The following is a 60948-nucleotide window of genomic DNA, read 5'->3' on the forward strand; positions in this document are numbered from 1 at the left end:
CATTAGTTTTTGTCCCCTGTTGGGGACTACGGTAATTTAATCTGCCTTTGTGCTCTTTTATGCCAATGTCCGGTTACATGGATTTGGAGCTGCATTATTATATTCTTAGTCAAATGAATATCAGATGCAAAACCATCTTTCTTCATAATGCTTATGTAGCACTCTCTTTCCTCTGTTGTTGATGTGATTATACAGATAAATAATTCCGCTGGAACCGTGCTGTATAAAGTCTTTGTAATGACAGGTACAAGGAAATTCCTTTGCCCAGATTTACTTCCACATGCTGCTATGCAACTGGGAGCCATAAATCTGGCTTCATCTGCAGCCAATAGCCACATTCCAAAATCATGTTGTGAATGTGTATGTGTCAGGCTGTGATAGATGAACACACGCACAATGGTTACAATCAGCCATCACCAGCAATTTTCTTTCTTTCTTTCTTTCCCAAATTTTCCCAGTACTTCATATGTAAGTTTAATATCCAAAGGCACCTTCTCCAGACTATAACTCAGACCATCATGTGATGCTTCCTTAAAAACAGTTTCAGAGTTCCTAGTCCTTAATATGAACACCATGAGCACACGATACACTCATCGATTACAAACGCATTTGGCAGATTCAAATTTGTTGCAAAGGCTGTCTCCCCTCACTTTATGCCAGATCGTGTATTGTGTCCATGCTAGGCCAGCTTTACAACAGGTCAGATATCATCTGTTTTCTCACTTCCAGTAGTGTGAGTCAACATCAGTATCAACTTAGCATGCTGGCTAGAATACCAGGAGTTTAACTGGGTATTCATCTGTGCTGTACATCAAATCTATATATTGGGTCCTACAAAAGGACACAGACTTCGTCTTAATGGTCGTGGAACCCCTGCCTGCAGAGCAGATTAAGTCTGTTTGTGTAGCATCCAGATATGCTGCAAGCTGTAACATCATTCTTTCATTTTTCCTATTATGTTATGATCAACTGCTATTATTTGAGATTATTTCAGCTCAATTCATGATGCACACACAGAAAAATGTTCCTCACCATCATTCTGAGAGTAAGCTATCTAGCTTAAATGAAACATGATCGTTTCTGCTTCAAGCAAATGAGAAGAGAATTTCTATTTTGCACATCACCGAGTTCTACATTTTGGCATTGTTTATTTTACTGAGCCTACATTACAGAATTAAAATATTAATATATTGGCATTATTTAGATGGTACCTTGAGTATGTCTCCCGTTTATATGAATTTCCCAGGAGGGAGATGTTTCAAAGACCCAATCAGAGAGCAGAAATAACTTTATCTTTTGAAACCATGAAACATCCTCTCCCTTATTCCCAATTACAGATTTCAGTGCTGCATCCCTCAGAAATCACCAACAATGTGCTCAGCATGTCAGTCGTCCCACATCCTCTGTTCAGCACCTCTGGCCGTATCTCTCAGCTCCATTTCTAGTTTCCCGATTCAGCACTCCCACCTTTCCCTGTTTCTGGGCTGTTTTTCCATCACCTTCCCAACGCTCTGGGGTAAAGGAGAGAGAGTGCTTGGGCATTAGGGTGCAGACTTGTTCAGGCGGGTTTGGTAGGAAACGCTCTGCTGGGAGAGCCCCAAAGGTGATTAATAGAGAACTCCAAAAGTAGTTTACATTTCCCAGAATATGTGGAACTGTTATGCTGTCTCAGTGAGCAGCATCCACTGGTTTCCAGCAGTGCTCCAGTGTGTGCGTACGCTCTGGCCACAGAGAGAGAATCACTCGAGAAGTCTCTGAGACAATCTAGATGGAGGGAAACAAGTGTGTTGATGGGAAGTAATGGTTTTACGGTGCCCCACATCTCAGCTGGGGACTGGAAAATCTTGGGTCTACTTTCCCCCTCCTCCAGCCTTCTGAGTTTTCGTGAGCCTTGCTATGAGAGCAGGGGAGGAGTGTCTGACCCCGGTGTTTGTACATGCCCATGGCAATTGACCAAACTTGACTAAAAACATGAAGGGTTTTGTTGGGAAGTGTCATTTTCAGATGTGCTTCTCTCCTATCCTGACTCTTTGGACAGAGATATGTTTTAATAACCCCCCCACCTCCATGCTGATTCCGACCATGAGCTCCTTAAAGCAGCCCTGAGCCAAAGGAGGGCATATTTTCCAGTGACAGGTTGAAAGAGTTACAGCCCCTTAAATCAAATTAGTAGACAGCATCTGAGTGGGAGCCTCTGCGAGATGAATGAGCTGGCAGTTTTTAAAGAGTAACAACGAGGTAATAAACAAGATTAACACAAAACTAATGGAGGAATGGAGATAAATACAGGGAATGTCCATGTAATGTCAGAGGGGGTTGCATGCCAGACTTCTGGCAACGTGCTTGAGACGGGAGTAGGTAACTCGTACCTACTAAATCACAGCCATAAATCCTATGCTGTGTTAACAGAACATGAATGATCTGCTCTGAAATGAATGGGAAAAAGAAAGAGAATTCACTGTTCATGATAAAAAGAGCTGCTATCCTAAGCTGCTCCTTTCTGCTCAAGCCAGGTTTGGAAAGGCAGTTCAGCTGCCCGATGATGCAGGTAGGTGTGCACGTGGCATTCAGCCCCCCAGCTTCAGACAGATGCCCCCTGAGGAAGTCTGTGCTCAGGGAGCCACAAAAATGGCTCCCACAGCTGTTGTTTTGACAAAAAGAGGAAATGTATAGTGGCAAGTTGATTCCAAATTACATACCAAGACCAAAAGGAGGTGAAAATGGCCCATTCCTTCCCTTCCAGTCCGAGCAGTTCCCTTTCAAAAGGTAAGACAGCCTATGCCAACCCATGAACCCGCATCATGGGTTTACAAAGAGATTTCAGGGTGTCAGATCTCCAGGCATGGTCTGAAGTCTTAGTCATTTCTGGTTAAACATTAATTAAACAAAGGCATTTATTAGGTAATAGGTGGGCTTCTTACTAACAGAAGTACAAAAGCGTCTCCAAAGGAACAGATGATTTTGTGGCTACAGCACAAGACTGACCCTTTGCAGCTCTGATGCAGGACTTCCCTGTTAGCGTAAGCAGGTCTTGTGAAGTTCCTTGTCCTTCAAACTCATTTGGACAAAATCTGGGCAAGGTAAGGGATAATATCTTTTATTATGTGACCAGATACACTTGGAAAAAGAAGCCAAGCTTTTGAACTGACAGACTTCATCAGATCCCAGCTCTGCCCACCTCAGAGGTTCCAGTTGTATCACTGGGTCTGGAGAGGTTTACCTTCTCTCTACAAACCTTCAGCCTTCTGTCCTCAGACCATCAAAGTCTAACAAGAGGATTATTTGCCTCCTTCTCTGGAGCTATTGAGTGTGACTGTGCAAACACATGGTTACAGTCGAGCACTTGTCAAGTACGTTTTTATTAGCATCCACACCTGGAGAACAATGAAAGAGGAGACATTAACGGGGGCTCAAAAGGCTGTGAAGTGGAGAAAAGCCTGTAGCACAGTGTTCTGAGCTCTGCCTGAGACCTGGAGAGCTACCAGAGCTCATGCCACCAGCACAAACGCGGTAATTAGCGACGCGAGAGCAGAGGCGGATGCAGAGCTGTTTACAAAGGAGCCATCCTAGCAAAAGGGCTTGCAAAAGTCTCGTTGCGAGGCAGAGTTTGTCATTTGCAGCTGGGCTCACGTTTTAGGCATGTAAGCTCATACTTGGATTGAAATCCTTTGGTGGTGTTTGGTGCCCTTACAACCATTTGAGCAAATAATGGAAACTATTACATTTCTGAGTTTGTCTGCCACTGCTCAGAAACAGCTTGTATGGTACAGAGTTGCCTTTCATTTTTAAGTGCTGCACGGTTTCAACTTGCAAGAACATTTGATAAACTGTAGCTAAACTATAAGGAAAGAAATACTTTCTTTTAAATCCATAGTTGTTTTTTGAACTTGTGAGCAACCAGTTAAGCTAGATGGATTTAGAAAGGCCCTACAGTGTTTTTTCTGTTGAAATACCAAATGATAAACACCATTTTTCTTGTGTCCCTGCAGAAACAAGACAGCCCAGGGTAACATAAAATTTTCTCCTACTTCCTTCCAACAATGGCACATTTCTTCTTTTAGAGGCTGATTAATATTTATTACTATAGTAAATGGCAGCTTAAATATATGCTAGCAGTTCTGCAGTATATCATTAATTTAAGCAAACAGGACACCTACTATCAAACTACAATGGGTCCTTCTACAATAAATAATGGCAGTGATATGGCACCCTTTTAAAAGGAATTACTGAAGCATCGTGATACCGATTTAAATGGCAACACGTTACCATGCAGAAGCAGATCATTCCAACCGGTAGATACGATTACACGGGCAATCAATAAGTGAGGCGCCTTAGGTTATGCACTGCGAGTGGCAACAAAAAAATAAGAAAGTGGGAAAACAGTCACAACCTGAACATGAAAATTAGTGTTCTCCTCCTATTGGATACTAAGAGAAGTCCTTCATCCTTTGTCCATCCTCAGGGTGCAGGGATGCATTCGGCGAGGCTGGCGGGCATTACTGCATGTTTTGTAAAAGGCTACTCTTAAATTCTTCCGAAAGAGGGTTTGAAGTTGCAGCTGGGAGACAGACTTTTGGGGCTGTTTTTCAGTTAAGAAGATATTTTGCAGGGGAGGAATCTTTGTTTTCAAGTATTTTTCTTTTTGAGATTCCTGAGCTGCTTTCAGATGTGCCTTTTGGAAAGTTAAAAGGGGACTCTTAGTGTCAAAATGAAAAACTATTTAATCCATAAAACTACATACCAGACTCCAAAGAGTAGCATCAGATAAGGTTAGTTCTACTTTGTTAATGGTTCTATTTTTTAACTACAATGATCTGCAAAATTACTTTTGTTAGTTTTGTATTCCTGCACTGCTAAGATTTCTCACTCTGACAGTAAAGGTTTAAATGCCGTAACACTTCAGTCTTCAAATAAAGGCAGCTCAAACCGCCTGATACAGACACATACAGAGAGGGTGACACAAATACTTGGTGCAGGACCAAAACAGAAGGCCACTGCTTTATTTACATGTACTTACGATGCACAATAAGGAACCAGGGTTGCTGGATCAGTAGGTCTCCACCATTTGCAAGCTAAAAGACCTACAGCTCTGAACCAAACCGCTCCTGCTCTGGGACGGCTTCGCCGTGGCTCAGGCACCACAACGGGCTCCCACGGCCATGATCGCTAACGGCTGGTCTTTGCCTGCCCTGCCGCCCTCCTCATCCCCACCGCCTCTCCAACCGCATGACTGGCCAGCGCCCTCCGGATCCGTCTGCTGACCTTTTACAGCCACGTACGTCAGCTAAGCACAGCCCTTCACCCCGGGACATCCTTTCCGGGACAGTTCTTAGTTTCTCTGTGCACACCCACAGCTTTCTCAAGAGCTTTTGCCTCATCCGGATTGAACGTCCTCCCTTCCCAGATTTGTCTTCCTACCAGGTGGGATAAAGCCGCTCCTTCCTTGGCAGCGTGGCCAGCTGGGCAAGGGATGCTAACCGGGCGACGGAGATGTGACGTGGCAGCCCCGTGACACCCTCCGCTCTCAGCACTGGGCGAAGCTAATGCCGACCACGGAGCTTTGCCCATCGCGGCACCGGTCCCTCGGGAGCCCGGCGGCGGGTCCTGCAGCCCCTGGGCAGCAGCGAGCATCAGCCTGCTGCGAGCCCCGGCTCCGGCCGGACCCCCGGGCAGCGCAGGGCCAGCCAGACCCCGCCACACCAGCACGGTGCGGTGCCGGCGGCTGCTTTGGCTCGGCACAGAAGTTGGTTGTGCCGGGCAGGCGATTCCCGACGGGTCCGTCTGCACTGGAATAACTTCCTCTGAGCAGCATGGCCAAGGCAAAAGTAAAAAAAAGTCCTTGATTCACAACAAAAGGGCAAAAAGGATGATTCATGTTCTTCATAAACGCTATATGTCATTTCTTACTTTATAGATAGGCTTACAGAATTCGGAGACTCAGACTGATACATGATTTTAAGAGCTTTACTCACTACAAATAATCTTTTGATGATGAAACTAACTGCGTAAAGCTTTGGAAGAAAGACCTTGCATGAATATAGCCAAATTAGGAAACCCATATCATAACAGCTGTGTTCATAACCACATGTATTGCTGTTTTATTTTGTAATCTACATTACTGGATCTATTTTTGACTACAAACTAGATGACTCATTTGATCACGACCAATGAAAAAAACATAGTATGTTGCCACAAAATATTTCTTAGAGTTGATGCAGTATTTTTTTTTTCTTTCCACTGCAATATATCTCTTTACAACCAACCATGGGCAAAATCAGCACATACAGGAATTTGGCTTGTTTTATTCAATAATCAATAGAAAAGGAGCTGACTGGATTTAGTTGTCATTTGTCTGCCTTTTTGATTAGTTTCTTCCACTTATTCTTCTGTCTTTTTCCTTTGGTTGTGTTGCTTTGACTGAGATGAAAATTTCTTCAAAAATATTTCAACCAAATCTGTAGTTTCACTACTACATTCACGGAAGAGAGGCAAAAACTTAACCAAAAGCAGCTGCGGAGCCGTATTTTCTACTTCATTTATCCCTTTATGTTTGTACAAAAGAGAAAAATTGAAAATTAGCCAAGAATGTAATACCACAAATTCTCTCACTAGAAAACACAGCATAGTTTGCAGTAATCCCTTTAACCATAGCATTAGCTTCTTGATCTGCAGCGCACAAACTCTGCTGTCAAAGAGACGAAAGACTTCACCAGCTCACGCAGACCCCCGGTCGCTGAGGCTGCGGTGGTCCACACCAGCACATGGGGGTGTGCCGTCTGTGACTTCAACTAGTTCGTGGCATCATAAATGTTTATAGTTGTTGGCCATTTCTGTTGTCTCTGGGCCAAATTTTCACTTGCCGCAGTCAACAAGCAAGTCAAGCAGCTCTTTTAAATTAACGGTATCAGCGTGGATCTACCCTGAGGGGCAGAGCAGCACCGACTGCTCTGCGAGGCTCACGTTAGCTCTGTCAGCCCAGCGGCATCAGCCTTCTGGTTAACAGCAAAATTCATTTTCAGCTCCAAGGTTTCATTCCCCTTTCTGCAGCGATGCTTTTTATTTCTTCACAACAAAGCAGGTCAGCATCAATTCCAGGCAGAAACTTGGCCCTTTCCTCCATCTGAGATTCCTGAAGAAATCAAGAAATTCTTAAGAAAACCTTCCTGCTCTCCCAGCGCTGCCTCCCTCCTGCAGCAGGGCTTCAGCCTTGCTAGTCCGCTCCCTACACGCCTGGTCTCTCAAACCCCCCACTCCACAGACTGACCCCGATTCCCCACCCGGGCAGCTTCACGCCGACCTCGCTCCGTGTCACCTCGCCACCTCCCTGGGGACTTGTCCCCTTCCCCTGAGAAGCCCGAGCAGGGAGAGGGGCTGGGATCAGAGCAGGGCACCGGCACCCATCCCCGCACACGCGCCAGGGCTGTGCAAGTGAAGCTGCGGCTCAGGGACCGGTCTCCCTTCAGTCCTTACGGCCGATGTATATCGTGTGTCCGTAAAGCTCCGTGTAAGCGCGGACAGCATCCGCGGCAGGACCCGCCAGCCTGCTGGTGTCCAGGCAGGGCTCCCGCTCCCCACGGGCAAGACCTCCAGCGGATGCACGGGCAGGAGCACGTGCGTTTGTGCCCGCCGCGATGGCAACCCAGATCCGAGGTCTGGCACGAAGGACGGCACTGACCACGTCGTAACCCACCTCCCCCCAGGGACGGATCCTGCCAAGGTCCGTGCCGTGTATCCCTGGGCACGCGGCGGGGAGTGCGTGCCACAGCCGGGGGTGACACGTGGGTGGTGGCGAAGGAGGGGACAGGGAAGCTCCAGCCCAGCGAGCTGATCTGGTAAATCACTGGCCGGCTGCAACGACCCCGGGAGTTTGTCTTAATTTAGACGGCGCCTGTCCGCACCTCAGCACCTGATGGGCTCCTCTCCTGTTTCATCCTCTTCTTCCCACTTTTTTGGGGGTCTCTGCTGCACGAGGATGAAGCCTTTGAGGTGGGCTTGCCAGCTCCAGACGCAGCCCTGACGCACACACTAGAGAGCCGGGCTCGGCGAGCTGCTCCCTCTCTGCCAAGGGGAGCGTCTGGTGAGAGGGTGCGGGGTTCGGGAAGGGGCAGGGAGGATGTGGCCTTCATTCTCCAGATTCAAAAGTCAGAAGGGCTGAAAAGCAGCTTGCTCCATTCTTCAAAGCCACGGCTGAAACAATACGAGAGGCAGGAATATAAATGAGGCATAAAGCTGCAAACTCAACTGCGTTAGACCTTGCAAAATCCATCTTAGCAAGTACAGATTGTGACCTGAGAAATGGGTATTGCTTAAGACGCTTTAAATCACAGAGAATGATGCACTAGGAGAGACAGCCCTCCACAGATGACCTAATATGTCTTTTCCTCCCCTGTCCTCAGTGACTCCAATAAACTCCCGACCTTGCAGACCAATCAAGAGGAACTCAGAGGAGACGGGAAGTCTGGCTTCACCTTCAGCATCTTGTCAGAAGAAGCAAGCAGCTCTGCTTGGTTCAGAAACAATTACTAATGCCAACCTCTTACTGCCATTATATCAGCTAGCAACTATTTTTTTGCTCGTGGCACAGGCTTCTGCCTTCAGAGATCAGCTGACTGCCAAGCGCACTTCAGGAAGCTAGAGTCTGGTGACACCTCTGCGGGGATAGTTTTGTCCTGATAAAAGCTGCCAGTGAATCAACAGGAAGCTGAAATCTCTGCTTCTCATAATTGAGCATCTTTCCCCTTTGTCCATTTGTCGGCAATTTATGGGGAATGACTACTGCAGAGACTTAACTGTGTTTAGTCATAGGATGATTTTGTCTCTTCCTAGCAAAGAGCTAAGTATAGCGCAGACTCATTATTCAGAGGCCGTCAGTGATAACTGGCGTTGGCATCCTTCCCGAGGCACAGTTTGAGCAGCCGGGTCCTCCTCGGAGCCGACTTTAACTTGCCTTTGCCTCTCCCTGACTGCACTTTGCCCTGCTTCGCAACCTGCCATGACACTGGGGCAGATCTCATCCTCAAAGACAACATTTATGGCTGTTATTCTTGATGACAGGCTGAATTGTTCAGAAACCTAGGAACTAAAACAGTCACCGTCCAGCTTGGCTGAGTTTCCTGTCTCTGAGCGCATCCACTGTCAGGTGCTTCTCAAGGGGTTTCTGAACATCAGAAATAATCTGCCCTCGATAGGGCTTCTCGCTCTGGCTATGCTTAGCTATCGCTTGCCATGCTTTATTTGTGTATCATTAATTACAACAATTCCATATGTATTTTACTGTGAATATAAGCATCCAGGATGTTTTTAAATCTTATTCTAATCTTGGTTTTATTATCTTCCAATATTAAGAAATCATAGAGCCTCATTACACACTGTGTCAAGCATTGTTTCCATGCTGATGAAAAGCCTTCGCTAGATGGGGAGGAGAGCCTGGTCATTGCCCTGGCACCCAGAGCCTGCTGGTGCACAGCTCTACAGCTGCTACTTAGAACTAAAACCAAGAAACAAAAAAACCCCAAACCCAGCACTTTTCCATGTAACGTCTCTCCGCAACACGGATTTGCCACCCACAAACAGATGCCTTTCTTTCCGTGCTTGTCTGAAGCGCGTCTCTCGGCTCCGGGCAGGCGCGGGAGCGGTGGGGGGACCTGCCGCAGCTGTCCCTGGGGCTGGGTGGCAGCTCCCTGTTGGGTGCTGGCCCTTCCCGCCGTGCCTCGTGGCTCCCAGAAATCCCTTTGTAAGTTCTTTCCTATTTCCCAGGTTGCCACATGCATGCGTGCATTGGGAAAGTGAGGTAATGTCACCCCATTGCCATTTCAAATGTTTTCTGGGGCTGCCAAGCCCTTCATGGCACGGGTTTGAAAAACAATATCCCTGTGCTGTTCCCTCTCCTCGCTCCCAAAATGCCCCTGGAAGGTCAGGTTCAAACGCCCTCCCCAGAGGGACTTTCTCTCTCTAGAATTTCTCTTCTGCCTTTGCTTTTTAACCCAGTATTTTTTGTGGATGTTTAAACACCTCTTCTAAAAAAATGCAGACATTCGCTCTGTGTGTCAGGGCACAGTCCCACTCCCTGGGGGGGGGGGTCACCAGCCCCTGATGGCTTTGGCCTGTTCACTGTATCAGGCCAGTATTACCTACGCGGCTCCATTCTGATTATTTCTCTTGAACAGAATTAATCCCTTCTCCCTGGGCTGGATCCTGGGAGGCATCGACCGCTCAGTCCTGCGCCGGAGAGGGAGAGCACCCAGCATTGCACAGGGCTGCAGAGGAGAGCTCAGTGTTCACCAGCTGTAGAATAATGTCATCACTGTCCCTGGGTGATTTTGAGGCACGATTGGAGAATTCAGCAACCCCTGAGGCACCATGCAGATTTACCCCTCTCTGCACAGACCCAGGCAATACATCCCGTAGCTGGAAGCAGCAGAAAGTCCTTATCTTCTTCTGCAGGCTGAGGAACCATGTAGGCAGCAAAGAAGAGCGTGGCTGGAGCACGAGACAGGAAATACAGGCGCCTGTGTTGCATTCCCAGTCTCCTCCCAGTGAGGTACCAGTCTCTGCCGCCATTCACTCGTTTTCCTTTCCACACGGCCGCTGTACATTGTATTATATTTCGGAAAAGCATATCCAGGTGCTGGGGACAAAATGCCCTGTGAGCTCTAATAAATCCTGCCAGGGTCACATGCGGCAGCAGATGAGCAAAAGGGACATAATTAATCGTGAAGCGCTCTCAGAAACTGAATACAGGTCAAAATAAGCCCGGGGTATCTGTTTTCCTTCTCTGCAGGAAAGTATGTAAGAAATCTCAGAAAAATGTACCAACATGTGAGCTATTAAATCAGCATAAGAGTTTAGGATTTTTTTTTCAAATTACAGTTGCAAAGAGATGGTTCAGTCCTGAGCTGTGGTTGCATTCCCAGCTCCTGGTAGCTCTGCTTTGATCACAGAACGTAAGGAGGCAGTCAGATCCTGGTTTCTGTTATTTCAGCATGGGTTTTTCCTGGACTCAGGCACAACGAGGAAGGGAGAATGGCAGGGAACAGCGAAAGGGGGAGAGAGCTGGGAGGGGGAGCACGTGGAGCCCTCTTACCCTCACCTGCACAAAGGGGCTCTGTGCCAGGCCTCCTGGCCAAAGCAGGAGCAGGCAGGAATGTTTGTTGAAAGCTGTAAAGACCTTGCCATTTCATGTAAAAAATAACCCAAAAGGCAATAGATTGTCATTCAACGCTTAACATACGTTGAAATAACAGGAGAAACATGGCTTTGGACAGTTTCTTCTGCTAAAAATGTTCCCTGTCTGTCGTCCGTGATAAACTGCCCCAGCACATTCCTGTCTGATTCGGGAAATCCGTTTCCCTGAGCTTGGTGTCAGAGCCTAGGATGGTGGGAGAGCAGGACAGTGGGAGAGCGGCGACAGCAGAATGGTGGGACAGCAGGACGGTGGGGACAGCAGGACGGTGGGGACAGCAGGACGGTGGGGACAGCAGGACAGCCCAGCCTAGAAAGGCGACTTGCCTTGAGAGCTGCCAGCTCCCTCCACCCCGCCCGGGCACCCCCAGGCCCCGGGCCCCATCCCCTCCCCTCCGTGACACCGCCGCTTTGGGGCGGGAGCTCTTAAACCCACGATTTTTGGTTTTTTTCTTTGCCCGCTCTCTTTTTTTTAAGCCGCGGGGTCTGCGGCGGGACCCGCGCTGCGCTGCGCGGGGAGGCGCGCCCACGCACACGTGCGCGCGTTAGCCAGCCCGCCCCGCCCCGCCGCACGCCATTGGACAGAAAAGTTTGCCGGCGGCGGCGGATTGGCTGAAGGCGGATCGGGGCTGCCGCGCTCGCCAATGAAAGGCGCCGGTGCGGGCGGCGCGCCCCGGGCGAGCGGCGGACGCGGCGCGGGATGGAGCTGAGCCCCGGCGTGCAGAAGGTGGGTCGGGGCGGGGGGGGACACACGGACGGACCGAATGACCGGCCGGCCTGGGCCCCCCGTGGGTCCTGTTTGCCTTTCCCTCCGCGCTGGGTGTCCCGTGCCCGGTCAGGGCTCTGCCGGGGCTGCGCGGTGCCCGGAGCGGCGGTGCGCGGGGGCCGGGAGAGACGCGCACCTGGGACCCCCCCTCAGCGGCGGGGCCGCCCGGCTTCACTTCGTTCGGGAGGGGTTTCCCATCTCCCCTCGCCGCCTCTCTCCCCTGCCCCGGGCCGCCGGCTGTGCTTGCTCAAAGGCTTCCCTAAGGCGGGGGGTGCTGAGCCCCCTCGGGTGTGAGTGGGATCCCCCCCCCCCCCCCAAGCACCCCGCGTTACCGGGGCAGTTTGCCCCCCTTATTTCTTTCCTTCTGACTACGTGGCCCGGTTCAAAAGTGTCTGGAGTCCTCTGGAGCAAAACTCCCCCAGCAACTGGTGTGATACTGGTTTTGAGTAAGGAGCCGAAGCAGCAGATGCACAGAGAAGGAATGGCACAGAGCGTGAATATTGTGCGAGTTATTAAATACTCGGGGTTAAGAGTGGACAAAAGTAATCTCTGAAGTACTTCAATTTTTCCTACATCTCAATAGGGCAGCTCTAGCTGTGTGCTGTGGCCACACAGGCATGCGCTGGGTCTGCCCAGCCAGAGCGCCTGGCTGTGCATCTGGGTTTGTTCTTATTTCTGTACAAGAAATCTACTTCAAGAAAACTTTTGCTGGAAAAGCAACTGTTTGTTGTCTAAATTAACTTGCATAAGACTCTGACCACTGCTGCTCTCAGCTTCTGTCCTTGCAGTATGTTGCTTGTCTCCTTTTAGACCCTTTGGAAAGTGTTTGCTCCTTGTGCTCAGGCTGTCAAAGCCTTGCTTTCCCCAGGAAACCAGGGGTCTCCGCCACAGTGTCCTTTGAGAAAAAGAACCGGAATAACTGAAACACCCTCTTGGCATGGTGTTAAGCTGAATGGAAGGGATTTTAATTGCTAAATAAAAAACATGTGGAATGGGTTGCCAGGGTGCAGCTGCTCTTACGACCTTACTTGCTGTACCTTTGTCACTGTATAATTAGGAGATGAGTTAAACACTTAATGTCAGCGCTTCTCAGTTTCCACATTGTTGTAATCCCATCTCTTGATGCCAGATGGCCCTGGCCAGGCAGTGCCGAGTGCTGTGCCCGGGGATGGACCTCCGTGGGTTGGCCAGGGCACAGGGACACCTCCAGCCCTTTGCCATGAACTTCTGTGAGAAGTTTCTTGCCAATGGTGTCCTTGGAGATCCCGCCCTGACTGTCAGGACGGGAAGGGTCAGCCCGTCTCTGTCTTGGAGGTGTAGCTCCCTCTATCCCACTAGGTTTGAACTGTGCCACTGCTGAATCCCAAGGAAAGCTATCTGTTGGATTTCATGGAAAACTGGATGCTCCTTGTAGATGACCCTGGGCAAATGTTGGTGTTTGGCAGCGGGGGTCACAGTCTGCATTGCGGTCTGGGTGGATGGGGCTGTGCCCTGCACCCTCTGCAGCGTGGTGCTCCTGCTCTCCGTGTGTCCTGCCTGAAATAACTGATTTTTGGGTGGGAGTGAGGAGTTCCTCCTTCCCTCCCTCCCTTCCTCCTTCCAGCTCTGCTGACCCCCTTGGCTGCCTGCCACAGGGACCCTGTTAGTGCTTGCTGGCGAGGGCAGGCTCCCCCGGTGCGGCACTGTGGGGTGACCCTGTCCCCGCAGGTGTGCGGGGGGTGGCCAGGGCTTGGCGAGGACCCGCCGGGAAGGTCTCCTCTGGTGCGTCATCCCCGGGGACTCGGAGCAACGTGTCCTCTGCCGGCGGGTCCCTGTTGCTGATAACCCTCGGGCACGTCCATAGGGTCCTGGCTGCCGCAGCTTCTGTGGGGAGGGCACCTCTGGATGCCAGCTGGAGACCCTCGGGAAGCTCGTACCAGGCACCGAGTGGAGATCGATCCCACGGGAGTGAAAACTGACCCTTTTTCATGGGCAGCGGCAGTTGTGGGTTGTGTGCTGGGCTGTGGTCAGTCTGGTTTTGTCAGACAGCAGCTCCGTTCCTGCCTTGCCCAGAGCACTGCTCGGGGGGCTGAGCGGGGCCAAGCCCCTGCCAGCAGCCCCAGGCTGGGGGTCCCTTGTGGGAGGGAGCGGAGAAACAGGGCTAGACGTGGGCAGCAAGGAGGGCTGAGCAGTCGGTGCTGTGGAGCAGGAACGTGCCCTGGCAAAGCTGTCTCTGCACTAGACCTGTCTCCCCGGAGCTTCTCGAGCATCATCCACAGGGGATGGAGCAGTGAGGCTGCACAGCGGTACGTCAGGGGGCTTACTACGCACCCTGAAAGGCTTGTGAACGCCGAAACCGTCAGAACCTTTCCAGCACATGTGGCTGGATACTTAGCTCCCCTTAGTGGAAGGGCAAAGGACAAGATGTCATCTTTAATTTCACTTAAACGTGTGAAGGGAATAGCACAAACTGCCTGCAGTGGAAGGGCATAGTTCTGCTGTGAGATCTTCTCGTGGCTGCTCGTGGGCAGGCAGTGCGGAGCGTAACACCCCTGCGTGGGGCGAGGGAGGTGTGATGATGCCCTGGGTCTGCCTAATTCTTCTGACAAGCTGCCTGTCACCTGAGCTGGAACTGGGCACGGTAGTATCAAAAAGGAAAAGTCCCAGCCAGTTTGCACTTCAAAAGGGATACGAAATGACGCACTAAAAACAAGAGGGGGAAAAAAAAAAATACAGGCCCTGGATCACTGTCTGAATAATATATGTCCAAAGACAAATGGGCGTCTTTGCAGTAGACGGCTGTTTAATTTCCTGAATCATGAGAAGGGCACTTTTCCTGGGCATGGGGTGGAATACTGTCAAATTTTAATTTGGCTTGGCAGTGTCGCGCAACCAGTTTGAGCAAGTCGGGGAAGGCAAGTCTGGAACTCATTAGGGCTTGTTGCAAGGCCCTGAAAATTTGATTTTCAATCACTGTTGGGTTTAATTATTGTTGATGTCTTGCCTAGCGTATTATGGGATTCTTTCTGAGGAAATTAAAACAGCATGAGTGGGACGGCATTCTGTTTGGCAAATGGGTTGTTTAGATTAAATTCTAAATGGAGAGTTAAAACGCAAAACAAAGATAAAGCGTGATGGCTGGCATTTTGTGTGTTACTGGAGCTGGTTCAGCTGGACTGTGCAGGCAGCAGGATTTGTGTACTGTCCTCACTAAATTCAGTCCATTTTTGTCAGGAGAAGAAAATAACCCGCTAGGCTAAAAGCCCTGTTCAAAGCCAAGGTAAAGCTTACTCAGTTAATACAAATTTTAATTCTCTAACTTTTTCTTTCTTCAGTTCTTTAGCATGGGTTTTTGCAAACACCCAAAGCAGACTGTAGGACAGGGAAAAAGCATTGCTGCTGCTGTGATAAATCAGCCCCAGTGTATGCGGGGGCCTGGGTGACTCGGGGTCTCGGGGAGAGGCAGAAGCCTCCCTTCTCCATCAGTAAAGTATCCGGATGCTTGAAGACTCCTCTGTGTATATCTGCAGACGTGGATGGGAACACTCTTAAGGGTTGGGAACGTGCCCTTTGTAAAGTCCAAAAATTTAGAGCTTTTTAAAAAACTTGAGGAATACATTGGAGACTCAGCTTTTTCAGTTATTTTTTCATAAACTGTATGCCTTTCATAAACTGTATGATCAAGGTGTACAGGATACTTGGGCTGAGCCCCAGCTGTGTTTTGCCCTCAGCACGGGGAGCGCTCGGCGATCCTCCGCAGCGCTCGGGCAGATGGCTGGCTTTGCAGGGAAAGACGCTCAGCTCCCAAATAACAGGGGTTATGCCCAGAAGTATTCTTCTGCAGGATACATCTGCAAAATCTCTATTCTGTCCAAAACCACTTCTAAGCAATTTGGGCACGCAGAGATAAAGATGGCAAGCGCTCTAACTGCAGTGAGTGTGCCTGCAAAGCCATGGCCTTAGTCATTTAAACATGCTAGCGCTCATTTGTGTAAATGCTGTCAGGAGCTGTACAAGTGATTTCACCTCTGCTGTTGAAAGTTGGACCTCGTAATTTTTAACAATTAGACCACCAAGAGTTTATTCCTCGGACACTTCTTTCATGGTCACGATTGCTGGTCATAGTCTCCGTTGTCATAATCAAACTCTGAACTTCTGCTAAGTTGGTACCTTCTCTGTAAAGCCTCCTCTGGATGGTCAAGGGGTTTGGTCCCTGTGTCGGTGACAGGGTACACATGGCTGATGGCCTGGGGAGATGGCTGTAGCACGCCTGTGCCCCCCTGTGAAAGCTGGTTTGTACTTGCGGGACTGAAAGCCCCGCTCCGAGCTCGGCGTCGCTGCTGGAGCGCAAGGGAGGAAGCGCTGCTGCAGCTGTCATGGGGAAACAGATGTTGATCTTAATGCAGAAACCTGCTTAGCTCTGAACGAGTATTTATAGCTATGAAATCATAAAGCAGCACATGGGTTAAAGAGCTTATTTTGGGACTTGGACTCGGAGCTAAATTCAGTCCCATAAAATAAATTTACAAGTTACAAAATCCCTCTTGTCCTGCAGGGAGGCAGTGTCTGGAGTATTTGTTTAGGCTGAGGGTTTTTTTCCCTTTTAAAAAGGAAATATTGTGTTTCAGCCATTCAGGAAAAGAGGTATTCAGATGTCCTAGCTCAAAGCTATTGCTCCTTTTAAAGATGGGGCTCAGAGAAAGGGAAAGATTTCAAGGCAGCTATTTGCAGGTTTTGGAAGAGCAAGAGTTTCCTAATGCTGGTTACCAGCCTGATTCCTCATGCTTTTACCATCTCACCTACTCCGAACCCCTTGACTTCAGTACTTCAGTTACTGAAAGTAACTGCTCTGAAAGTACTGAAAGTACTGCTCTGAACTGCTCCAGAGCAGTTATTTCCCTCTGCAATGGGGGGCTCTTTCCTCTTGCTGGGTGTGCTGGTTTTGCCCTCCCCTGCAGGTCACCGTGCTTTCATGAGTCAAACGCAAAGTGCATTAAAAGCAGTTGATAAAACTGAAATGAATAGCAGCTTTGACTTAATTGCTGGTAGATAAGGTATCTTAAATTGTTAATGTTTAGCTCACTAGGTGCAATTTCTCAAACCTGGTCAGGAATGGCTATTCTGAATCGATCAGAGAGGCAAGGGAAAGGAAAGCCTGTTCTTCCTTGTCCCGGGGGGGTGGGTGATCCCAGTGAATTAAAATAGGCACTGGTGAGCAGGAGAGCGTGCTGGCTGGCTCACTTGAAAGTCAAACAGTGCAAATAAAAATACTGGGGAAAGGGAGGGGGATGGCTGAGTAGTAGGAAATAAGGAAAATGGAAAGGTTTTTTTCTGCTAGTACTTAACTGTGGATGCTGTTAGCTGTACCTTTCAGACATGCAAAAATACACACTTCTAGGAAAGTAACTTTTGCTTGTGCCTGCAATGTTAAAGCCTTGGTTAAGAGAAGCACTAAAGCAGCTGGGTGGCTGTTCTATACAAACTGCTGTGCAAATATCATTATTTTCTAGTGCAGTTGTTTGTCTGTTGGAAGCTTTAAATGCTGGGGGTTTATTGCCTTACTAAATGGGCTAAATTCTGTCAGGATTAGCTTTTACATAGTCTTTATGTATTCCAGATAGTGTTTCATTGGGAAGAAACCTGTCATAGGATGAAAAATCTACTGTAATCTTATCAGAGGAACATAGGAAAGCAAATTTACCCAAAAGCATTGTGGCTGGTTGCCCGTGCCCTACCAGTATTTGAGGTGGCACAGCCCTTCAGCTTCTGCATTAGGGTTCAGGGCATCACCAGCCACAAGATTAACTTGGACTTGTTCATTTTCTCTTTCTGAACACCTAGAAATGTGTCACTCAAACACCTCACTTTATTTTCCTTCTATATAAGAGTGTAACTTGTGTCAAGATTATGAAGTTCCAGGCAAAAAAAAAAAAAAAAAAAATCCCCTCTGTTCATATCACATGTGCTGCCAAGTCTGCTTGGACTACCAAAGAGCATCCACAAGTGCCAGCTACAACAGGGAGCCTGCAGGAGGACAGCCAGCCAGCTCCTGTCAGCCATGTGTCTTGATCCAGAGCATCAGGATACAGTAACTGAGCAGTATTTCTCCTAGTTTAAAGCACCTGTCCTGGATCTGGACATTTAGGATGTGAACACAGACCAGACCTACAGCCCCAGAGGCTGGTGTGACAACTTTGCAGTCGCTGTCAGAGGGCTGCTAATTTACTATACCTTTCCTCTTATACATTGCATGCCCAAGCCATTTTTTTTTTTTCATTCTTGCACAGCTGGATGGGCCTTTTGAGATTTTGGAGGGGGTTGTGATAGTGGCCAGATCCTATGGAAACCTTGGGGTTGATACAGTGAAGCTGCAGTGAAATGCCTTTGTGCCCTTGGGCACATCTTCAGCCTTCTTGTGTCTTGATCTCCTCCATTGTAAAATGTGAACAGTAGAGCTGAGAAGATATTTAGGAGGATGAAATCAGTCGTGTTGTACAGAAATTTGATGGAAGCAGCTCCTGAAGCACAACATGTCAGTGTATGGAGGGACCCCCATTCCTGATGGTATTTCAGCACCTTCTCATGCTGGAGGTGGGAAGGACAAAGCTGGCTCAGTGAAGGTAGTTGGTGATTAGTGAGACACTTACCTGAGCACTCTGGAACTTGGCACAGCTGCTGTTTAATTAAATTTAGGTGGGTTCTTCCCATTCCACACACCTACGCACAACTTGGATTGGTTTTATAATTAAGACCAAGTGTCTGAAGCACTGTCTTGCTTGTGGAAAAATCTATTCATCTTATTTTTCAAAGTTTGCCCTTCTCTTATCATTAATTCACACATTGTTAGTGGAGAAAGGAATGCTGCCAACTATGTGCTCTTGGAAGAGTGAGATATTTGCAGAGGCTCTGGTTCTGTTGTATCTCTGTCATCCTGTAGGTTGAGATCTGGCAGCTCCATTGAAATAGTTTTCTCAGATATCGGTGCCTTTTCCTGGTCTTTATGTTGCTAAAATAAAAGGCAACAAACTTTTTACTCTGCAAAGTTTAATATCAATAAGTGCTTCCAGTATTCCAGGTGATACAAACTCATTCACTGGTGACTTAAATAAATCCTATAGAGAGAGTATGAGATGAAAGACAGTCTTTAAGTGACTTTTTTTTTTTTTCTGTGAGTGTGGTAAATTGGATAACTGTGCTTGCTCAGAATCTGGCAGGGAAACAAATTGCTTTCAGGTCATGATTACAATAGATGTTTTCTGTCTGTGAAAATGAGAAGAAAATAAATCAAAACAATCCTTCACTGTTCCCAGTCAAAATTATAGTAGCAAGTGTGTGTATTGACTAATGCACTTCTAAGAGTAGTTGTTTGCCCTTGTGCAAATGTATTCCACTTGCAGACACTGTCAGGAAGCCCCTTGTAAAATCCAGAAAAGTTTGTCCAGCAGAGCCCTGAGTTTCCCACTTGAGGGAAGCCCTCCTGCCTGGCCTTTGGCTGGTCCAAGGCATGTTTGGGACAGTTTCTTCTGTGCCAGTACTAGGAATTGACTCCCAAGCACACCTGAAACTGGACCTCACCAGACATCAGGTGTAGTCAAGGAGGATGTTTGTTGGTTGTCAGCAGGAGGGGAAAAAATTAGTGTGATATGCAATATGTGAAACTGTTGGACGAGGTCAGTGTGCTTCAGGAGTGGCAGGTCTGCTGCTGTGGCTCTTCTGCTCTGGTGTATCAGTGTCCTTAGTGCTGACGCTGACAAAGTGGAAGGAAAACTCCACATCCCCAGGAGCACCCCTAGAGCTAACATTTTTCATACTTCAGTTGGGCTGAATGCTGTAGCTTTGCATGCAAACTCCCTGGCCGTGTATGTCTGGGGTGAGGGACGCTTGCATGGGCTGGGTGCGGAGCAGAGCTGACCTCCATCAGACTGATGGCATCAGACCTTGCCTCTGCTTGATAAGCAGAAGCAGCAAACATCTTCCCTAGTGAATGGCAGTGCGGTGAAACCAGACGGGGCTCCTGCATGTGAGATCTGTAGAGTATCTCTTCCAGAAGAGAGGATGAACCAAAACAAACCCAGGCTGAACTCCCTGTCCTCCACCCGGGGCATGGGGATTTCATCCCACCCAGGGATTGTGTGTTGGGTTCCTTCAGTATCTCGCTTACTCGTTGCCTTAATGTGCATTTAAGGTGAGTTCAGTGGGGTGGCATCGCTGGCGGTTGTGCCCTCCCAGGCAGAAGCCTGGGGCAGCGTTGGCTCCGACGTTGGTACCCGCAGCGAGCTGAGGTCGAGTCGTCGGCTTCTCCAGCCTCTGCCAGCTCTCGGTGTCAGATCAGCGGCTGCTCCTCTTGCGTTGGAGCAACACTCGCCCCAGGCTGTGCTCAGCACTGGATCCTGAGGAACAACTCCACAAAAGAGCTTTTTGGATCCTTGCGGCTCTCCAGTGATGTCCTTTGGGGGCAATACTTCCCCAAAAGTTTAAGAAGCAGGTTTAATGAGAAGCAGGTGATCCCCTTCCTCAAGGAATTTCAGAGGTTTTCCAGGATGGGAAAGCTCTCTAGGAGAATGCCGAGTGAGACAGATTGCCCATCCAAACCATGAATTAAGGTGCGTGAGGCCCAGCTCTTGAAAGGAGGTTTCTGCCAATGAATCCAGGAGAGGCTTCATTGGGATTCTTCGACATGGTAAAAGGACCTTAAGTCAGTATTTTAGGATTCAGAGTAATTACTTGTTTAAATAGCTAAACAAAGCTGTGGGTTTTTTTCAGATACAGCCTTTACTACTGGGACATTGAGGCCAAGTTTTCAGTGCCTTTTGTGTTCATCTGGAATTCTGGGCCTTTATTTAAGTTACACTGAAAATGAGATTTGTTTTTTGACGTGTACTTCAATCGTGCCTTGTGAAAGTGGAGCTGTAGGGGATAGCTCAGCCTTCAGCATTGCTGTGCTGATATGCAGGTAGTGATACATTGATACCCTCAGGAGTGTTAATGATAACTGCCCTTGCACTTAAATGTATATACAAAAGCTAGCCAAATGATTAAAAATCAAAGGGCCTCATTTAACCAAACACCTGTGAGTTCAGATTTGTTGGACTGATGAGACCCTTTTGCCAGTGTAGGAACCACTGAAAGGGAAAATGATCTTGGTAATGTGACCAGGGAACTGAGAAACTTATTTCTTCTAGTGCATCTGCTTTTCAGCTTGAATTAGGAAATTAAAACAGGAGTGAGACTATTTGACATGGGTTTCTTGTTAGTTCAGAGTAAATATTAACCTGGGCACTACCTTTACTCTATATAGCTATTTGAAACTTTGATACCTTATTTAAGACTCCCAATAGCGTACAGAACAGCATGGGCTCAGAACTAGGGTAGTTCTAGTTACCAGAAGATTTGGGGGAGCAGCAGAGGGTCTGTCCATTGCTAGCACAACAGTGTCCTGCCTCGCCTTAAATTTAGGGCAATCTCATAACGTGCATGCCCCAGGCTTGGTCTTGGTGATGGCTCTGTCCCTGCTGCTGATGCCAGGATTTGCAGAGGTGACTGAGCCAAGTGCTTGACCTCGCTGCCCAAGTGAAGTGCTCCGAAGGAAGCTTTGGACACAGCCAGGGCAGTTCCCCCGTTCAGCCCAGGGTCTCCGTGGGGCTGGGGGGCTGCTTGGGACAACCAGCCCCAGGTCACCTGGCAGCAGGTGGGTTTGCCAGCTCGCTCTGCCAGGGAGGCTCGTGCCACCGAGTCCTTGGGCATCCCAGAGAAGCTTTTTCTGGCCAGTAGCTGATGCTACATGCTGCTGTTACTTCATGAGGACAGAGTTCAGAAGTCCCTAGCTTTGGTCAGACAGGCTGCTAGGTAGCTCGCCCTTCCTGAAGGAGAGACAATTGCATGTATGCTGAGAAGGGACAGTTGGGTGCAACATGTGGTTGTGTATAATAAGACAATTATAGCAAATCTGCCCTGCTGGACCCACAATAGGAAGGGAAATGCAGCCAAAGAGGCTTTTTGTGTGTACAGAGTCTGGCTTTATTCCTGCTTTTAACTAAAACACAGCCCCTTGGATGTGTTAATATTTTGCTGTTGGGCTTGGCTGATTTTTTTTCTCCTGCAGCCTGTGTAAATACTGTTTAGCTTTAACCGATGGTGGTGTACTTTTCCAGAGCTTGCAGCCTTCCCCTTGCTGTGATACAGATACCTCTTCTGTTAGATGTAAACACTTACACCCTCCAGTTATTGGAAATCCTTAAGGAAGTTTCAGTTAGCTCCCTATTATTATGCAAGTTTAGCTCTGTTATAGTCAACTAATGATGACAAATTAATTGCTATCCATCCACATCCCTGAACTCCTCAACAATTGTGCCAAGCAAACTGGTCCCACACATGTGGATATTGTATGACTTTTCCCTTTTTTCTTTGTTCAAGGGACTTTCTCAAAGTTAGAGTTGTTAATCTCCAAAATTCATTGCAGCTGGAGGAACCCCACCCAAAGTGTTCATGTGGTCCCTTAGCTTCACTTAAGCTCTCTTCTGCCCTAGCTATGATTTATTGGGGTAGGATATCAAATGCCGAGACTGCGTGAGGGTCTTCCAGAGGCTGCACAGAAGGGTTTGTATTGAACTTGCCATGGGCACTGGGGAGCGGTCTGACCGTGAGGAGAGGTGAAATGAGGACCTCGGCTCTGAAGCGCTGTTGTGAACTTGCAGTAACTTTTTGGAAACCAGCTTTTCCTCTCTCCTCCCTAAAAAGGAGGAGAAAACATACTTGAGGTAGTTATGTGTCTCCATCGCCGTTTTTAGTCTCCAAATAAGGTGTTGTGCAATAAGTGCTCTCAGGACCGAGACACCTCTGCAGAAGCAGGAGGGCCCCGCTTGGCCAGTCCCTTCTGGAGCTGCGGCTGTGCCAGCCGGTCCCAAAAGCCCTTTTGGAGGCTGGAGAGCAGCGGGTGACTTGTGCGGCAGTGCCGGCGAGGATTAACGCTCTCATGGGGTTACCCTTCAGCCTGTTCGTGGATCTGCTGTGATGGTACTTGTGCTCTCCGCCGGCATCGAGCACAGCAAGTTGGAGCGAGCAGAGTCCTGCCTCATGTCCCATCACTGGGTGTGAAACTAACTCCTGCAGGAGGGTGTTTGTTCTTGGAAGTTTTGTGAGTCTTCAACAGTATCTGATTAATAACCACATTGGCCAAACTTGCGAAAATTCTGGACCTTATTTCAGGCCTGAGTTCCTCTGAGGATGCGACTCCAGACTAATCTGCCAGCTGGGCTCATGACCCTACAGGCCCACTTGCCCTCAGCAGCGGTGTGGTGGCCGGTGCTGCTGCTGACCAAAGGGATGTCCTCTCCTGGCTGAAGCTGCCCAGCATTTGCTTGTGGTACGTGGTGTATGTACTGCTAATGGTGAAACCGTACTGCTAGGACATACCTTGGCTTTTCAAGGTGTTTGTTTCCCATCAGCAGGACTACTACAGACTCTTTTTGTGATTAGACCAAGGTCCCTGTAGATACGCAGGAGAAAAGAGAACTAAAGGTCTTCCAAGGGAATACGGGCTAAGCATCCCTGATCAGATAAGGATCTCCTTGCTTCAGTCATCGTCCTTTTGTTACAGTGACTGACTTAGCAGCTAGAGCTGGCTCCACTTTCCTTTTTCCACCTTGTTTGTCACTTAAAGTCCTTGGTCTGTGCTGTGGTCTCATGACATGTAGCATGCTTCTGCTGAGGTCAAAACTAATTTATCAAGTCTGGCTTGATGCTGTGCCTTGTGCATAGCTGAAGAAAGATGGTATAAGGAGCAGTCTAATAACAAAAGAAAAGGAAAAAAACTAAGCATCACCAAAAAGCAAGTGCCAGATTTGTGACTGCGTTTCCCTTATGCAGTGTCAGTAGCAAATTTTCCAGCAAAGGTGGGTGCCTCTGGCTGGGGGGACCAGGCTGCAGGCAGTGAAACAGCCCAAGGCACATGCTCGGCTGCATTAGGTATTGGTCTGCTGTTATTATGCTCAGTTTCCCTCATGTATCAAACTCATTGAAGTCCTTAAAGGAAAGCAGAATATTGCTATGGGTTCTCGTGGCACTTGGTGGGTTAATCTGTGTTACAGATGTTCAGTGGGACTTCTCAGTTCTGCGATGACCTGAGATAAACCAACCTCTCCGCAAAAGCAGCTATTAGCAGAGGATGTTAGGATGTTAGCTTTTCCTAACTGGCCTTTTGTAAGCTCTGTGAAAATTTTGTATTGCATTTAATTTCTTCTACTCACTACTCCATAAAACAGTTGGGTCTCATGGAATGAGCATCCCAGGAGCAATGTGCTGCAGCCACCCCATACTTCTGTGGCTATACAAAGCAGAGATATTAAATGCACCCAAAACATCCCAAGGCACTTTTTTCCTTACTGTACAGTACATCAGCCTGCTCATCACTGTCTGCAGGAGGATCTCAGCAGCCATCCCATTACTGACGCTTTTGGCATTGAGCTGTTTATCACTACAGATTTAGACTGGGTGTGTGGAGAGCACAAAGCCATGACAGCTAATGGGGCTCTGTGTCCGTATATATCCAGTTGTACCTAAGAGGAAAGTACTTGGGTAAATGCAACTCTAAGAAGGGAGGAGACATTTCTGAGGGCCTGTGCTTATGATAGCTGGTGTGTCTGTTGAGCACTGGCAGGTCTGAGTTCAGCCCATTTGTGGTCTAGAAGTTTGGCCTGTCTGCCTGTAGCATTAGCCTGGGCATGGCATGGTCGTTCCTAGAGGAGCCTTCACTGGAAAACACTTAAGTAAGTTTAGTCTGAAGTCTCCTCTTTGTGGATGTACTAAATCTCTGGCACTGAACTGGTGGCGAGGAGAGTGGAAAGAAGCTTCCACTTCTTGGAAGGATTTTCAAGTCACGTGGATGTGAAAACAGCGTTATCTCCATGTGTCCCCTCGCACCAAACTTCAAGTGTCAAACTAGCTTCAGTAGACCCTTTGCCAAAGGGTCATGGGCCAAGATGTGCTGGGCTGGTCAGAGGGTGATGATACACAGGAAAAAAAACCTTCTGGAGTCTCAGCTGAGCTGCAAATGGAGCAGGCTGGTAGAGCTGGACTCTGACCTGCTCATAACTGCTAACCAGGGATCTGTCTTGCCAGACCTGCCTTGGAAGCTCAGTGCTCCTTTCCAAAGGAGTCCTCAAACTCTAAACCAAGATGGAGCCATATTTGGGTTTCTTCCTTGTCATTATAGGCGCTCTATTTTCCAACCACTGAGTGAACTTACCGATGTCTAGGATGGCCCTGCCTTTGGCCAGTAAAATAGTGAACCATGGTATTACTGGCGTATTCCTGAGATTGTTCAGAAATGTTTTTGTGGGTAGAATGGCCTCAATTTCCTATCATTTCACTACCTAAGAATTTCCTCTGCACTGACTTGCTTTTCTCTCTTTTAATAGCAAGAATGCTATAAGACAAAAAAGCCAAAACAGAAATCCTAAAATGCATTGTATATCTAGTCATGGTGAGCAGAATTTGCTTTTCTTCCAAGCAGTTTGTTGACACAGGCTTTTTTTGAAAAGCATTACAAATGTCTTCAAACTCTTTATCTTAAACTTCAGTATCTCCTTGTTTAACACTGCTGTTCCCGAATGGGCTTGGGCATAGGTGGAGTCTAAGACGGGAGCATTTGTTTTGCATTATCTTACTGGTTTTGGGGTTTTTTTTGCAGTGTCTTATGTGTCTCTTTTTTTAAAGAAATCTCCTTTTATGCATATTTGAGGAGCCGGAGCGGAGCTGCAAGGAGAAGCTCCATATCTGGGCAGGAAGTCCTGCTGACCAGGCAGCCCACAAAGCAGGCAGCGGCGCCTGTTATGTTTGGCCCCTGCACAGGGATGGAAATGAGAGTGGCTCAAACCTCCCTCCACTTCTGAGGGAGCAAGGAATAACGCTGTCCTCCAAACAGAGACGTGGCTGCGCTTCCAGTCGTCGCGAGGAGATGCTGCCCGGAGGGGTCCGAGCTCGCAGGGGAAGGCGATGGATAACTGCCCCGTCCCCACGCGGAGGGGGCTCGGGTCCGTTTGCTCCTGCTGCCCTGGCGAGGTCTGCCTGTGCCACTGGGATGTCCCGAGACTTCACGGGGCCACCTGGGCTGCCCTGCGGGCAGTGGTGGGATGAGCCGCCATCCCACCTTCCCCTCCTGCTGCAGACCTACACCTCCGAGGGCAGGTAAACCTGAGCCGTCTCAGGAGCCGCGTGTTGCCTTGAAGAGCCTCTCAATTTTTGCATCGTTTCCCCCATATGTTTTCCTGTAGCTTCAGACTCTCGGCTATCTTGCACGGTGAGGAGCGGCGAGTTGTGCCACTGACACCTGCAGACAAGAGTTTCCAGGGAGATCTGGTGTTCCTGGTTGCAAAGGCACGTGCAAAGTGCACAAATGGGAGGGCTGGTGACTAGGTCTTCTGCGCATGCCTGAAGCCGTATGTGGCCAAAGGTCGGGGCTAGGACTTGTTTAGTTTTGTCTTAAGGAAATGGATGATCGGCTTCTGTACACCCCAAAGGCAAGGATCGCCTGTTGATGCCAACAGTTTGTTCTTCAAGTGAAACAATAATGGCAATTTAAGATGAGATCTGAGACTTTGCTGTGTTAAATGTGATCCATTTTACTGTATTTGTTTGGACTGAGTAAATGTGTCGCTGCAGTGAGACAACAGTGGAAGTTCAAAAGCAGTTCCTGGGGTGCTGGCAGAGGTGCCGTGCCGACCCGGCGGGTGGACGGGTGCAGCCTGCCTCGCTTCAGCTGGTCCGGTAAGCCTTACAGGGACTGTCAGAAGCAGTTGTCAGACTTGTCCATCCATCCGTGAGCTGGCTGTGCGGTCCATGGTGTGGGGTACCACCCGTTTGATCCCAGCTCTGCCAGCTGGGAGGCTTCAGGATGCTCACCCTGCCCTTGGCAATGGACAGTCATGCCCAAGCCATCGCGTGGCAGCATTTGGAGTCGGGTAGGTGTCTGGAACAGATCCAGCAGCCTGGACACAGATCCTCCAGTTAACTGGGGTGATGGGTAGTGCCAGCCTGCTCTGGAGAGCGGGTACGAGGGTGATCTGGAGCGTACTGATTCAGCAGGTACTTCCACGGAGAAGTAAAGACTGATTAAAGAGCAGTTAACCTCAAACTTGGACCTGGGACATGAAGCAGAAGTCATATTTGGACAAGTAGAACAAATTACCAGGTTGAACAAATTACCAGGAAAGGATCTTGTTAACACTGAAGCAATAAAGTGAAATACTGGGTTTATGTATTAATGTGGAGGTCACAGGCTGGTGGCCACCCCCAAATGACTAAGAGTTCCTGCACTGACACTTGGACTGTGAAGCATCAGGTTGTCTTGTTGGGGATTTATGTACTGGTTCTTGCTAGTGACAATGCTTTTCCCTTTGCTTTCCCCCTTGTATATAATGGAACTTTTTCCAAATAAGTTTATTTAATCCAGATGTTTGTATTAAATAAACAACCATTCATAGTCCCTTGCCTATACTCAGCTTCTGTCTGACTCATTAAGATCAGAGTTGGTTAAAAAACCCCATCAGTTAGTAGGCATCTAGCACATGGTTCCAGAACTGGCAAGATTGTAAGTGGTCTGTGCTGGACTCTTGAATGTTTTTATCTCTTCTGGAGAGCTGGCACATACCTGAAGAATCAAAAAGTCCTATTTTTCTGAATGTTAGAGGCAGGGTGGAGTGTGTGTGCATGTTAAGACCATTTTTAAGATGTATTTTTATGAATTCCCAGGGTGAGAAGTCTTTTCACTGGCTTCAAAGTACCTGGAAAAACAGCAGGTGAGAAATGAGGTGAAAACTACAGGTGAAAGCTGAGGCACAAATGAAATAGCAGTCCTGTGGGCAAAGTGAGCTGAAATGGGGCATTTTGTACCCTTTGGGCTGTCCTTGAGGATGAGCAGCCTTCTATGGGGACTTAATAGTTTTGTGGGAAAAAAAAAAAGGCGCGTAAAGGCTTGTTGTCTACCTTAAAATTGGCAAACCAGTGTGCGGCCATTCCTAGAACCATCTGTTCATACAAGCTTTGTCCTTATTAGCAACACTGGGTTTTCCAAGTAAATTAAATGTCTTTCTTAACTCAGTGCCATCAAATAACCTTTTCCTCCTGAAAGCTGCAGAATGAGTTTGAATGTCAGAGACCTCGGGGTGCCCCAGGTCTGTGCAGGAGCTTTGAGGAGCCGGGGAGCTGGTGCTGGAGGGGACAAGGGCTGCAGAGTGGGGAGAGGAGCTGGGGCAGGAGGAGGTGTAATATTGATTTAAATAGTGTATGATCTTGTAATGAAAGACTATCGTAATACTGAAACACACATGGACTAGATTAAGATTGCATAGAAGGGCAACACCCTTCTCGAGCAATAGAAACCTCTGCAGCAATTGTTCTTCTGATGGGCTCTAAATGTGTTCACACAAATGAATAGTCAATGCCTAGAACAAGCTTGTATTTTTGAGAGGGATTAAAGATCTTCTGCAAAAACTTGATGAATGGGAGCAAGCACCAAAAAGGGCATGGTGGTGTGAGACTTGTACATGTTAAGCCTTAATGGAAAATGAAGAATGCGGGGTCTAAAGTGGTCAGAAAATTGCAAGACTGGCACTTTATAATGCTTCTTGAGGACTGAAAGTATTAGGTTTTTTGCGGAGGTGGATGACCACCCTGTAGTTTAATCTCTGGCTGCACAGGGTCAGATCTGCTGACATGAGGTGAAGCTCCTGGGATGCTGCCATTGCTTCTGCTGGGGGTGCGTGTCCTGGGGGTGGGACTGTCCTTGTTTTCCGTAAGTCTGTTTTTACAGGGAACAAACATGTCTGTCAGACAGGAGTCTGAAAGTTTCTGTAAAAACAGCCAGGCTGAGAAATTCAGGGTCCCATAGAGTCACTTTTCCCTGGTGCTTCCTGCAGTACTTTGTTTTTGTCTCCCATCATACCCTCCTGCATTCTTCACATCCAAAAAGCCCTGTTTGATAAATCCATGGCACAGACACTAAAATAGGTTTATTTTCCAATGTTCTTGGCTCCTGTTGTGGTGTTTTGCACTTGTCTGTCTCCTTTTGGGAGGTTATTAGGACTGTCTCTGTGCAGCAGTGAGCACACATGTATATAAGTGACTTTCTTCTGCTTTCAGTGAGCAGCAGAAAGTGCAGCACAACCATAGTCCTCTTTTCCCCTCCCCTGCCTTCCCTCCCCGGAGCCTTTCCTTGCCGTGTTTCCTGTTCACCGTGGAAACCACCCGTAAAGCCCAGTGCCAGAGGTGTGGAAACATGCCACATTCCCAAAATACACTTGAGCCCCTGTAGAAGGACCAAGGAGATCCAAGCTGTAGTAAAGCAAGGTTATAGCAATGCACCTCCCAGTCTCACTGCATGAAATTTCTGATTTGCACAGATTCATATGCAATATATAAGCTGAATCAAAATAACCTTTTAATGAGCCCTGAGGCCTCTCTGTGCATGAGATTAAGGTGGCTGTCCAGTGTGTGTGCGTGTTCACTGTATTTGATGTGCCACCCCCCCATGCTGTTCCAGATATGCCATCTTCCCTCACTTTAAGCTGAAAACCTTCATCCCAAGCATCCTAAATAAACTTGTAGCAGGTCTGCATGGTCAGTGGTCAAATGGTGTTTGGGAGGTTTGAGGGTTCACAGGGCATAAGGCATGGCTGAAGAAATCAATGTCTGAAGGACAAAACACAATTATTAGTACTCTAGACTCGGATAATCTTTGAGGATCAAGCCTTTCCAACTCCAGTGTCCTGTTCTTTTCCAGATGTCGGTGAGCCAGCCGCAGTCAGGAAGAGGTGTGCCGTGTTTACGCTGCAGAGGGACATGCACGGGCTTCGAGCCACATTCCTGGAGGTAACGTCTTGGCCTTGATGGGCCCTGCCCTGACACTGTCCCTTTGGTCCTGTTGATACTCAGATTCCAGTGACTTTGAGTGCAAAGAAGAACTGCAGAGCACTTAAGTGTGGTGGTGGGAGGTGCAGAGAGGACACACTGGCTGGCTGGGACAACTGCTGAGTTGAGAAGATGCTCGTGCTCCCTGCCCTCCATCCCCCTTCCCTCACTGGTCCTGCTCTTCTATTTTCTGAGTTAAAATCTCATCCACAAGTCCTTAAACCAAGCTGAGGCTCTCATGCAGTGGGGGTTTTTTCCACTTTCGCTAACGTTGCCTGCTCCCTGGGAGTTGAGACTATCTTTGCTAGGTTGGGTGCAGGTCTTGGCAGCAAGCTGTGGCTTGGGAAGAGGAGAAAGCTGGGGTGAGAGATGGCCCAGCCTGCAGAAGGGTCTCACCTGCCACGGAACCGTCTCCGGCACAGCCCTGCACGGCTGGTGCTGTTCAGTGGGACGTCGGGAGCGGGGCACGGTGCCGAAGCTGCTGCACGCCGTGCTCGCACAAGCCACCCGATGCCCTGCGCAGCGTGCGTGCTGGAGCACGGGTCCTCTGCCTGCCACACGCTGGCTTCCCAGCCTGCCAGATTGTTTGGAAATGAATTAGTGAAAACAAACATGTCCTTGCTTGCTTTGGAGGCAGGGAAATGCTGACCAAAAGGATAATCTGGTGGTGGTGTTAGGAGATGTGCCGAGTGCCTGGCTGTCACCCTCATCCTTGAGGGCGAGCATGGGTGCAGAGCTGGCAGAGTGAAACAAAACCGTTGGTGAGGGCTCAGTGCTGTGTCCCGCTTGGCACCACTGTGGTGGCTGTTGCTGGTGGCTGTCCTGAGCGTCCTGATGGCTGAAATGCTATGCTCAGTGCCAGAAATGTCTTGTTATTTGATACTTTATTTTCAGTGTTTTTCCTCTTAAAAACAGTAATTTAGGTAAATAGCCACCCAGTATCAGTAGCTGGTGGGAACCGACCAGTGCTGCGTGTTTGGTTCTGGGCATGGGCAGTGGGCTGCTGCCCTGCCCTATCTGCTTGCAAACCGAAATGGGAGAAACAAAGGGGGCTTTGAAATGGAAGGGAGCTATCCAGATGTCATTAATTAAACAGGAATTAGTGCCCTCTGAGGTTGTCTTGCAAAACACTAGACTCTTTTCTGTGAGCCTGGAGAACTCCTGTTTGGTGTGGGCTGCACAGCTGGGTCCTGTCGCAGCGGTGCACAGGAGCCCGCAGTCTGCAGGTGTGCTGTCTGTGCTGCTGAAATGCTTCAGGAGGCTTCACGATGGTGGTCTGCAGTTGTGTCCTGCAGCCTTCAGTTCCCAGTTTCAATACCCCAGCTGACTGGAAATCTAAACTTAAAAACACTCTTTTGGTTGAATCACTTTTTTTTTTTTTTTTTTTAGTGACTCAAAGGCTGGTTTGAATCATACTTGTTTCATGATCCTGCTGAAATACTTGGGGCTGCATCAGAGTCAGTTTGTCTTTTTTGCTATTAGCATTTGATGGAAAAGCTGGCCAGGAGAGAGTCGCCTTACAGACTCGTCTTTATGATTTGTAGCTATTATAATTAAAATGATAGACACTTAAGTAGATTTCTCTTTTAGCAGTCACTTTTTTTAATGGCATGTAAAGCTTTGTAAGAGGCAAGGCTAGCGCTTGGCTGTTGGAGACTGATGAGGGTGGGAGATTTAGTGATGCTTGAAGGGGTTTTCAAAGTTCAGAGAAAGTGGCAGCTCCCTGTGGTGGGTGGGAGGCAGCAGTCTATCAGGGCTGCTGCGGCTGCTTTCGCCTGGGGACAGCACTTAGGAGGTCGTAGCTTTCTGCTCCGTGCTGCTGCCGATCCCTCTGGGATGAAAAGCTGGACATGAGCCAGCAATGTGCATTTCCAGCCCAGAAAGCCAACTGTATCCTGGGCTGCATCCAAAGCAGCATGACCAGCAGGTCGAGGGAGGGGATTCTCCGCCTCTGCTCTGGTGAGACCCCACCTGCAGTGCTGTGTCCAGCTCTGGGGTCCCCAGTACAAGGAAGACATGGACCTGTTGGAGCAGGTCCAGATGGGGGACAAAAATGATCTGAGGGCTGGAACACCTCTCCTGTGAGGAGAGGCTGAGACAATTGGGGTTGTTCAGCCTGGAGAAGAGAAGGCTCTGGGGAGACCTTATAACAGCCTTCCAGTACCTAAAGGGGACCTACAGGAAAGGTGGGGAGGGACTTTTTAGTAGGACCTGTAGCAATAGGATGAGGGGTAATGGTTTTAAACTGAAAGGGGGGAGATTCAGGCTAGATACAAGGAAGAAATTTTCTATAACAAGGGTGGTGAAACACTGGAACAGGTTGCCTAGAGAGGTGGTGGTTGTGGTTTAACCCCAGCCGGCAACCAAGCCCCACGCAGCTGCTCACTCACCTCCCTCACAGTGGGATGGGGCAGAGAATTGGAAGGGTGAAAGTGAGAAAACTCATGGGTTGAGATAAAGACAGCTTAATAGGGAAAGCAAAAGCCATGCACGCAAGCAAAGCAAACCCAGGAATTCATTCCCCACTTCCCGCAGGCAGGTGTTCAGCCATCTCCAGGAGAGCAGGGCTCCATCATGTGTAATGGTAACTTGGGGAAGACAAATGCCATTGCTCTGAATGTTCCCCCCCTTCCTCCTTCTTCCCCAGCTTTATCTGCTGAGCATGACATCCTATGGTCTGGAATATCCCTGGGGTCAGCTGTCCCGGCTGTGTCCCCTCCCAATTCCTTGTGCGCCCCCCAGCCTCCTTGCTGGTGGGACAGGGTGAGGAGCAGAAAAGCCCTTGACTGTGTAAGCACTGCTCAGCAGTAACGAAAACATCTGTGTTATCAACACTGTTTTCAGCACAAATCCAAAACATAGCCCCATGCCAGCTACTGTGAAGAAAATTAACTCTACCCCAGCCAAAACCACCACAGTGGTAGATGCCCCATCCCTGGAAACATTCCAGATCAGGTTGGATGGGGCTCTGAACAACCTGGTCTAGTTGAAGATGTCCCTGCTCATGGCAGGTGGGTTGGACTAGATGACCCTTAAAGGTCCCTTCTAACCCAAACCGTTCTATGATTCTGTGAATTCTGCTGAATTCCTGTGCCCGGCTTAGGGCACAGGAGCCTTTTGTCTCATGCTGTAACCCTGGTCTGCGTTTAACCTTTGGAAGAGGCTGATGCTCCGTGGCTGAGCCATCGCATGATTGCATGCCTCCCAGGGCTCAGCTCGTATCAAAAGGATGATCTCGCTTGTCACCCACAGGAAAATCTGTAAGTCATGCAAATGCAGCCAGGAGGATCACAGCCTGAGCTCGGATGTGGAGGATGATCGGAAAATTGGGCGCCTGCTGTCAGACTCCAAGTATGCCACGCTCACCGCCCGGGTGAAAGGAGGTGATGGCGTTCGCATTTACAAAAGGAACCGCATGATCATCACCAACCCCATCGTCTCTCGGAAAGACCCCACCTTTGACACCATCACATACGAGTGGGCTCCACCAGGGCTCACCCAGAAGCTGGTAAGACAATCCACAGCGTGTTTGGTGGGTAGTTTGTGTCGCTTAATGGAGAACATATAACTCAGCTCTGGAATAAAGTTATTGGGGAAAATAGTAAAACATATGGCTTGCCTCTGAGAGCAGAAATGTATGTATCACTTCATATTTTGGAAAACTGCATAAATAACCAGGGTAGGAGAGGGGAATGGATTGCCTTTGGGTTTTTATAGGTTTGCTAACATTTCTAGGAGAAGTCTTACTGGGCTTTACAACTAGAAAGCTCACTACTATGGTCAAGCTCGTGTCCAATAAAAACATTGCTGAGGAGAGATCCCATCTCTGCTGTCCTGCCAGTTGTACAACACCCGTGCAGCCCATGCAGGCATTTGCATGCTCCAAAACCCCCGGCTGGATGTGGGAGCGATTCCTCCAGGCCTTCTCGGGGTGTCTGGGCTGGGGTTTGGTCCTTTCCCTAAACACCCCCAGGAGGGCACCAAGGAGGAGGCAAAAAGCCATGCAAGCTGTGGGACACGCACAAGGACCGTGAGACAACTCCAGAGACCTGTCTCCATGCTTCTAAAACAATGTGGGTCTGGACCGGACTTCTGGAGAAGCAGTGGAGACAAGCTATTTGGGTGATTTATTTGGGCAGGAGTTGCCTTGGGCTTTGACATCCCTGTTGGAGAGGGAGGTCCTGCCTTGCTTTTTGAGTCTGATCTCTTTTGTAAGTCTGGATGTGAGCCTGTCCCAAGGTCAGCCAGTGCAGGTAGAGGTAGCTAGCTGGTACACTTCCATAAACCTGGAGGGGTTTTTCAGCAAACACTTCAGGAAATTATACTTTAGTCTGTCTCAAAAGCAGAGAAATTAAATCAATGTGGAAGGAAGTAATGCTGCATCTAAATCCAGCACTGTGTTTGTAAATTATTCTGTTACAGATATAGGCTTTAAGGGCAAAATAACTGTCGTCTTTAATATGGTAATTATTTGCTTTGCTAGCTGAGGTAGTTATTAAAATCTTGGACTTAAAATAGGCCTGGCATCTCAGGTTTATTAGCCAGGAGCGCAACTAGTGCTCACTTGTGTCTCTGTAGATCACAGAATGGCCCTAAACCTCCCCAGAACGCAGCCTTGTTTCCTGTTGAATGCTGCATCACCTCAGCCCTGGACAAACATCTGTAGGAATATCAGAACAGAGCCAAAACAGCGTGCTGACAGGGCTTACTTTGTGCCTTAGCTTCTCTGTAATGCTGTCATCTTTAACTTCAGCTCAGATTTGCTGGATAAGTGGAGAAGGGGGGAAAGGGGGTTTAAATTCTCTGTGTGGTGGGCAGCGTGATGCTGGGTGGGCAGCTGGGTAGTTGTGCCTCAGGGTTCCCCATCTCCTGCTCGCAGAAGAGCATCACGTCCGTGGAAAACCTCCTCCAGCAACGGCCCAGGGCAACCGAGCGGAGCAACGGGCTCGGAGCCCCTGTGCCCAGGGACCCTCCTGCCGCCCCTGCCGAGGTGCAGCAGCAGCCTGTCCCTGTCCCCAGCAGACTTGCAGAGCTTCCCCCTGCGAGGAACAGGAGCGGGAAGGCTCGTCGTGCCAAGGTGTGCTGGCCTGGGGGAGAGCTAAGCTGAGCTCTGCGGCTGAGAGCATCCTGCCTGCGTGGGCACGAGCTCTGCCTGTCGCTGCTGCCTGAGGAACCCCTCCCAGATTCAGTACTGGAGCTGGGTTGTGGTTTTTTTTTTTCATTACAGCTGAACATAGTCTGGTCCAAATAAAAATATTTGTTTAGGTTTTGTAAAGAGAAGTCAGGGTAAAAAGGGGAGATGGGGACCGTGGTCCCATGCTGAGGGCTGGATCTGAAAACAAGCCCCCAGCCCAGTCCCTCCTTCCCTCCTGCGCCTGGTTTCTGTCTGGGCAAGAATATTGCTGTGTGGGAACGAATGGAAGTGGTTTTCGGTGTGCGGAAGTGTTAGCCAGCAGAGTGCTTCTTGAGGGAAAGCACTTAACTGGCTTTTAACTGTGTTGTGGTACTAAAAACATTATATATTACGCTGTCATTAGTGGACAGCTTTTACTCTTCAAATTAAACAAATAGTTTAAAGCTGCTGAAAATTGCAACCAGATTTTTTTGAAGAATTGGGGAAACAAATGTGAAATTGCAGCTGCAGACCCGAGAGACAGACTGTGATTATTTCTTAAAACTCCGTTGCCCTCACCCCCTTGGAAAGGCTGACTGGGGGTGACATGAAGTCTGTACTGGGAATGCAGTTGGGGCCTGTGGTGCTGACTGGGGCAGACCACTGGGCTTTAATGAGGGACCGAGACCCTCACGCATCCGACTGCCCGGCTGTTTAATCGCAGCACTGCTGCTCACAGCCTCCTCTTCCTTCCCCTTGTCTCTGGTAGGAGCTGGCCCAGCAGGAATGTTTGTTTAACCAGTGTTTGCCTTCCACGGGTCCCATGGGGCATCGGGGAGTCCGTGAGGGATGGGGAGAACAATGATGGCACTCTTCCCACCCGGCCTGATTCATTAAGCACGCTGCCCAGCCCGGGATTTATCGGGAACCCGGGTTTCACTGCTCCGCAGGCTGGCTCGGCACCTCGGCGCAGCGTCGGCTCCTTGCTGTGAAAAAGGATGCCCGAACTCTGCGGCTCCTGGGCTGCTTGCTTCTTCTACGGGCCCGAACCCCGACCGTACCCCGTTGTGAGCGCGTGTTTGGGGTGATCCCGAGCGCAGCCCTGTGCGGGGGGGGGGCAGCTGGGGACCCCGGCAGCTCCCCCCACCCGCAGCAGCAAACTCCGTCCCTGCGGTGCTGGCAAGGGACAGCTCAGGGTCTGTGCTTCGTGAAAGCTTTGGAACTCTAAAGAGTGCCTCAACAGACTGGAAGGTGTCTTGGTTCAAGTAAACGAGGTGCAGGAGCTTTGAAGACAACCTTGATGAATTCTAGCTTGAAGATCAACTTGACAAACTTTGAGGAGAATGGCTGACATCCAGTCTTTCTCAGGATAGTTTAAAAGGGATCGGGGCCAAAAGCTTTTAGTGCATAACTGACTCGCTCCAGTGATTTCCTTCTGAAGGCAGGCTGGAAACTTGGGATTGTTTTTAATATTGTTGTCCTGAAGTGGATGGTCCAATAATAGGAGGAAGTTTAGAGCATGTTTTTGTTGAGCTGTGCCTGGAGAAGTTATGAAGTGGATATTCAGGGTCCTTGGGGAAAGTGAAAAGAGCAGATCATAAAATATCTCCAAAATCCAGTAGTTAACAGTGAAAACCTAAAATGTTCTTCCTCAAAATTATCTGCGCTAAGGCTTAGTAAAGCATTTGTCCGTAACAATACATGGTAGCAGCAGAAGAAATGATGTTTAGTTATCCTTCGTGTCAGTTTTTGGTGTCAGGTTGAATTTTTTTCCCTGATCCATTCTCTGGCGACATTTTATGGCATCTGCAATTATAACTTTAAGCATTCCCTTGATCAGGGAGTAAAATCCCACCACGTGTCTGGGCAGATATTGAAACCTGCCACTGAGCAGTCCAACTGTAGTTTTAAGAAAGGCTTGAGAGTTTGCTTTTCTCTCTCACTTTCAGCGCAGACATTTGGTATTGGCAATGGAGAGTCTGGTGCTGGAGTGGAACAAGGCGCTTCAGATACACATGCTGGTGCAGTGCTATTCTTGTAGCTCTGGTAGAAGTGTTCATTAGTCTTGGCCCATTTGTAGTGGATTAAGAATTTCTTCCATTAAGATCCTACTGTGTTACTACTCTGCTAGCGCTCTTGCTGCGACTGAACCAGGCCAGTGCGGACTGCATAGCATACGCTGTCTTAATGTTCATGGTCATACAGCATCAAGGTTTTGGTTGCTGTTCTTGCCAGTTGTCAGATACCACTGGCAGTATCCTTATTTTGTGGGGCAGTGCCTGTGTGAGGCCTGGGAGGAGCTGTCAGGGAGTTCTTGTCTCTTGCTTCTGTAGTTCCTATTAGGATTTCTCACTTTCTGTGAAAGCCATCTGTGCACCAGATCACTTCTACAGCGTCCTGCAGCTCTCTGGTTAGAGAGCTATTCCCAAGCAGCACCTTCTCCCACAGGGTGACAGCCCTCCCTCAGTAAACTTCTGGATATCAATCCTGCAGTTGCACAGAGGCACAATACATTGAGTGTTGATGTCTAATATCATAATGTGCAGCGACATTAACATGCACTTCAAGAAACAGGGAAAAATCCCTGCCTCCATTAAATCATTTACCTATTGCTCTTGCAAATCTTCAGGTAGGAATCTTGCCCTGCAATGCTGCTGTCTGGCTGAAAGTAGCTGAGGTGGAAGGTGACTTTGAAGTTTTTACAGATGTCACGAGTTGTTCAGTGTCGTGCACACTTTTCTGTATTTAAAAAGCCATACTGAACCAGACTGTGTACAGTAAACAGTTAATTGCTTCTCTACTTTCTTAAAATTCAGTTTTCAAATGCTGACCAAGTAAGAAACAAATCTAATGCAGCTGGATGCTGGTCTTTAAAATGGAATGGCAGAGAGCCAACTGGCTGCCCCTTAGCTCTTCACACTACAATAGGAAAATGCATTGAGTGGGAAACTCCCTTCCCCTTAGCACCAGGCCAGAAGAAGTTAACTGTACAGACCCCACTGTCCTGTAAATGCTAATTCAGTGTGGGACAGACCTCTTGCAAGTTCATGATTTTCTCTGCTTTTTTTTTTTAAGGTGGTGGCTAGTCGCCAGTTGAGCAGGGGACTTTATCTGGGATAGTTTCTTGGCATTTACTTTCCATGTTGCAGGGCATCAGTGACCAAACACCTTCCCTTTACTGCAGGGTCAATAGTTGGGTAGAGTTGGTGGCTGTCTGTTACATACAGACTCAACTGCTATCTGACCACTTTTTCTTGTATTAAGATTATTTTTTTTATTGATAAAAGGGGATCTTTTACAGTAAAATTATGCTGCGTGCAGCCCATGAGGGCTATGGGGTGCTCTTGGTGCAGCCTCTGACCTGCTCCCTGGAGCTCTCCCCATCCTGGCACGAGGCAGTGAGAGGCTGGCTGGGCTCAGGTTTTGATGTTTATGGGTTTCTGGTCTCTTCAGCAGGTGTGTTGTCAAATTACCTGAAATAGTGGCAAGCTAGCACTGGCAAAGGAGGGTGTGTTGGGATCTGGGTACAAACTAGTGAAGCAAGTCTTTGCTGCTTTGCTTTCCTGGGGAGCCTGTTTTTTGGTTTGGGTTTTTTTTTTTTTTTTTAAAAAACAAACCCCCAAATCCTCAAGAACCCCACCCAACCTGTTTTCTGAGGATAAAATGATTAACAACAGCCTGGCTGCTACTTGCATCTGTGTTAAGTTCAGTCTTTTTTTTCTGAAGTGTAGGTTAGACCAACTTGAAGGGAGGGGCAGGGGCACGTTCTCTGCCACCGCTCCGTAAGGCGAGCGGAGCATCTCTTTACAAAGCACCCGCGCAAGGAGAGCTCGTGCTTCCCCGCCGGAGGCGTCTCGGGGTGACTGTCGGTGCTCTCTCCCTCCCAGGCCATGCAGTACATGGAGCTGATCCCGAAGGAGATGCAGCCGGTGGCGGGGACGGACGGGGCATACTATCGCCGGCGGCAGCTGATGAGACAACTCCCGCTGTACGACCAGGACCCGTCCCAGTGCCGCGGCCTCGCCGAGGGCGAGCTGAAGCTGATGGAAGACTTTGTGAAGAAGTACAAAGCCGAGGCGCTGGGCGTTGGGGAGGTGGCACTGCCGGGCCAGGGCGGCGGTGGGAAGGAGGAGGGGAAGCCGCAGGACAAGAGCATCGCTGCCGGCAAACCCCCCGAGTCCACCAACGGGGCCCTGGAGCGCGCGCCCGCCGGAGGGCACTACGTAAGTGCTGCGTGCCGCGGCAGCGGGACGCGCGGGCAGGGGTGTCCCGGCTCCGCTCTGAGTTCGGGGAGCTCGCGGGGGATAGATTCGGCCTCGGCTAGAGGGGGGAGAAGGTTGCGCCAGCCGGGGTGATCTGTTCCTCGTTCACGGTCCTGATCCTGCGGGCATCTCCGAGTCTGCTGCAGTGCTTTTTTCACACTACCGGAGCGGTGCTGCGATGCTCGGGTGCGTCGTGGCGTGCTTTGGTACAGCACCGGGAAAGACCCCGGTGGGACCCCTCGCGTGCTCCTGCCGAGCACCGGCGTCCGTCTAACGGGGTGAGGAGGGGTGGGTTGTCTCCTCTCCGCCATCTCCCTCCCTCCACGGCAAAAGCGGTGCCGAACCACCAAGGTAAGTAAACTTTCCATTAGCTGTAGGAGCCAGTGGTTTCAGCTTTGGATTCTTGGCAGCTCTGAAAGGCTGGGCGTGACATGTCCCTGGGTGATTGTGCATCGGTCAGGTACTCGAGATCAGAAACTGTTTTACTGAGAGCTAGTGAGTATTTCCAGCTAGGCTTCCAGACCTGCGCAAGTGGAAAGACTGCGAGTGACAGGAGGTGGTGGCTCAGTCTAATTAATGCAAAGCTGTGAACGTGGAGATAGTGCTCCCGGGGCTGGAATCACTCTGGGGGACTTTGAACACACCATGCACGTCTCTGGGCGTAAAAATACATTTCCACGGGGAAATGATTGAGATTCCCCAACACCATTTTAGATTTATGTTCTCCCAGCACCTTCGGGAGTGGCCATTGTAGTTGCTAAACAAACGCTTATCACAGAATATGGTGAGTGAAAATATTTCGTACTGGCCCTTGTGAGGGTGACTTGCAGCAAAGGATTTAAAGCTGGGAAAAAAATGGTGTCTGAGTGTTTTTAGGGCAAGATTTTTCTAGCCATTACTACACTGGGATTGTAGCATGTTAAGAGCAGTTTTCATTTTCATTCCATATTGGGTAATGTCTCCCCTCCGCTATGGCCTTTTCTATTAACGTGCATCTGACTTTCAGAGCCCGGTGATACAGTAAAAGTTTTTCACTATTGCAACAAAATACTGAATTGGACAAAGAATTTTAAGCTAAAATAAATAGCCAAAAAAGGAAGGTTTCCATTAAACTCATTAATAAAAGTCATCTTAGCAATGAGGGTTTATTTAGACTGCAAGTTTGTCCTTCCAAATAAATACATAACTGTGATGTTATTCTCTGTAGTTTAAAGCATCGTTTTTCTAGAGGCACTAGCTGAAAAATGGAACTGCTTCAAAAGCAGTTGCAGGAGATCCACTTCGACCAGCACACTGTGCAGCTCAGCTCACAGCAGACTGCAAAGTGCTGTGGTTTCTGGCTGTTCTGAAGACAGACCTCCTGCTTCCCCCCTCCAAATTAAAATGGGCAGGTTTTTTTTTAATCTTCTGTGCAGGAATTAATGCAGCTGACCTGATACGAATGGACTGTGTCCCAAGACCTGAAATGTGCTGAACTGGCTTTCACAGAACTGCACTGAAAGAAAAGTTCTGCCATAGAGAAATGAGATAGAGCACTTTGCAATATGTGTGAGGTTGAAAGTAGTTGTGAGCAAAATGACCTATATGAAGACAGAGAATGAATGTAAAGGGACTGAGAAATGCAGTGCACGAAGCCATTGACACCGGAGGCTTTAATGTTGTCGAAGTGTTCAGGGTTGAAATGTAGATCAGCACGCTCCAGAAGTGGAGGTTTAGGTACCTCTCTACTTGTGTGACCATCTCCTGTGTGTCTCCTAAAACTTGGGTGTTAAACATGACGCCTGGTCCCAAGCCTGAGGAAGCTCCGTGAGCCCCCCTCCGCCGCTGCTCTCTGCGATGCCGCAGGTGATGCCCACAAGTGCCACCAGCCTGCCCGGGGACACTCCAGGACATGCTGTCCTCAGCTGGGAGCATGTTTGTCCCAGCCCTCGAAGACCTGCAGGACTGCAGGAATGAAAAAGGCTTTTTGAGAAGATATGAGTGCCTTTGGTTCAAGAGCATAGGGGGAAAATAAGGTGCTGAATAGCTTTAGGAGATCCTGATTCTCAAGCATGATGCTTCTTCATTTGAGTCCGTTAGAAGTAGGACACAGATTTGAATCTGTTTAATACCAAACCTCTTAATTGGCACCAGCGGCTTGATTTCACCCTATTTCAGATCAATGTGTGAGTCTGAGCTATAGATTTATGAACTTTGGGGGGGGGGGGGGGGGGGAGGGACGACACACACTAAAAAACCGCTACCCTTGCTCTAGAAGAGAATGAACCCAGAAAGCACCAAAGCTGCACCAAGAAACAAGCTGGAATGATTTCCTTGGGTGTTTGTGTGGTCCCTGTGCTAAGGTTGTTAAACCTCTTATTGCACACTCAGGCCAGCTGTGTTGAAATTGGTGTGTAAAGGAAAACATACAGGGCCAATGTAAATCACTGTCAGAGGCATCAGAGCTCAAACAGCTTTTTGAACTTGTCTCTGCTGCAGAGAGGGGCCCCATGTCTGTCCTATGAGCTGAAGGTTCTCCACCAAGCATAAAAATCATCTTTAACCCCCTCAGAACTGGAAAGTGTTCTGGTGTTATAAGCCACTGTGGTGGAATCAAATCAAATCCTGAGGCAGTTGATCAAAATTAGCCACTGTCCCAAAAAGCTTGAGGCCAGCTGTGTAGTGAGTGCTCAGGGGAAGCTTCGTGGTGTCCGGGGAGCTCCTTCTGTGGGAGCTCTCATTGCAAAATAGCAGCCAGTGGAGAATGCAAGTTTGAAAAAGCTTATGAGAAAGGGACACTTTCTTGGCCAACACCTCTGGTAACTCTGCTAATAAAGTCTTCACTCCTTTCCCTCTGCAATGGAGATGTAAAATGAGTACCAAGCTGTAATCCCATCTTAAATTTGAAGAGCCGCTTTTTATTTAGTGTGTAAATGGCAGGGCGATGGAAGTTATATGATACTTGGGAAAAGCCCTGTGAATAATTGCCATAGAAAGAAACAGCAAAATAAGTTGGTTTTTTAACAGTTCTTATTGGCAAGAAACTTGAGCTTGGAGTTGGAAAGCTGCTTGTGTTTGTTCTCGCTGTTAGATCCTGCAAGATAAGCAGGGCTGGGATGGATGGGTCGGGCGCTTTCCCTGGGGGTGACAGTGTGGAGGCAGCTGCAGGGTCGGGCTCTCTGGTCCCCGAGTCGCCCAGATCTGGTGCCTTGGGGAGGTATCAGGGGCGTAGGGAAAAGCACGGCCTCGGTCCCGTATGATGGGTGCAGAATTGATCGGAGCCCCTCTGCCCTCGCTGACAGCGAGGCCGGTGTGCCGGCAGTAGCGCTCTGCCAGCTGGTCCGCACTGAGCGCGGCAGCTTCACGTCCTTGTTCATGGAGACCAGAAATAGCTCGGCTTCTGCACCGCCCTGAGCTTTTACTCCTTCCTTGGCGTGCGTCTTGGGACTACTTAGAGAAGCGTCTGAAGCCCTTCGCGGTGGAAGGAGCAGTGTAAGCAGACGTATCCCCTTTCAGACTCGCAGAAAAGCCAAGCCAGGAAACATTTTGTCTCTCCTCTTGCGCTGCTTTTGCTCGTTATACTGGATTTGCTGGTAAAATAGGAGATGACTGTCAGCATGGTGGAAGTGCTCCAAGGGCTGCGGGACAGTTACTGAAAATCCAGACTGAACGAAGGAGGAGGCAATAGCAAAATGTGTGGCGTGCTAGAAATAATAGCAACAAAACAAAGAAAAGCCACTTGGTGGGTGTAAACAGGCCTGTAACCTTCTGCTGTGTAAAGGGAGAAATGAGTTTAAGAAAACTCCCTACATGCAAAGAATAGTCTCTTTACCACTCATGCCGTGAACTAGCAAAAGGGGCTGGATGTGGTGGGGAACTTGTCTTTAGTCTGGCACTTGCAGAGCTCATAGAGAAACCCCACTCCCTCTGGGCCCCCGGAGAGGCTGTTTCTGCCACTGCTGCTTTACTGGGGTTGTAGCAGGGAGGATCACCGGGGGTCCTGTACTCCCAGCACAGTGTTTCCCGGGCTGTGGTGGCATCAGGGTGTTGTTCCTTGGGACGTGGACCAGAGCTACTCCGTGGGACATCCCCCTCCTCTGTCCCTGCCCCATCCCCGATGTCTGCCTGGATGCCCTCCTCAGGAACTGTTAGCTTACCTTCTACTGAGAAACTTTATTTTTATGTCTCTTCTACCCACCTATTAGAAGGTTGTTGACTTAAATCAGAGCATTTGTAAGCGAAGTCATCGTCTGAGCACAGAGAAATTCCTGACCCTGTGCTGCCTGGACAGTGCTGGAGGGGGGAACGCTGCTGTGCAAATGCTCCGGTCGGGCACAGCAGCTTCAACCACAACGCGTGCGACACACAAGCTGCTTCGCACTGCGTCTTGGTTTCATAAAAGCCGTAGCCAGACTGCTGTGGAGACTGCGAGTAGGTCTGGCCTTGCAGCCAAGGGCTCTGCTGGAAGAGACTCCAGCTGCTACTTAAGAGCACTTCTTCTAGGGAGTGACAAAGCACAGACTCAGAAGCTATTAGCCTGACCTGGACTATCCAGACTTAAATAGGAACTTAAATAACAGCCCATCAGCTGTGAGCTTCAGAGAGGAGAGCTTTAAAGCTTGCTCTTAACTAATAGCAGGATCGCTCTGCAGGCACGGATAAAGAGTAAACCCAGTTGGTCTTGTGTGTAGTATGTGTAGATGCTAATTACTCTTCAGATTAGCCAAATCTAATTCTGTCTTTTTGGACTGTTATAAATTGAAAGCACTGTGCTGAAATCTGTAGAGTGACATCTGCCTTAGGCATAGAGGTATATATTAAAAAACAGTGAGAAAAGAACAAAGTTCGCAATCTCTATGCAAAATAACATCTTTGACGTGCTGTACTTCTGCACTATAGGATGTCTTAACTCTTTCCTGGAGAACCTTTGGATCTTAGTGAAGGTTGGCTTTAGCTTGGGGAGTGGGTCCCAAAGGCCAGACACTTAGCTGATGGTGGATAGTGCCATTCTTACCTGCCTGAGGATATGGCTGCAAGAAAGTAAACAGTATTCCAGGTGAAGGCTGGCAAATATATACTTATAATGACTTTTAATAATATTACAGCTTGACACTCTGTCCATACGTAGCACTGGTCCAAACGTTTGCACAGGGTGTGGAGCGATAGACTTGGAGGTGTTGGTTCTGTCAGCTGTGGGTGCCCTGTGATGCTCTCTGTGTTGTCTGAGTCTTGTTGCACAACTGAGATATTTTTCCCAGCGCTTTTCTGGAGCTGCAACCATTGCCTTCTCTTCAGTTTAGTGTTTCCTTGCTCTTCCACCTTGCTGCACTGTTTCGATAGCCTCATTGTGGACCGGTGTGTTCGCTGGGCCTTCCAAGCTGGTACAGCTGTGAAATCCGGCTTTGGTATTCTCAAGTTTCCCTTCGCAGAATAAGAGCTGAAACAAAAACAACCTAAGCCACACAGCTTAGCAGTCGTGGAATTAGATGTTTTATTTCCACTGTCCTCCTTGGTGCTGCGGGCTGTCGAGCAGGCGCACAGTAGGTCCTTCGGACTATGCAGAAGCGGGAAGCGTTGAGGACGTGCTCGGAGATCGCGGTGTTCTGTTTTGCTGACCACGCCGCGTGCCAGCTGCGCGGTTAAGCACGATGCGTCGAAAAGGTGCCGCGAATCAGGATGAGGAGTAAACACCCATCCCGTGCATCGCCGCTTTTGCTCCCGCCCCGCGCTCACCCCGCTGCCTCTCCGTTGCAGCGCTGCGAGACCTGCAAGCAGCCGGTGCCGGCGGACTGCCCGGTGGTCTACGCCGACAGGGCGGGCTACTCCCGCCAGTGGCACCCGGCGTGCTTCGTCTGCTGCCGCTGCTCCGAGCCCCTCGTCGACCTCATCTACTTCTGGAAGAGCGGGGCCGCCTGGTGCGGACGCCACTACTGCGAGAGCCTCCGGCCGCGCTGCGCCGGCTGCGACGAGGTAGGGACCTGCCCTGGGGTCCGGCCGCCCGCTCGTTCCTCTGGGAGCGGCATCCTTCTGGTGCTGGACACCGGGTCCGCGGCTGCTCTGGGGAGCTGGAGGTGCCTAAAGAAAATGGGGTGAAGCAGCGGGACGTTAACGACGGTCTCGGCTAGCTACGCCGTATCTGTCTCGGAGCGAGGGTCCGGCTCTAGTTGCGTTTAAAACCTGATGGTTTTGTAGCGCTTAACTGCAGCCCGTGGCCTTGGCGCAGTTGCTCAGGAGCAGTGCTGTGCCTTTATTTACCCGTTCCCAAAGCCTGGCCTCCGCAGCTAACGGGCTTGGTGGGAGGCGTGGGGCCGGTTCTCCCTGCTCCTGCCGTGCTCCGGCTCGGCGAGATGGTGGAAATAAGCAATTTTCTGTCTTTCCATAGATCATCTTCTCGGAGGACTACCAGCAGGCAGAAGGGATGACCTGGCACAAGAAGCACTTCGCCTGCCTGGAGTGTGAGACGCTGCTGACCGGCAAACCCTTTACTCTGGACAACGCCAGCCTCCTGTGCACGACCTGCAGCAAAAGCAAACGCCTCTGAGCGGGGAGCAGCCCGGGGGCGAAGCGGGCTCCCCGAGGTCCCACCAGAACTGGGGTCATTTCTCGAGTAAATGAGAAGGGGAAGGTTAAAAAAAAATTAGAGCCTAGCTATTCACTTGCAAGCAACTAAGTGCCCCCTTGCATCCCATATAGCTTGCAGGAGAATATTTCCTTGGGCAGGATGCAAAGAAAACTCGTACGCCTGCGGGTGGGAGGTACACGGCATATCTGACTAGGAGCGACTGAAAAGGAGGTTCTGTGTTATGCTGTTTTTTTATAAAGTCTCTCTAAGCTTCTTACGACTAAGATCTTCCAATAGTCTTTTGGAAATAATGCATCTCAAAAGTAACTTTTGGCATGCTAAACCTATGGTCATGGTCAAAAACAAGGGTGGTTCATATTTTTTGAAATCCATACTGGAAGTTTACACTAACAGACTGCTGACAACTCTACTAAAGCAGTGGGTTTGAAGAGTTTGATTAACCCGGGTGATTACTTTCTGAAAGCAAATGATAGAAAATTGCAGCAACATGTAGCTGTAGCTTTCTCCTCCTAAGAGTACAATAATGTAAGAATAACAAGTTGGCACACAGGGCAATTGGTTTAACCCTGTTGAGATGGGAAGGGTGCAGCTCTGCCACAGGGCAGCTGACTGGCCCAACACCTGTGAGCTTTAGCCCTGAAACTGGAATGCAAAAGCATTCCCGGGAGGTCCCACCGACCCGACTGGGCTCCCCGGCCTCTCGCCTGCCTCCCACTGCCTGTTACTGCAGGCGAGCGTGTGTCCACAGAGCAGCATTGTGTTCCTACTGCGATGCTGGAGGTCGTTAAGCATTTAAAGTATGGGCCTTTATTTTGGCTGGGTTTGACCAGGAATTTTATGGAAAACAGCTTTCCAGCCTAAGCTGTCTTGTGGGGGGGGGTGGGGGGAGACACGGTGCCTGAAATGCTGCAATGCCAGTTTTTCCCTGTAATATGTCAATGACCCCCTCCAAGTACGAGGGAACCGTACCTTCCCCTGGGAGCTGGCAGCACCCTCGCCCCGGGCTCTGCCCTGCTCCTTGTCCCGCAGCTCTCCCGTCCCTAGGGGAGGTCCCCGTTGCCTCTTAGATCTGATGGGGTGACACCATCCCAGGATCCGGCACCGAGTCTCTGCGGATAGTATTTGTTCCCTACATCAAGCGATGCTTCTCGTAGTCACTGAAAATATCAGATAGTCCAGGCTGGCAGATGTCTGTGTGCTCAGTCTTTTTTCTTATATCAAATGTCTACATTATTTGCCAGAGAACTGGAATATTTTTTTGCTGAGGTGAGTGTGCAAGGAGCTCACAATTGCTAGGTTTTCCTTTTGCTACAGAAGACGCTGGTTTCTCTTTAAAGCATGCTCCGTGCTGTGGATGTTCGCTTGCCTATGATAAAATAACTTGCAAATGAGAGTTGGGGGAAATTGTACCTGCTGCAGGGTTAGAGCGTGTGAGCTGCGGGCCGGACTCTGCCCCTCTGCTGGGTGCATCAAGGGATGCCCCGCTCCACTGCTGGGGGGGAGCAGACCAAGTCCGTCACTGTCTTTGAGTAGGTGAGACCGACGTGGTGTAAAGACATATCTGTATGGGGGGTGCGAGTGCCTCTTGCGCTTTGCCCAGCCCCGTGCTGTTGCGTGGCTGATGTTCCTGGAAACGCTGGGGGATTTAAAGAGAGTAAATGAAATGCTGCTGCTGGAGCAGAGCAGGAAAATCCCGAGGTGGCAGCTGTAGCTGTGGGGGAGATGGATGTGTGTTGCAGGGTGTGGTGGTGCGCATGTTTCTGGGGTCATTTGTCCATCTCGTGTTAGTCAATGGATGCGTTGAGTGCCCGGGGGTGTTGCTTCTGTAAACTCGGTCGGATGCTGCAAGTCAAGAGAGGATGAGTAGACCTGAAGTTGTGCTAGGTATAATAAAGCTCCCTTGGATCAGCCTCAGATACAGGCACTTTGGTTATAAGTAAAGTGGGAATGAAAAATAAAGCGCAGCGCTTAGCTTTACTGCCTCCTCTTCATTTTGTTACAAACGAAATGTCTTTACATCTCTGTGAATTTTTTTTTAAGACGCATTGTTGTTCTAAACCCTGCGATGTTAAGGTAGCCAAAAGTGCATGCGCTTAGTGTAAGCAGTGACAGGAATAGTGGAATCACCTATGAAATGCTATTTCAGCACAGGCATTAACATCTAAAACAGCATTCCCTGATGGAAGGTCAGTGTCCATCTGTGCACACAGCTGGTTACCTCTTAGAGTGATTTGCCTAGGAGGTAGGTGCACAGCCATTACACAGATGCCCGAAAGAAAATTAAATGCAAAAAAAAAAAAAAAATCAACAAAACATCAAGTTTTAATAGTATTTCACTTTTAAACTAAACTACTGCTATCACAAAAAACTCAATAACGTGTTGTACTCTTCTCCCTGGGTGTTTTTGGTTTGTTTTGCCTTGGCTGGCTGCACGATCCTCGCGGGGTTTGTGATACAATGAGCACAGGGGAAGGGTGAGCCAGACCCCAACTGCAGCGGGGTGTTCCTTCAACTGCAGGAACTGGGATGCTGGCTGTCGGCTGTCCCTGCTCCAGAGCTGCTGTGTGGTCCCCTCCCCAGGCTGCAGGCTGGGGGGCTTGGGGGAGCCCGTGAGCTGGGTGCCCTACTCTCAGCTCTGACACCATTGAGCCTCACAAACAGCACAGTGATGATTTTTCCTTTTTTTTCTTTTTTTTTTTTTTTTTTGAGTGTTTGACACCAAGTAAGCTAGCTTGAGGTGCATGGTGTGCATCAAGGCCAGAAGAGATGACGGTGGGTGGCTGCGGCACGTCCCCAGGGTGGGGAATGCTTGTCCGGACCTCGAACGTCTGTCGCTAAACCTGTATGGCTGGGGACCCGCGTCCCGCGCCTCTACGGCAGAGAGGGCTGAGGTCGCTCCCAGCTCCCTACGGTTGGCATGTTCGCTCCGTCCGTGGGGCAGCACCTACGCATAAGCCCTGTAGAGGTGGGATTTCCAGCGGGCCCCTCTTCTCCCAGGGCCCCCTCCCCTCTCGCCTGCCTGGGGGGGTGTGCGGGTAAAGGGGATCCCCCTTCCACCACAGCTGGGGTTAAAACACCAGCAGAGGCTCGCGGGGAGGCGGTGGGGAAGAGGTGGTGCTTGTTTTCTCTGCCGCAGAAGAATGTGCGTGGTGGGAGCTTGGGTAAATGTCAGAGCGGAGGCGCGGTGAGAGGACGGGGTTTTGGGGGGAGCGCTGGCACCCCAGGGCGGCAGCGGGGAGGGGGGTGTAATGCTGAGAGCGTCCAGCGCTGCACTGCTGCCCACCGCGGTGGTGGGTGTCCCTGCCCTCGTGAGGGGCCGTGAGGGCTGGGTCATCCCTCCCTGCGGTGGGACGCTCTGGGAGAGAGAGGTCCAGTCCGCTTCACGTACAAGGACTGTCCCCGACGAGATTGCCTTTGCTGGGCTTATCTTGCCGGACTGTGACCGCAGCCCACGCGCAGTAGCATCAACTTCTGACGCAGTCTACCTCCGTTAACGCAATCCTCCATCGCTAATGCCTTTACTTGGCTACTTGGAAAAAAGATACCACTGTAGCATGTTCTGGTCTTGATTTTGTGATCTTTAAATTGTAATTCTTCCCCTCTGAAGTCCCTCTTTCAGCATACACGTGCTTGCTTCAGGCTTTTTGGACTGCTGGCATCCACTTGAGCCTTTCAGGTATTTCTGCAGCTTGTAAAATACTGTCTGCCAAAAAATCTACTGCAATTAAACAGCTTAACAAAATCCTGTGCTTCTCAAGTGTCAGGAGCAAAAGCGTGAAATTAATGCATCTAACAGCTCAAAACATATGTGAGTCTTTAGTTTTGATACTAAAATTGAAATTCAGTGTAAGCATGAGAAGATATTCACCCTGAGTGAAGACATTGTGCTGTGTTTTGCTATGGTTTATCATCTAGAACGAAGGAGGCTGCTGCAGCTGCCTTCTGCAGGTCACGAGCTCTGGTTTTCAAGAAAGTTAAATTTACGGGGGTATCCTGGCCTGTCTTATAGAGAGCTGTCAGCGAGCAATATACAGAGGGTCTGTACAGAAAATTGATAAAAATTGAGATGTTTCATAGGGTTACTATGTGTGACAGGAATAGACTAAAGGCAAAGATTGTGTTGTGTGACTATTTGAAAAGCATCTTGTGCTACTGCTGTGTCCTGTCCATCGTTTCAAATAAAAGCTCCTGTACAAAGACCGCTGGATGCTGCCTGGCTGTGTGCGTGACTTTAGCTGCTGTAGGTGGCTTTGGGACCCCCGGCGAGGGGGTCTGTGCACAGTGCAGCACTCCAGCCCCCAGTTAATGTGATCTCCTTTGCTACCCACAGCAATGGTCTCTGATGGAGGACGGTGTCCGCAATCCCACTTGCTGATTCAGCTAATCTGCATCACGCTGTGGTCTTTAATGTCCCCGCACCTCAATAGCGGTGTTAAGCCACCTGTAACGCTGCTATTGCGAGATGATGAGATGGGCTCATCTCATTACACTGCTATTCTGAATGTGCAAGTCTCTTCTCATCAGATAGGGAGATGAAAGAAAAACTAACGAAGAAGCAGGCAGCAGAACAGGGAGTGGGATGTGATGGGATGCTCACACCCTGTCAGCGGGGAGCGGGCATCTCCCAGGACTTGTCACGGCCCGCCGTGTTCCTGGGGGGCAGCCGGAGGAGAGCCGTGTTTGTACGCAGCCCTGAGCGAGCAGCTCACCCGCGCGTGAACGCTCGGGTGTAAAGCCTCTCACCTGGCCGTGGTCGGGTGGCCAGGGTGATAAGGACCTTAAGAGACAGGTCTCTGTCTGTGGTCAGGATGCTGCACGGTCATTAAGCTTTCGGAGCGGCTTCGGTCAGAGGCGTGCTGTGCCCAGTCTCTGCAGCTGTTCCCCTGTGCCGGGCGCGCTGGCTGTGTGAGTTTGTTTGTTTTCTCCCCAAGCTTTGCACTGGGTTCCTTTAACTGGAAAATCCAGGCGTTTGGATGCTTCAAGCTGCTCGTCCTGGCTGCACCAGGTTTGCTCTTTGCCAAGTGAGAACAGACAGGACGGGGTGAGGGATTTCGTAGCGGCCGCGGACAGCAACAGGTCTCACTGCGCCGACCGAGCACCGCGGTGTGCCGAGGACCTCAGCCACCCTTCCCGGGGAGGTGGCAAGGCCGGGGGTGACAGTGCCACGGGGCTGGTAACGTTTTCTGTGCTGCCGACACGTGAATTTCAGTGCTGCTGCTGCTGCGAAACCTCTCCGTGGACGTGGACGCAGATGCTGCTCGTTTCAACCGCTGCGGCATGGCACAGGGGTCCCGCACGGACGGTGCGAAGCGCTGGTGTCTGCCGGGCTGTAAGAGCTGAACCGGTGAGCTGAACTTCTCCCCTGGTGGGTTTTTAATATTAATCTAGCTCTTTCACAAAAGCATAGGGATAAATTGTCTAACGGTCACTTTAGCATCACGTATTTCAGTAACTGATACCAGTGTTTTAACTTGTGAATCTGCAAAGGACAAACCTTAATTTCCTCCTGTCGATGGCCAAAGATGGTGAGCACGCATGGAGTACGTGAACACTCAGCTCCAATTTAAATGCAAATGTTCTGTATAATTGTTCTCCTAAATATGACTGACAATACGTGAAATTGTTCCTAAAACTTTAAATAAACTATTTCTGGATAGGAAAGTCTCCCAAGTCTTGCTTCGGTTCCCTTCCCGGTCTCGGGGCAGGGATGCTGCCCGAGGGAAGGGCAGGAGCGCGGGAGCTGCAGTGGGGCGAGGGCTCCTGCGAGGAGGAGGGAAGGAGGAAGGTCCGAGATGCTGCTGCTTTTCACAGGCCAGAGCACACCGCCATCCCCGCGTCCGAGACGCTGGCTCGCATTGGTAAAATGGGCTGCGGCAGAGGGGCTGGGACAGCAGAGCAGGGGCCACGGGCGTACGGCGAGATGCAGTGAACGGGAGGTCGCAGTGCTGGGCAGGAGCCCTGCCCGCGCAGGCGTGCGTTTAACGGCGAGGAGCTGGCTGCGGGAGGCTACGGGGCTCCTGGGGAAGCCATCCCGATTGACTCTGCAAAATCTGCAGATGCTTAAATATTTCCATTGGGATAACGTTAACTCGTTACCCAGTGCCGTTACTTATTTGAGGTTAATTATTTAACAGGCTTAGTGAGTGCAATTACCCCCAGTATGTCCTCGAGATGGTCTAAAAGAGGAAGAAGGACTTTGAAAATAAACTCTTTAATGGAGGAGAAATGCATATTGAGTGTAGCGGCTCTGGCAAGGAAAGGTGGCCGTGCCTGAGCCCCGGCTCTGGGCTGGAGCCCACAGTCTGGCACACGCCAGCAGCCGAGGGGCAAGCCTCCGGACCCGGCCGGGGCGCGAGGGGCTGTGCCAGGCACGGGGGGGTCCTTCACCGGCTCCCCCCGCAAAAGCAGACCCAGCCGGGAGCACGGGGTGGGTGCGAGGGAGGGCAGAGAGAAAATAACCATCGACTGGGCAGAAACCGCATTTCAGCTGAAGTTTTGCAAGCTGAAGTTTTTCAAAGCTTAACTGATCTGAATCTACAAATATTTGCGGTGCTGTCTCATTTGTGGTCCCTTTTTTTTTTTTTTTTTAAGAAATATTTGAGGAAGAAAAAGGGACCGTCTGTTTGTGATTTGGGAGGATTTTGCCGGTGGGAAGGCAGAGGCTGTTTAAGGACAGCGGCTCTGTTCAGGTCACCTTCCTCCTCCCAGGTTTCCCACGATATCTCCCCTTGCCGCCGTGGTCATCCCCACCCCGGGGCCGCACGTCCCCTGGGACCAGAGGAGGAATTGGCCCCAGCTGCAGGGGAGTTCCTGTGCACTGCCCTGTACATAAGCTTGGGGAGCCTTCACTGCTAAAGAGGGGAGAAAAACAATTAAGAAATGAGCAGTGGCTGGAGCAATGCCTTTATAGACCTCAGCAAGGGAGGTGGGCTTGAAGGAAGGGAATCCTTTGCTGAAATGAATGCTGATTCTTTGTATGTATTTGCAATATCTAGTCTAAGACAAACAATAAAACTTGAAATAAAATTTCTCAGCTCAGATGGGTAGGAGGAAATTAGCTATCCCTGTGACAGGACAGTATCTTACTGTTAATGGGCTGCACCTTGAAGGCTAGGTGTCAGTCAACCCATCAGTGTCGAGGAGGGACTAGGAAGCTGGTTGGAGTCTCGCAGCAAGGCTTGCTCCCACCGCTGCCTGGTGGGAGCCAGAGGGAAGGTCGATCTGGAGGCATTTAGCAGGTTTCCCTCAGAGGTCTATGGAAAAGACTTGGGCACTGTGATTTATTTATGGGTGCTGAACCCGTGCAGAGGGAGCCCTGTCCTCAGGAGCAAAGCAGTGGTGGCAGGGCGAGAGCTGGGTGCTGTTGGGCACAGATGATGTGTGGACCTGGGGCCAACTCTGCACCCCCCACACTTCTGGGGCCGTGCAGAAAAGGTAGGAAAAATCCCTAAAAGCGGGGAAGAAATACGCTCTCCTGATCTTTTCCTACAGTGCACACACAGCTTTTTGGGTGTGAGAGCTGTTCGGCTCTGCAGGACTCGTCCCCTCGACCTGGGAGAGGCTGTTCTGCTCTGGCCAGAGGTGGAGGTTTGGATCGATGACTTTTTGGAATCGATGGGATTCTTTTTATTTACCTTGGTGGTAACAAACAGCCATAGAAAAGTTGTTGGTCTTGAGTATAACTCAATCCAATACCTGGGTGAAGACAATAGCCTTAAACAGAAACTTTTAAGGAGTTTTATATAGTGGAGTCAATTCTTAAAAGAATGTGATTTCAGATACCTATACCTAATAAAACTTAAAATTCAGTGGCTTCAGGTGAGAAAAACATAAACCAAGGACAGACTGAGGTGGCTATATAAACACTACAATAAAACTTGCTTAAAAGCCCCAGAGAGAAAAATTTAGAGGTGAAAAAACAAGTACTCATGAAGTGCTGGTGTGTTTCAGTGGAAACACTCTTCCAGAGACTTGCAACAGCTGCTGCTTTAGGACTGAGCTAAATAAAGTTCATATGGCTATGTGTTATTCTATAAAAAGTGAGGTTAATTATGCCTATATAAATCTAATTTGAGCTTTTATTTACTTTTTAACTCAACTTCTTCAGCCAAATCACCAAAAAAGTAAACCTTTCCACAATGAGGTTTTTAATGCATCGTTGCCTTATTTCACGAGTTGATGCAGGCAAGCATCTCCAGCAGCCCTGTGACACGGTGCTCATCCAGCGGTGCTTCTCCCGTCCTGCCTTGCACGTCTGCAGGAATACCTGATTTATGACTTTGCTCATCCATGCATGTGTTATATTGCTAATAAAAGAAAACTGGAGGGGACTAGATTTTGTCTACCTGGAAAGCAAAGTGCCTTCTGAACAAATTATGATGGATAGTGTTCAAATAACCACTCGTACTTGTCTAGGCAACTTCCAGGTGTCAGCTTAAACCATCTTGCAGACAGGTAACCCCATTGAGAAATGAAGTCTTCTGCAAGACACCCAGCCCAGGCTGCTGACGTGAGGGTGAGCTGCGGCCGTGCCTCATCATCCCACTGGCTGCAGGAACAGTGCTGCAGTGGCTGAATACACTTTTTTGGAATTGGGGCGGGGGGGGGTTAAGTTGTGCAAAGTGCTGACATATTTCACTGCTCCACTCGCTTGGCAAAGATAATTCTTCCATTGCTTTTCTACAGCCTTTGCTAGAAATTTGTCCCACCGGATGGTGCCTGGGTACCCCACACCCGTCCCTCTCAGCTAGGCTCGAAGCAAGCAGCCCGTGTCGGTGAGAGCTGCAGGAAGGCAGCCATGGGGTGAAATGGGGCAAAACCTCTGCAGTGGGAGTCCAGGTCTGCAGGTCCCAAACGCTGCAGGCACGCTCGGTCCCCTGGAGTTCCAGCTGCCCACGCTTTAGCTCCATCTACCATGCAGAGCGGGAAAAGGGCTTTTCCATGAAGCAGTTTCTGTCCCAATGCAACTTTAGCAGGCAAGCTGCAACAGATCTGGGGTAAGAAAGCCCGCACAGCAGGGTTGGTTATTTTTTCCTGTGTGACTCATCTGCCTTCGCACCGGTGCATCGCCCAGCGCGCTGCCTGTGCTGCCCGCCTCCAGCGTGCCCCCTGCAGCAGGCTGCACCGAGCCGCAGCATCAGTCGGGATGCCCGTAATGCCGAGGGCTACAGCACCTCACCGCCCGGGGTGGGAAGGCGCCGCACGCAGCTGTGTTATTGTTGAGCCAGATGTTTCATTACGGGCTTAGCAAATTCCTCCAGAGCCCCACAACGGCGCTGAAGCATGGAAACTGTCAAAGACAGACATTTTCTCTGCACATGAACTCAAAAAGCCAAACGAGACACAGGCCAACTTAAAGACCAGCAAATAAAGGTCTCTTTTATAAAAGAAACCTATTAATAGTTTGCCAAGACCTTCCCTTGAGACCGCCTAAATAAATTTCCTTAGATTGACAAGGCTTCAAAAGCAACCCTTTTAGCCAAACAGGACTCGAAAGCTGTTCAACTGGAAGGCACCAGCCTTCTGGTTTTGCAGCTCTGAACTTACTCAGAAAAGAAAGATCATTCTTCAAATCCAAGGAAAACTTGTTGCAGCAATTTTTCTTTTCTGGTGCTTTTACAGGGACTAAACGATCACACACTCTGGGAACCTCCAAATTAATAGCAAGTCACCTTTAATTAACTACCCTTGATAAATTGACTGTGCCTAATATTGAGGGGTTTTCATAAATTCCTTGAGGTTTGGGATGGACCTTCCTGTGGCTGGAAGAGAGTGGAGTCGTGACGAGCAGCTTCAGTAGTGCCACTGCGCCGGGGGAGAGGACGGATGCTGCCCCGCTGGGGATGCAGGAGAACAGACGATGAAAAGAAGTGGTGATTCAAGGGGATCCCTCTGCAAACCCCACCAGCCAGCTTATAAACAGGGTAAGCCTTGTGTCTGTCCTAGAGCTGTGCTTTAATGAAGTCCCCTCGTGTTCCTGAGCTTCTCCATGACTAACGCGTAGTTATTCCCTAGTTGCTGCATTACAGAACTGGCAAGTCTGTTGTGCTCATCCCTCTCCAGATCCAACACCACGGTCCCTGTGCCAACAAAAGATGCTTTAAACCATGTGATGAGAAGCTAAAGGAAAGACAAGAAGTGGCAGGTTAGGGTGGAAAACTCATCCTTGCTCCAATGAGCGTCGCATTCCTATCGACCAGGCTTGCAACGCCCGTGATGACGAACGGGGTTTGTTCGGCTGTGCCCGGGTGCGTGCCTGGCACAGGCAGGGCGGCTGCCCCGCGCCCCGCTCTCGTCCCGGGGGACATCGCCTGCCCTGCACCCCATGGCACAAAGCCTTCGCTCCCCCGACGGAGACCCGGCCGTCGGGTCCGGGCTGGGCTCCTGCGTATTGGCGCACGAGAAGGGCCGTGCACGGCTGCGTGACCCCCGGCAGCGTGGGGAGGCTCTTCCTCCCCATCCCTCCCAGCCCAGCGATCGGCAGCATCCCAGCAGTCGGTGGTGCAGGGACTGCGTTTTTGGGTTGCGTTTGCCTCATGGAGCTGGACCGTGGTCAGGAACTTCCCAAGAGCCGGTTTGTCTCGTACATCGCGTAAGGTGTCTGCGTGGCCTTAAATGGGCATGACGCTGGAGTTACATCTTCCCTTTTTTTGGGGGGGGGGGGAAGCCAAACAGAGCCCTCACCACGCTTCCTGCTGCCCTCGCACACACGCACATGCCACAAACCGAAATGAAACGTTTTGTTCCTCAGCCTTTAATTCCCCAGCGCTTCCTCCAAACGCACAGGCCAGCAAACAGATGGCTGTTGTACAAGCTGGGCCGCAGGAGAGACAGAGCCGCGCTGTTCTCCGGTTGCTTTTTCCATGGGTGTTTCCACGCCCCGCGGTGCCAAACCGCACCTCCCGGGCGAGCGCCGACAGCGAGCATCAGCTGAGGGTGGAGGCAGCCCAGCGAGGGGGGGAACAGCACCCGAAATGAGAGGGCAGCGTGCCCCCGTGCCCTGCTGCAGCCTTGCAGCTCGCGCGTTTCGCTGCCTCGCCATCCGCCAGCAAACCTGCTCTGCACCGTGGTGAACCTGGCGGGATGCAGCGTGGGCACTGCCCGACTCCATCCTGCCTGCTGCCAGCGCCTGCCGGGGAGACCGGGCGTACCAGTGAGGGGGGGGACCTGGGTCTGCAAACCAGTGACAGCGTTCGGTCGTCCCCGTTTCATGCCAGATTACGTTCATAGTGAGCTACAAGAGACTATTTTGTTTCTACGTACCAGCTTATATTTTAGATCCCCCAGAAAATGAATACCTTCCCGTATTCCCACTTTACGCAGCATGAGTAATTCCAGAAGAACTGCACTATTTGGTGATTCAGTTTTCCGTCTTTGACTCAACAACCACATAGCAGTTTGATGTTTTGGTCTGGGGAGGAATGGCTTGCTTTCAGCAACACCATCCCATATAGTGCCGGCATCCATCATGTGGCAACCCCCATCTTTGGTCACCGGACCCACAGAAGAACCTGCAAATGATGGAGAAAGGGAGACTTGCCCGGTAAAGTGGGAGAGAGGCAGGCAGGAGAGCCTGGAAGTGCTGGAAGGCAAGAGCCTGGAGAGAAAAATAACCCTTCCCAAGTAGTCTACCTGAACCGAAATGGCTCTTAGTTTTGTACCAAAGTTTAGTTGCCTGCCCGTGACATAGTGTAAAGGCAAAAGCGTGCACATCCCCGAGTGTCTGCGGGGTCAGTCAGCAGCAATTTGCATCTAATTTTTAAATGGCTGAGTTAATGCTGACTAGTTGATAGAGTCAAAACAAACAGGACACAAGCAGGACCTGATGCCCTGAAGGCTGGTCAGCGAGCGGATCCGTCGTGTTTGCCTCCATCTCTCTCAGGAGGAAAGGTCACAGCGTTGGTCCCATGGGAACACTGTCTGTCTGTCCGTGTCCGACAGTCCCCGAGCCCGAGTCCGTGCTTCCCCCTGCCCCGGCGGGGCCGCGGGCGCTCCCAGGCTATGAGAAAATCCTCCTATTTTCCCCCCAGACTCGGGCCCAGGCTTCCTCTCTTTGGGCAAACAAGGGAGTTCAGCCTGATTTCACGCAGCCATTATCAGGACTAATACACCATGACTGCCACTTTCAGCTTTTTCCATAGCATACTAATGCAGGAAATGAAAGACTAAATTGCAAAGGTTAACAGTCAGTGGCCTTCCTTATCCTCAGTGCAAACGAGCGCTGCCTGAGGATCAGTAATACCCCATGAATATTCAAAGCACAGCTCCCAGCAACCTCGGGCTGCTGCTTTATTTTTCAGAGAGAAAAAAATGGTATTTGCAGACTTGCTTTCCTAATATTTTGGCTGATCAGCTTAATTGTTTTTCTTCACAGCCCTTAATCGTGTCTGTTCCTGCAGCTATTATTCAGGCATTACTTCCGCAGATATTAATGTGTATTTTGTTTAAATACTGAGTGCCAGTGTCAAGCCCTAAGCCCTGTGCTGCTTGAGGAGTGGGAGGAAATCCAGGCAGTGTCTCGCAGGTTGGCAAGGACTGGGGCGCAGCCAGGGCATTAATCTAAACTAAGAAATGCTGGCTATATTTTAACATTGTCCAAATATTAACACTGCCCAAAGGATGTGGAGGTGTTGCCTTGACATATCAGCATCCAGAACACCATCTTTCGTGGCCAGATGTTAGGTCTCCAAGACACCTCTTTAAATGCAGGGCTTGGCCATGAACTATCCAAGAGAAAAGATTGGGAGCAAGCAGGAAGAAAAGCCCTTGGGACAACAGATGCCTTAACGAGACCACATCTCTTTCGGAGGGCTTCCATTGTGTCTCGTCTAAAGCCACGGCGGCACCAGTGTCCTCCAGCTCCCAGAGTGGGTGAGCTCGTCTCTGGGGCTGCGGCCGAGCTGCTCCGACCATGGGTCAGCGCTCAGGATCTGTCCTTGCATCAGCCTCCCACAATAATTCTTGTTTGGAGGCACACAAAAATTATTTCCTGTTGTTCCTGGTTTGCTATAGGTGACGTTAGCATTTTTTGTGAGCGCGCCTTACTATTTGCAGGTTGAAAAAAGTGAATTTGGGGCAGTTAGAGACATTTACCCACTTTCCAGCTCCTTTTCAAGGGAGATCAAGTACTGCAGCGGGGCTTATTGTTCTGCCAACACCTGACTGCAGGGGCACCCAGTGCCTTCCGAGGAGCACGAGCCGAGGCTGCTGCCCAGGCTCCAGCGTGCCCTCAGCAGTGCGACCCTCGGCTCTCCCCGGCTCGGTGGGCTTGCTTGCAGCCCCTCGTGCCCGGCAGCACCGTGTGCCCGGCTGTCACACTCACCGGGGCGGCCGCAGCAGGCAGCCCGGGGGTTACAGCCCTTGCTGCCAGAGCCTGGGGCTGGGTGGGATGCTAACCGCAGGGCTGGACCGCTTGCAGAGAGCTGGGCTCACTGGTTCCTGACACATGTCTGCATTATTAAATGCAGCTGGGAGAAAAGCTGGTAGGGGGAATCCTAAGCTTGGATTCGGTTTTTGGAAGCGCTGCCGTCCCCCACCTGCTCCCTGGCCAGGTTTCCAGCCACTGCTGTTCCTGACCCCTCCCAAGCCGCACAGGTCGTCTGCTGCATTCCCAAAAAGCGCACAAGCAGGGGCTTCCTCCAGCCGCATCGCTGTGGCCCCATACGGGAATTCCCGTACCCACAGACCTGCTTTTGCTCTGCTGGGGACCACGCTTGCTTCTCGGTTGTCAGCGGGCAGCTGAAGCACTGTCACACTGGGCAGCCCAGCATCCCAGCTGGCTGCTCCAGGGCCGGAGCCCCCCGGGTCACTGCCATGTGCACAGCCCTGGGATGAGGCTCTGTTTCAATACTTCATGTCGGGTTAAAGTAAAGGGACACCAAGACCTCTCCCTGTCCCTTGCTCTTTGCTGTTCTGCTGCAGCGCAGCGAGTGGCTGCCTGGGGAAATGCCAAAGCTCTTGATAAAGCTCGGTTATGTCAGCAACTCAGCAAATCCCCAAGGCACCACTAAATATGAATAAAGAGGGAATAATGCCAGGAAATCAGTCCCCAAGGAGAGGCCACCCCAAGGAGTTCCTGGTGATTTTGGAAGCCGCCCTAGCTCCAGCCTGCCCGGCACCCACATTTGCCCTCCTTAGCATGCCAGGGATGCGCTCATTGAGGCACACCAGCCAAAAGAAGAGCCCTTTGATTTTGTTTTTTAGTACAAACAAACTGAAAAAGTTACAAATATCTTTTATCCTTTAAGACTTTTTCCCCCAAAGGACAGAAGTTTAGACAAATCAAAGCCTAGTGTTTACAGTTGAAAGCAACCAGCGAGGAAACTGCATCTTCTGCTTTGTTTAGAATATACAAAAATTTCCTTGACTGTCAGGCACAATATTTAAACCATAAAAGTTCAACAAATGGTACATGCTTTCCACTAACCATGGCAAATGCCACATGCACCCACACGCCAGCCGGTGGCATGCAAACCGCACCGGCTCTCGCCAGCTTTCTCCTGTTCTCCAGTGTGCTGGGTCTGGCTGGGAGGCACTCAGCACTCAGTTGCCCACAGCCTATTAATATTGACGCTGCCCTTCCCTGCTGGTTGGTGTGGGAAATGCCCAGCTCATAATATCGTGACACAGACATTTGCTTAGGGTAGGAAGTAAAGCTGCTCTTAAAGAGGAACTTCTTTTTGGTTCCTGTGGAAATCAAGTCAGTGTGACAGGCAACGCTTTTTCCTATCAGAAGGAGTAGGGTGCAGTGGATGGCATCAGCGGCCCAATTCTGTTCTGTTTTGGTTTACTTTTTCCAGAAAGCCTGTCCTTTTATCTTTCATACCCTATGGGCAGTTTGAATGTAACTGATCTATCTGAGGCTGCAGCCTACTCTTAAATCTTCAAGAATAAACCTTTCTTTCCTTTTATATTAATTTTTTTTTTCTTGGTCTGGCTTTAATCACTTCAGCAAGGCATGGCATTTAGATTTTGCATCAGATTTCTGGTTGTCGTATCCCAGTCAATAGTCCCTCGTGTGACTTACGTCTACACTTTAAAAGAGCATGAAAGTACCCTTTGATTAAACTTATTGGGTCGCATTCCCCTGTGGAAACTTGCTGCAGCCAGTTGAGTAGCGGCAGGGAAAACCTGGCCCACTCTGCCTGGAGTGAAAAATTTTGGCATCAGGTTTTGGAGGCTG

At 49.8% G+C, this 60948-nt stretch overlaps 1 protein-coding gene across 2 annotated transcripts; it reads left to right on the forward strand.

Annotated features, from left to right (window-relative positions):
* The first annotated feature begins 11792 nt into the window (after window positions 1-11792).
* Window positions 11793-46296, forward strand: LMCD1 (LIM and cysteine rich domains 1). Of its 2 annotated transcripts, none has more exons than XM_029996216.2 (6): window positions 11793-11908; window positions 29703-29791; window positions 33083-33338; window positions 38831-39166; window positions 44939-45154; window positions 45567-46296. In XM_029996216.2, the coding sequence occupies exons 1-6, from the start codon at window positions 11882-11884 to the stop codon at window positions 45723-45725; spliced, it is 1083 nt and encodes a 360-aa protein (XP_029852076.1). In that variant the 5' UTR covers window positions 11793-11881; the 3' UTR covers window positions 45726-46296. The 2 variants fall into 2 exon arrangements, with proteins under 2 accessions (XP_029852076.1, XP_029852077.1); XM_029996217.2 differs by lacking the exon at window positions 11793-11908 and adding an exon at window positions 26617-26689.
* Window positions 46297-60948: the final 14652 nt, after the last annotated feature.

The sequence above is a fragment of the Aquila chrysaetos genome, chromosome 20 (assembly GCF_900496995.4).
Source record: "Aquila chrysaetos chrysaetos chromosome 20, bAquChr1.4, whole genome shotgun sequence".
Classification (NCBI taxonomy): domain Eukaryota; kingdom Metazoa; phylum Chordata; class Aves; order Accipitriformes; family Accipitridae; genus Aquila; species Aquila chrysaetos.

Coding starts and splice junctions, on each gene's coding strand:
- LMCD1 (XM_029996216.2), top strand. CDS start 11,882: ATGGAGCTGAGCCCCGGCGTGCAGAAG. Junction 29,792..33,082: donor TTCGAGCCACATTCCTGGAG/GTAACGTCTTGG, acceptor TGTCACCCACAG/GAAAATCTGTAAGTCATGCA. Junction 39,167..44,938: donor CGCCCGCCGGAGGGCACTAC/GTAAGTGCTGCG, acceptor TCTCCGTTGCAG/CGCTGCGAGACCTGCAAGCA.